This window comes from Xenopus laevis, chromosome 3L (assembly GCF_017654675.1).
Source record: "Xenopus laevis strain J_2021 chromosome 3L, Xenopus_laevis_v10.1, whole genome shotgun sequence".
Lineage (NCBI taxonomy): Eukaryota > Metazoa > Chordata > Amphibia > Anura > Pipidae > Xenopus > Xenopus laevis.
In genome coordinates this window covers 70286239-70358327 of record NC_054375.1, presented here as the reverse complement: position 1 = coordinate 70358327, position 72089 = coordinate 70286239, and the positions used below count along the sequence as shown (strand labels likewise).

Sequence of the window (72089 nt, the reverse complement as noted above, 5' to 3'; positions counted from 1 at the left end):
CCTAATTGAGGTTTAGATGTAAACCTCAATTAATATTTTCAGATAGACCAATTAATTAATTCCCGATCAATTCACTAATGTCATTACATAAGTAAACACCACATTTGATTAATTTAATTATTCTAAAAAGAGGTATTATTGTTCCTTCTTAAACGTAATGAATAAAGTGCTTAGTGCATTGTAATGAAATATTTGATTATTAATTGAATCAAATCTAGAATAAATTAATAGCTAATATAAATTAAATGAATAGCAGTGATTGTTAGAGAGGAATTTTTTAGCTTTTTTTTATATGAGAAAGAACAAAAGTGCAAAGTGCTTATATTAAATAGAAAAAAATGTATCTACCCCCCACTAATTCATGTATAGTTGAAAAAATGCTATTTGCTTCTTAAATTAATTCAGATGACCTATAATTAATCAATTTAAGCAATTAATGAACTACAACAATTAACTGTATATCACCATTAAGTTAATAAGGCTTGAATTCATTGAAATGTAGGTTGGAAAAGGAAATTATAGACGGTGGAGCTGTCCCAAAAGAAACTATCTGAATTTTTACTAACTTTGGGACACCACAAAGCAAAAGCAGTCAAAGTAAACCGGACTGTGGTCACAATATTATTTTACACTGACTCAAAAAGAGCTATCTATGCAAGACCACAAATCTGGTTACCTTTAAGAATCCTAGACAAGAAGAGAGAGAATGAATTCTATGCCAGGCAGAGTTCAGCAGAAGCACCACCAAATGACTAACCGTCACAAATTATTAAAAAGGAGAAGTGACGCTTTAGTGCTTAAGTAGTTAAAAAAATCCAGGTTGAAAAAGATTGTTACACTGTAACTCCAATGCCCAGTATCCCACCAACAGCTAAAGGCTATAATGTTTTAAATGTTAACAATTACATATACATGTTTTTTTTTAAATAGTTTTTATTTATGTATTTTTACATGTCTCAGGAATGTGTCTTATGTCTATATAATACACAAAAGCCATGAATATCCTGTAAATGATATCCTTATAAACGGTGAGTAGTGATGTCATCAGTTATAAACGGTGAGTAGTGATGTCATTTCTGTCACATGACTCACTAAAATTTGTGTATTATAATAAATAAAGTACCCCCAATTGTAAAATATGAGGATATTAGAAGTTACCTCGGAGTTCCATGACCTGTATAAAAACACTCGGCCTTTGGCCTCGTGTTTTTATATGGTCATGAAACTCCTCGGTAACTAATAATATCCTTATATTTTACAAGAGGGGGTACTTTATTCACTATATAATGCACAAAAGCCATGAATAGCCTGTAAATTATATCCTTATAAACGGTGAGTTCTGATGTCATCAGTTATAAATGGTGAGTTCTGATGTCATTTCTGTCACATGACTCATTGAAATTTGTGTATTATAATAAATAAAGTACCCCCAGTACTTTCGGCCTCGTGTTTTTATATGGTCATGAAACTCCTCGGTAACTTATAATATCCTTATATTTTACAAGAGGGGGTACTTTATTCACTATATAAATCTTAGTGCTGCCATTTTTTGCTACTGGAAATGCCCCACTGCCTTACCCAGGCTCACCAGCATAGCCGGTAAAACATGTTCTGAGGCCAGACCGGTATTAAAAATTTACCGGCAAAGCAGCTGCCGCTAAATTTATAATACCCTTAAAGGGGGTTGTTCACCTTCAAACAACTTTTTCTAATTACTTTCTATTTTCTATGTTTGTCTGTTTTTCTGATATTGAAGGGTAAAGTGTAATTTTTCACCTTCTAAAGCAGCTCTGGGAGGGGGTCACCGACCCTGCAAACTGTTCTAAATTGATTTATTTAGTCAATACATTTCTTATCTTTGTCCCTGCTGAGCAGAATCTCTGGGTTTCATTACAGGCAGCTGTTAGAATTGATACAATAGTTGCTAATACTCCAGAGATGCTGCTGAGAAATGTATCAAATAAATGTTGCAAAATTGTAACAGTTTCTGGGGAATATAATAAAAGTCGGTAACGGAAAAACTATTCGCAATCCGAGAAGTTATGCCTTTGCGCAAACAAATTTTGCTTTGTGCGAATTTAATATAGCTTTCACAAACCCACAAAATGTTTAGCGACCACTTCCGACAGTGGAAGACCGTTTGCAAATGTTATAGTTTGCGCCAATGCGCAGTAAATGTAATAAAACTTCTAACTGAAAAAGTCATTATGTTTTCTCCAAAAGATTACGACATCTTCAAGCACTTCTTAAGAGTGCGTAATTCACAATGCAAGAACAGTTTAAGGAACAATATTACATTGAGAGATGTGGATTTTTATTCTTATTGGTGCAAATGGTTTTTCTCTTTGCAACTTTAATTACATTCCCCCCTTTGAGTCTGTCAGCTCAGTAATTCAGCCGCAGACTCTAAACACCAGAGACACGTATATTCAACTTTACACTTAGATTTTGGAAAAACAGGAAGGAATAAATAATGAAAAGTAAATGAAAAAACATTTATTTCTGGGGAATCATCTAAAAACAACTGAAAAAAGTGTTTGGAAGGTGAACAACCCATTTAAGATTTCTTGGTTCTGCACTCCTTGGTGGTCATCTCCTCTTTATTGGTGCCTGTCAGGAACCAAATTGAACCCAGTGGAAGAAGAGTCTCTAAGCACGTTAGCCCAGTACTAATGCAGTAGAAGTTTGTATGAGGACCAGGTGTATCAGCAAGAAGGTACCGGGAGGCAAGCTGAAGTCTGGGCAGGCTGAATACAAGAGTAGTCGGAGACAGGACAGAGTTAATTTGTGGACAGACAGGCAGAGGTCAAAAGACAGGCAGATATTAAAGAAGAGTAGTCCAGGAAACAGGCCGAGTCATAATCAGAAGTCAGTAATATTGAGCATAGGATCACGAGCAAGGAAATATAACAAAGCGTTGTTTCCTTTGGTGTCTGTTTAAGGGAAAGGGCTTAACACATGGAGCATGACATTATTGAATCCGATGCATGTACAGGCAACGAGCGATAAGGATGTGCAAAAGAATGCACACCCCCACACCTGTACACAGATAAAGACATTGCTCGACACAACAGAGCCTTAACAAGCCGAAGCTGCTCAGTTAGGCCACTCTTGTCTACTCTGCAGATTCTGTAGATCTGACTACTTCTTGCTTTGATTACTGAACTGTGCATCCTGCAATTTCTACTGGCATGTTATTACAATGCAATTACAATTTCTAATTAACATATATTGTAACCAGGCCTGGACTGGGAGTCAAAATAGGCCCTGCCACTCCAAGTACACAGAGGCCCAAACAGCCCCCTACCAGCCCACTATATGGTAACCTTTTTAATCTATTGAACCATACAGCAGCCCCTCTGGCATTTGCCAGAATCCACAGATTGCCAGTCCGGACCTGATTGTAACGTTACTTAGTCATGTTCTTTCATTATGAAAAATAAAATTTGCTAACCTATATACTTGGTATACTCTGTACAGATGGGCCTTTGTGGACATTTGGAAATTTACTGGAATGTATCAAAAACTCCACAGTATTGTGGATGTATTTACAGTGGGGACACTGTTGACTGAGCAACTGGGCCAGGGAAAGAGTGGTGAGCCGGAGCGGTCTCTTTTAGTCTTTTCTCTATAGGTTTACTGGAATGTACTACTGCTTTTTTAGTGGATCATAAGGATCACAAACTTTGCAACAGATATAGTATCTTATAGCAACAGTATTTTATGCTACCAGTTGAGTTATTAGATCTAGGGGCACATTTACTATTGGTCGAATATCGAGGGTTAATTAACCCTCGATATTTGACCGTCGAAGTAAAATCCTTCGACTTCGAATATCGAAGTTGAAGGATTTATTGCAATTAGTTCGAACGATCGTATGAAAAATCCTTCAAATCTAACGATTCAAAGGATTTTAATTCATCGATCGAACGATTTTCCTTCAATCAAAAAAAGCTAGGAAAGCCTATGGGGACCTTCCCCATAGGCTAACATTGGAGATTGGTAGGTTTTATGGGGCGAAGTAGGTGGTCGAAGTTTTTTTTAAAGAGACCATACTTCGACTATCGAATAATCGAATAGTCGAACGATTTTTCATTTGATTCGAAGTCGTAGTCGAAGGTCGAAGTAGCCAAAAAAAATTTGAAATTCGAAGTATTTTTTATTCTAATCCTTCATTTACTTCGAGCTAAGTAAATGTGCCCCCTACTGTAGAGTGTTCTCCTTGATTGTCTCGAGGGCATGTTCTGCTAAAACTAGTTATATTATATAATAAGCCACAAGGGAATGCATTGTTTTGATTTTACTCAATGAGATTTTACTTTCTCCTCTTAAATAGGAAGAAACTGGAGGTGGTGTCTGTGGTCTTTTGTGGGAGGAGGAAAGGTCTGTTATGATAAGCCCTGAATGACAGTGACAATATTATGAGCTATGATTTTATAATTGTTTCTACCATAATACTTTATGTTTACTAGAAGTAACATAACTACCACACGGCAGACCCCCATAATCTGGGGGAGGGGGGGGGCAAGGAACCTAGACTGCAAGGTCTTCTCTGTGGTATTTTCCCTTACCATGACCCTGCTGAAGATCACATTTGCAGCTTGTACCCTCTTTTGCCACATTTCCTTGTTGGACAGAAGGGGGAGGGGAAATCTGCTCTAGTGTGCATGCCGGGGCCCCCCTGAAGATTTTTTGTTAGGGGGAGCTGAAGGAATAAGGTATACCACTGTTTGCAAGGTTATACTTTGTATATTTTTTATTTTATGATCCATGTTCAATCTCAGGATGAACGTTAGGTTTTAATTCCTGCTGACTTAACAGCCGCTCTGATATAGTCTGGGAATAAGCTCTCTTAGATGTTCACACTTCTGCTTTGTAAGCTCACAGCACTGTGACTTAGTATGATATTCAGCAATGGAAATTTACTGGAATGTACTACTGCTTATCTGTGAATATATTCCCTACAAATACTCTGTTGATAGCAGTACACTGGAAATGGTTAACTGATGATTTGAACCGTTTGTTTTGTTAATAATTTTTAATATAACTTCTGTTTCAAGAAGGATGTGGAGCAAGATGGTAGATAAGAGTGAAACACTGAGACGAGAAAAAGAGAATACCATGGTTAGAAAGAATTCTGTTGGAGATGAGAAATTTAAAGACAGTAGAGGAAATGAAAAAAATAATTTAAGATAAGAAGAAATTTGATATAAGTGGGGTGAAATTGTACCGGAGTCCTGTGTATCCTGTGTAAGGGGAGTAAAAAAATATTGTAAACAAAATAATTTTCATGGAGAACATAGTATCTAGAAGCCAGTACAGATGGGCAGCATTGCCACTCCCAAACTAGAAGTTAGGACCTATATAACACAGGCAATTAAATTTAATCATGACCTATAAGACAACCTGACTCACCACTTTTATATATTTGCCATAGTAGTACAGGAATCAATATTATGTACTGACATGTCATGACTAGAAGAAATGGAATATGTTATATGAAGGTAAATTATATTTTCAATTTCTTCTGCACCATTATAGATCTACCAAAACCATGTCCCTAAACAATAAGGGTAGGAAAAAACAAATAAAACACACATACTAACAAGGCCAGCATCGCAGCCATGAAATAGGGAAGCTGATATTATGTATAGAACCTGAAAATAAGAGACCAAAAGTTAGGCACCCCTCAGCCTTCCGTGCTCTGCGTTCAGCATGTGAGCTAGGGTTGTCAGCCTTGAGCACGGAGGCGGGCTAAGGGCTGAGGAGGGAGGGCTACGGAGGGAGGACCGAGCCACAAGGGGGAGTTTGCAGCAGCAAGTGTCGAAAAATTTAAGTTTTTTTTACTATAAAACCGTATTTTTAGTGGAAAAAAACCTCAAATTTTTCGTGATTTATTAAACCCAGAGAATGGTAAAAGTCTGAATCCAAAAATCCAGCATCTCAGACCTGCCAAGGTTGTATATAAGTCAATGGGAGAAGTCCCAAGATATCCTGATCTGCGCTGGGCTCCGTACAATAATCCGTAGATTTTGAGTTTTCGGGAGGGATATCGGAAAAATTCGTACAATTCAAATTTTTGTAAGATTTTCATGATTTTTTTCCTGCACTGGAATTTTTCTGTAAAATGCATTGATAAATAAGAGGAAAAACCTGTGCAGATTTGGTCGGAGTATATTTCAGAAAATAATGAGATAAATTTTGATTTTGATAAATAACCCCGTTAATATATCCTTTAATATCTTGGAATAAAAAAAAAAATATAATGGATGTAAATTACAAAAGTGCTTAGAATAGCACTCTATTTTTAGTGTTTTTTCGTACCCCCAATAAAAAAAGTCCCTCCAAACTACCCTAGAAAATCCCTCCTCCCTGCTTTCCCCCTCACATAGTTGATTACCCCTGAAAGTGCCCCTGATACAATACTCAAATATCTGGGCAGAGTAAGAGCAGCAGAGCTAATGTGCGCCATCTTCTGGCTCTTCTGTATTCTTCAGTTCTCTTCCTTCCCTTCAGCAATATTCGGCACTTTTGATGCATGCTCAGTTGCTACGATAATCCCTCCTCCCTGCTTTCCCCCCAGCATAGTTGATTACACCTGAAAGTGGCCCTAATACAATACTCACATATTGGTGCATAGTAAGCTTAGCAGAACACATGGGCCCATCTTCTGGCTCTATGGTTTTCTTCGGGTCTCTTCCTTCCCTTCTGCAATTTCTGGGTCTTTTGGCGCATGTGCAGTTGCTATGAACCAGAAGAATGCTCCAACTGCACATGCGCCAATACGGCGTTCACTTAAGGAAGAATACCAAAGAGCTTGAAGATGGCACCCATTAGCTCTGCTGTGCTTACTCTGCACCAATCATGAATACTGTGTTAGGGGCACTTTCAGGGGTAATCAACTATGTGGGGGGAGAAGGGAGGGGGACTATCTAGAGTAGTAGGTAGGGGCTTTTCTTATTTGGGGGTTTAGTTCCCCTTTAAAACATTAAGGAAGTAAATTCTGCTCACACTATCTATAAGGTTTGCATAGTAATGCATAAAATGCACGGAAAACAAGGGAAGATTAATTTTTGCGGAATATTAGGCAGTACTATGAAGACTATATAGATAAATAAGACATTTTTGGCATTTTGCTACTTTTTTGTGCAAGGTTTTATTAGGAAACATCAAAAGAGGCTGGCACAAGCCTGGAGGTTTTATTAGCTCCTTACAGCAGATGTCTCTATAACGTGCTTCTTAGAAAAGCTTACCAAAGCCTGTACTTTGACTTTAGGCAAATTGGCAAACATCAGAATGGATATTTCTTCCAACATTGCAAAACAGCGTCATGTCCAGGCCAGTCACCTAGGTGGAGCTCAATGCCTCTACTTGATTTTCTTCCGTAATAACAGGAAAGGTAATGAAAAATGAACATGGCTACTTTTAACACATTACAATTTCTTATCTGATCACAGCTAGCCCTGTGCTTGCAACTTCTACACATGCAACCACTGAGCACTAGCAAGTTACTGCACCTATAAAACACCGTCCCACAAGCCAATCATTGCTAGTAAGTAGTGGCATACAAGATCAAAAACAAAGCACACAAGACTGGAGCAAACCAACAAACACTGGTTTAACCAACACCATACCTTCCAACATTCGAAAAATAGAAAGAGGGACAAAAAGATCTGGTGCGCTATGTGTGGCAAACATTTTCACCATACCCATTTTATGGCAACACCCCCTAAATACTAAAACCATTTTACAAAATTTGGCAGGTTATGAAAAGTTTGAACACATTTCTGGCGGTTTTAGGGTCAGGTTTTATGTGTTATTACAATTTTGCTAATGAAGGTGAATTCAGTTTTATGCTGAACACAACATGTTTTGCAAGGTAGCATAAATATATGTGGTGTAGCTGAAATAATTTTGTTTTTACACAGGGCTCTCATGATTTAATTTCTGTTAGTGAATAAAAACACCGCTTGTCCATTTAGTCAACTGAAATTAAGAGGGAGGTGAAAGATTCATTATTTTGCAATACTCAAATATTTTCCAGGAATATTCTACAACATGGACTTTTAAAAAAAAGTATCGTTGAAACATTCTGAGCAAATTTAAATGTAATTCTGCTCAATTTAGAAAACAAAGTTTGGATAGTAATGTATAAAAGAAAATGGGGGAAGATTCATTTTGTGAAATATTAGACAGTACTTGAAGCCTTGAAGACTATATAGATAATTATGAAAATAAATATTTGTGTCACTTTTCTACTTGTTTTTGTGCATGCATGATTTTATTAGCTCCTTACAACAGTTGTCTATATATTTTGCTGATTAGAAAAGCTCACCAAAGTCTGTACTTTGACATAAGGCGAATTGACAAACAACAAAACAGAGATTTCCTACTTCCCCAACATTGCAAAACAAAGATTTGGCAACAGCATAATGTACAGGCCAGTCACCTAGGTGGAGCTCCAAGACCCTACGTAATTTTCTTCCATAATAACAGGAGGAGTAATGAAAAATAAACATTACTACAAATTACAAATTCTTTATTTACTTGCATTATTGTACTTCTTTATCTCCTCACATTACTCACTCTGTACTTACTTCAGTATAGTACAGTTCTTACTTAAAGGATCAGTAACATAAATTTTTTTAATTAAAAAATTTGTTTGTGTAGAACGAAAAAAAAAAACACGAAGACATATTAAATCGCTAAGTCTTTCTTAAGAAATAACTTACCGAAACTCCGCTTGTGCTCCTCTTCAGAAAAGGCGACACATTGACGATCCATCATGTGGCGCTTGATTTCTCCTCCCTGGCTATCTCCTATAAGGAAGGCAGGGAGGAGAAATCGAGCACCGAACAATGCATCGCCGCATTGCCTTTTCTGAAGAGGAGCGCAAGCGGAGTTTCGTAAGTTATTTCTTAATAAAGACTATTTAAAAGTTTAATATGTCTTTGTGTTTATGTGTAAGGCTCCCTTGCGAGGCGACACAAATTTTTTGTGAGTTAGCTACACAGTTAAGGGTGCACTGAAACATATACTTCTATAATCAAACATTTACAAAATTTCAGGATCAAACTACTGGAAAATAACCTCCTCGCCATTACAGATTAAAATACAGAATGGCACCATGACATTCACACAATCCTAAATCAATGGAACAATGGAACAAATGACAAATAGTGTTGTATGCAGTCGAGAGACTGCTTTAACTGATTTTAACGCCATATTGTTTTGTATAAAGGGGTGCACAGTGCCTAAATTTATATTTAAATAAAGATACAATACAAACATCCTATATATTATTTTCCTAAGGGAAAAATAAATTTCTCTAATATAAAATGTAAAATTTGAGTACACATTTGTACATATATATATACTGGAAATATATATCAACAACCCTTTTAGGAAATTTTGGAACTTTTTTATTCTTTGTTCATGTTTATTGCTGTGCAGCACTGGTGACATTAGAGTACAGGCCAAGGCGTATCCTTGGCTTTATGGTTGAGATAGCCATGTGGACCAAAGCTGGTAGCTTTACATCATGTTGAATAAACTCTACAACCAAATCCTTCTGTATGTCAACTCTTTTTTTTTTTTTACTTTATGTAATACTAAAGGCTTAAAAGGATTCTGTCATGCGAAAACACGTTTTTTTTAAACACACCAGCTGACTTCTGCACTAAAATGTGTTTTTCAAAAGAGCAGATTTTTCTCATGTTTAATTTCGAAATCTGACGTTGGGCGATACATGTTGTTAGTTTCCCAGGTACCCCAGCTATGTGATTTGAGCTTTGATAAACTCTTTACTGCTGCACTGCAAGTTGGAGTGATATCATCCTCTCCCTTTCTTCACCAGAACCTGTCAAGAACAATGGAAATATAACAAGATAATGGCTCTCTGACCTGCATTGCTAGAAATGCTAGTGGTAGATTTGAGAATAGCAAGAGAAACAATATCTTATAAGTATTGTAGTTCCAGTGTGTATATACTGGCCCTTTCTGAAACCACAGGATCAGGCACAACGACCTGAGATAGTTGCCTACACACCAATATTACAACTTAAAAAAATAGGTTTGTTGGTTCAGGAATATAATTTTATACGGTGGAGTGAATTATTTGTTATGTAAACAATGTAATTTAGAGATAAAAATGACACCATAAAAATCGTGACAGAATCCCTTTAAGCATCCCAGGGCAAAATTGACATCAGGCCCTACATTTGCATAGGACCTTCCTTCCACCATACCATCAGCTTGCAACAGTGAGCCACCAGGTCTCCCAGTAGGCCCTACTGTGGTGCAGTTGCACCCCCTGCTTCCTACAACAATGACACTAATCCTTACCTCACATTGTCCTATGTTAGGTCAGGATAATACATTTTATAGGTTATCAACATAAACCCAATTTTTTACATAAGATGATTATAAGTTCTTATGTTCCCTGGTTCGCAACATTACTGTTTTATGCAGCATTAGATAAAGATAGCCTATTCAATCTAGTCGCTAGCTTTCCCTTCCTTTTTAGGAAACACTCTACTTTTACTTTATTAGGACCAATAGTCCAAGTCATTACATAGAATTCTCAGATAACAATACTAACTATCAGACCGACAATCTGTGGGTTCTGGCAAATGCCAGAGGGGCTGCTATAAGGTGCCATAGAAAGTCAGTATTTAGTGGGCTGGTGGGGGCTGTTTGGGCCTCTGTGTGGGCTGAGTGAGCCTCTATGTACTTGAAATGCTAGGGCCTATTTTAATTCTCAGTCCGGACCTGCTAACTATCAAATGTGATTTTAGGCATATCATCTGGTAGATCTTGGGCTAAGGAATGGTTTTTCAAGGCAAGTAACCAAATATATGCTTCTCCTATTTGCAAAACCATTTCTTAGAATGAGATCTAGAGTGTGGGGAAGCAGATGATTAGTAGCATTACTGTCATACAGCAGACCCTGTGACCAAGCAAGGGCCGGGGACCCAGACCTGGGGTCTGCTGTGTGGTAGCCCCCCCCTCCCCAGCCTCCTCTGCTGGTTAAACTTTGTAGCTGCCCAGTGGGTGTGAGGCACATCTAAGGAGGACCCCCTAAAAGATTTTTTGTGGGGAGGCCTTCCCTGTTCACGTTACAACACTGGCTGGTAGTCACAAGATATTTGTAAAGCAGATACTTTGGTCTGCCACAGGAAAAACACTGCATTGGATATTTTCTTTTGTTTAAGTTAAGACAATTATAACAAAGGTTTTATTGTACCTATTAACTTGCCTGGTATTATCATAGATGTTCAATAGAATCACAGATATTTATATAAGATGTATTACAAAGTACATACTGATGAATATAATTAGTACAGGTATCTTCAAGAAACAGGCTTTTTCCCCTTTATACCTTCACAAAATATCACACCGTTTAGTATTCAACTCAATCATATGAAAATGAATGCAACATTATTAGTATTTGACTAGAGATTCTTCCCTGTTTGACTAAAAAATTCTTGAAGCAAATTAATTTGTAAGTGTTCAATAACAGAAAGAGGGCATTAGTTTACTCTTGAAGCATTCACATATGTGCTAAGAGTAATTGGTTTTTTTAAGTCAGCCATGTCTGGATACTGTGATTAAGTTGCAGAAGGGTGGCCTATCTTATTTGTCCTTTCACACTAATTAGGTGTCATCCAGATGTGAATAGCATTCACATCTAACAGAAGACACAAGAGGGCTCATTTACTAATGCAAGGTACAGTGTAAAATGCAGCAATACACAATTTGACACTGCTTTGCATTGCAGCATAAAGTGCAAAGTACAGAGCACAGGGTTACTTCCACAGCTCCAATAGCATTCTGTACTCACACACAACTGACTTGTCCCTAATGAATAGCATACTTTGGTTGTTTCTGGCGCTGTGATCATTGCAGGATGTAATGGGACACTGCCGCTGAGTGTTGGTGTGTTGTTTAGCTTTTTTAGACTGTGGCCACGGAAACTATTGGAGGAGAGTGCAGGAGGTATAGAGCCACATACTTCTAATTGTTTAACTTGTGAGTTACATAGCAGCACCGCACTATCAATTTGACCTCTGTGTTTGCTTCAAGCCAGCAGGTACTTCTTGTACCATTTGTTGATCAGGTTTTAAACAAGTTATGAAGAAAATAGATAAATAAGTGCTTCACCAAGACAACCCCAACTACATTAATATATTATATAATAATATTATACGGTTATGGGATCTGTTATCCGGAAACCCGTTATCCAGAAATCTGTACTAATAAAACAGTACCTTGTACTTGATCCAAACTAAGATATAATTAATCCTTATTGGAAGCAAAATGCAAGGACATCGTCTATGCATGTTAGTATGTATGCTTAGAAACCCCTTAAAACATGAAGATGTGTTTTTAAGATGGTAGCTGGCTCTATCACTGTTTTCGTTATATTTGTAAGAAGAAGTATTTTGGGTGCTTAATGTGGAAGTTCACTTATTGTATGAAAGAGATCTAGCAAGCGTGACATTGCAACCAAACAGGAAGTTAAAAGTAGATTTTCACTGAAATGTACAGTGTTAAGCAATGTGCCCATTGTTGCACATCATGTATTGAATTTAAATGGTTTGTGTGAATCGAAAAAAGAACTACTCACAGTTTATTAGACTGCGTGCATGAAGATGTTCCATTCAGGAATAGAAAATAACAGAATGTCCCACAGCCTTGCTATTTAGTCTTTGATCTCTATGTCCTTGTCCGCAAAGGAATGGTACAGTGTCTGCTCTCTTAATTCACTTTTGAAGAGAGAGTACAAAGTACAGGAAGACAAATGACTGCAGAAACTGCGAATCAGTTCCTGTTAAAAAACCTGCTTGTGTGTACATCACGGATTGTTGTTTTTTTTTTTTTTTAAAAAAAATTAAGCCCAGTTAAGGAACTTACAGTTTCTGCATTTGTTTTATAAACCTGCCCTTTAGGGCTCATTTACCATCAGGAAAGCAATGTACAAAGTGCAAGGGACCATTTCTTTGCATTTTGTATGTGCCTTGTTTTCCTTTCTTGACAAATTGCTTTAAATGGCTGACCCCATGCCTGTGCTCACCAATGCTGTATTCATGAGGGTTGAGCAGGAGGAGGCATCCCCCTTTTCTGTTCCCTTACTTGTGCATCATTTTCAATGAGTTAGGCATCAGATGTTGTTCTCTACACCTTGCACTGTATTTTTTATACACCACAAGGTGCAGAGTGCAGCCAGACCCCAGGCAGAATAATCTCTTGACTCATGAGTATTAAGGGGCGCACAGTTGCCCCCCCCCATGTCTGCCAAAAACAATCTGCATTGGATATTTAGATTTTGTTTGGCAACAAATTTGCATGCAATATTTGGCTTGGCGGAAGAAAATACCATTCTTCCTGATGTCTGGAAAAAACCCTGAAAAAATTGTAAGATTCAGGTTTTCATTCGATCTTTTTGTGTTTGTGCTCAAACACATTAAATCAACTTTTTTTAAAAATAAATAAGGTAAAATCGGATATTGGAGTTTGGTTGTGTTTGTTTTATTTAAAAAATTAGATACATTTGGATTTTAGTAAATAACCCTCCCATGTTAATTTGCACAATTCATTTATTATTGCATTGTATTCTTCACTTTTAATTCTAATATTTTCTAGGATCTCTTCCCTGAAAACCATAAAGATCACTTCTGTCCTTAAGAGGCTTCTAAATATAATATATTCTGAGAAAATAAAAGGTGCTTTTTCTTCTTGTTCAACACACAAACATGAGCTTGGAATAACTTTATTTACTATTTTGCCTATATTTATCACCCAGGACTATAGGCTTTGGTCTCTGTTGTTAGAGCAAGAAGCGGGTTACTCATCTGTTGCAAAGTGTGCTTAGAGGTCTCTACATGGACCAAAGCAAAGCTTATAGAGTTTCCCATGGAAGGTAACCTGGCTGTGGTTTTCAAACACTGAACTTTGACAGTGCCAGAAAACATGGATAGAACAGTTCAAATTAATTGTGTGGCACTTATGACTGCAAAGAAGTAAAAACTACTGCCATGTATATGGTTTATAAAATCCATTCACTGCATTTGTAATAATTCTTCTGGGACAACAAAGTTATCGTCAAAGTCTGAGAACCATTGGTCTAGCTACTTATCTAACACTGTTTTGGGAAAAGGAGCATCTGTAAGCATACCAATCTTGTTTCTCACGCTGATAAAGATTATTTAATTGCCAGAGACCAGAGACAAAACAGAATATTTAATTAAACATTAAAGCATTAATGCCTTTTTGATACATTTGTGTATTCCAGTGGAAAAAGTGAGAATCATACAAAGTCTTTGTCTGATAGCTCACTTACAAAGAGACAAAGTGTCAAAAAAATGGACAGAGAGTGACACAGTGCAGTTTGGCCCCTCCTTAATGGTTGCAAACCTACCTTCAGTATGGGGAGCCTGACTGTTAATAGCAATTCTGCCATGGAAAGGTCAGCAATTTAGTGCTGTATGGAGCAAGCTGATATGGTGACAATACACAATCACTGGCACTGCCTAAAAAACATACCTCCACCTTTCTTGAATTATACTGTACACCCATAAATCAGTAGTTTTAGTAATTCTACACACAAATAGGTCCAGCATCTCTGAGATATTAATACCCAATCCCCTAAACTGTTCAGGACTATTTGTGACTTTACTGTATATGTTTTGGTTTTATTTTATTGATTGCATTCCTAGTAACTTTCCACTGGCTACATTTTGGGGAGGGTGATAAGCTGAAGGAAGTGGCTTCACATTCATAATTTTCTTTAAAAGAATACTGATTCATTTCATAATCTATTATGGTATTTGTGACATACCCTAACCAACAGCTCAGTTAGTTTGTTATTTTGTTTACAGTTGGTCTTCTAATATAATAAATACTATCTTTTTATGAAAGGCATTGACATTTTGTACAATTTGTTGAAAGAAAAAGATAATTTTGTTGTACACCAGTCACTAACAATTCTCCATACTCTGTTTAACAATTGAATTATACTTGTAATATCTTTTTCCTGGAAGTCTAATAAATATATACATTACAAAAATTAACACTGATGCACTTTCTTAAACTTGGATAAATATGGAAAAGTCCGAAAAAGGATGGTAAAAATGCAGGTAGAGGAATGGTTTGACTTAAGTTGTAACATAATGTAAACATTGTTAGCCTCAACTCACTTTGATCTTAACTGCATGATTAATATGGAAGTAAAAGGAAATGAATGAAAAAGGGAAATAAAAAAGGAATACGGATAATAAAACATTAACATACTTTAACATAAAGGATTAATCTGCTTTAAATGGCTGTGCAACTATATAGAGTAGATCAATTAATGTTTGAGAGAGACAGATATTTCAAATAGCTCAAAAAATACTAGATTCAAACTAAATATTTTCTCTACATCATAGAAAACTTTATTTTAAGGTAAAATGCCCATGTAAGCCAGTTGAGTGCTTTAGGTAGTCAATTCTGGCTGCATAAGTACTGCTAAATTCTAATAGTAAATCCTTTCTTTTACAAATACATCAAGAAGCATTTGTTGTTATTTCTCCCAATGTAAATGGCTGACTATGAAATTGCATTCTTGAATTTAAAGGCTAATTAGGTCATAGAGGTCACGTATTTTGCTAGGGCCAGAAATGGACGTGTGGGAAAATCAGCTGTACATGTTCTTGTTTTACTAACTATACTGAGCTGTTTAAACAGAATGAAGAAAAATAAAAAAAAGCTTGTGAAAAGGATACAATTATAGGATATAACAAGGGAGTGATTTTTATGGTTAATAAAAAAAATAATGAGCTGTCTGAGTGAACGTGAGGGTCTCTATGTCCTGGTGGTCCATCTGTACAGGCTTTCCTTTACTGGAGCATGATAAGGATCTGATATCTGAAATGCTTGGGATCTGGGGTTTTCTGCATAAGGGGTATTTCGATACTTTGAAAAATCAAAAATTTGTATGTTTCGAGTTTTTTCTAGATTTTTATCGAGTTTTTTATCCTGTCCCAACTTTTTTGAGTTATTTTATTGATAAATAAGATAAAATCGTGGATTGGACTTTGGTCGGATTTGATTTAATAAAAATATGAGATAAATGTGAGTTTTAGTTAATAACCCCCTAAATGTATAGGTAATCCAAATTACCTTACCTGGAAAACCCCAAGTTCTCAAGCATTTTGAATAACAGGTTCCATATCTGTGCAAGATACTGTTATCATTACAGACAAAAATCAAAGCTAAAAATGTTTGTTTACATGGCAAACAGGGTTCCAGAACATAGATCCCATGCCTAGGGATACTAATAGTACAACAGGTGTAAAGTCTGCTGGTAATGGAACAAAGACAGTGAATTACAAGTTTAAGACTGCTACTGTTACTAGCATGGGCACAGTGTCAAATAACAAGGGAGATATATAGAATAGATGGACTGAAATATAAAGGGGGAGTGATATCAGCAGCAAGTAAGTTCCATTGCTGAATGATTCTATTAGTTATTTAAGAGCTGAACTACATGAGCATTTCATAAAAAGGTTATTATCAGTCACTGTGCTGACCACTAGCAATAGTACAACACAAAACTGTATGGGGGCTTGAAAAAGTTTTTTTTTTGATTGTATGTAAAAATCAACAATGCTGGTTTTGTCCTTTAGAAAGTATCAAGTTAAGTACTTTTTAAATATCAATTCATTTAGTTAAATAGTTTTGCTTTGATATTGTGTGTAGGAAGCCGCAACATAGCACATCACTAGCGTTACAAATAAAAAACAGCATTTATGCATTTATACCTGTTTGGTGAAATAATTTTCATATAATGGTGCTATCTTCCATTGTTGTAGTTTCCAAAAAATGTGGTTAGAAGAAGAGAGGAGTAAAATGATATATGATCTAGAGGTAAAGTTTCTTCAAGATTAGACTATTACATAATGGGGATTTAGAGCTAACATTTAGTAGCATTTTCGAACATGCACATTACACTTGTGTAAATGAGCTTTATAATAGCTGAATTTTCCTTTAGCTAGAACCTTCCAGTACTGGGGTAACAGGAGTGCTGTGGTCATAAACAGTATAAGGCAGGCTGTGTTTAACTATCATAGACAATACACACATTATAGGCAAGAATTATAGTCTAGAATTAAAGCTATGAACACATAATGGGTTGCTTACAAAGATCCTGGAAATAAGAACAAGAGTACTAAGGGGTTCAGAAGTACCCCCACCCTCAGTGCTCATTCAGGGAACAGTTCTGTTGAGGGTCTGACTTCATTTTGCACCTCATGCTGGATTAAAAATCTGTAAAAGTGCAGGTCCTTTTGTGACAGGTGCAGACCAGCCCTGCCCTTTTATCACATTATTTAGGTCAGGCAGTAAATACAGTGCCCCTTTGTAGCCTGGGTCCACCACCCATCCCCCTCCATATATTAATATAATGCTGCTGAACACACACAGTTCTGTATTCATAAGGGAGGCCACAGGTCTCAGTCCTCTACAAAGACCTGCAGTAATATATCTAGCTGGAAGATTTTATGACATTAATTTAGAGTACACCTTACCAGGTATGTATGCTTAATTAAGGGAAGCATTTTTTAAATTAACATTTTTTGCACTTTGCAACCTGCCTTCCAGAGTTTTAAACGACCACCTATAAAGTCTCTTTTCAAATGCCTGACAAAACTGCCTGACAAAAAGGGCAAAAGGATTAAGAAAACCTCAACTGTGACCATTGTGTGTATGTATTTCTTGTAAAGGCCAGTCAGAGAGAAATTTGGTGACTGCTGTTTTACTGTTGTGGGGAGCCAATTAATGTTCAGATAATTATAAAAACTATTAGCATAAAGATGTCTGTAATAAAATGAAATAAATGCACAAACATGTTTTTTTCCAGACATTTCATTTATTTTTTTTCTTAAAAAGGAAACATTTTAAACTATATTACAAGCATTTAAGTAAAATATTACATTCTATATAAGAACTACATTCCACGTGTATTTTGCACATTATCAGTGTTCTACATAACAAGTAAATTGATATTTGCATTTTTACATCGTTTTATCTAAAGACAGCTAAAGGGTTATAAGACATTAACTAGAAGAAAAACACATTACAAGTAAGCCATGAAATCAGAAAAAAATTACTACAGTTTTTTAATGGAAACAGTAAAGACATGCCAGGCACGCCATTACTGTACAGTACGAGAAACATAGACACACCATTAAAAGAAGAGTAGTATCGTCTAGTAACAACTAAAGTATTAAGTATTAAAATGATTTTGGCAATGTACACTAATATGCTAAAAAGACAGTTGCTTTCAGCCTCACACCTGTACTCTGTCTTTAGAGTAAATGAATGGCTGTTAGAGGATAAATGCAACTTTTCACTCCAAGGGCTATGGCACAATGGATATATTCTCTGCTGACTTTTTTCAACCAGCAAGTGCCCAACAACACCTTTTTCACATTCCACTCACTTGAGTAGGAAACTTACTCTTTTCAGGCCAAAAATGCTCACTTGTGAATTTTTGGATGAAAACTGCCAGTTACAGCATTGTGACAAACTCCTCATTTAAACTAAATGGGTAGCTGGACTGATGGATTCATGAGATTCCTACTGGTTACAAATTACTAAAAGAGAATTATGCTCATGCACCAGCAGTATAAAACCCTACAGGTGGTATACCAGGAATGTCTGCACCAAACTTACAGAAATAGTACATAATGCATTCTCCAATATCTGGTCCAGGCATGGTTATTAACCATCCCCGCAGTGCACTCATAACATGAAAGCCCTGTGCTTAATTGTGCCAGACAACCAGAAAATGATGAGCCAATGGCACACATTAAGATGTTAATGGATGTTAATGGATATGCAGCTAAATCAAAACTCTATGTTAACAGTGACAGGTTATGGTTAGCTCAAGCTGTACATAGTATGCCTGTTTGACAATGGTAAAGAGCAGAAGAAGATTAACATTTTAAATACTCATTATAAAATAAAAACATTTTATTAATGACTAAGGGGCCTATTTACTTAGCTCGAGTGAAGGAATAGAAGAAAAAAAAACGTTGAATTTCGAATGTTTTTTTTGGCTTCTTCGACCATCGAATTGGCTACTTCGACATTCGACTACGACTTCAACTTCGAATCGAACGATTCGAACTAAAAATCGTTCGACTATTCGACCATTTGAAAGTAGCAGTACTGTCTCTTTAAAAAAAAAACTTTGACCCCCTACTTCGCCACCTAAAACCTACCGAGGTGCCATGTTAGCCTATGGGGAAGGTCCCCATAGGCTTTCGAACAATTTTTAGGTCAAAGAAAAATCGTTCGATCGATGGATTAAAATCCTTCGAATCGAACCATTTGAAGGATTTAATCGTTCCATGGAACGATTTTTCGTTCGATCAAACTATTTGCGGTATATCCTTCGATATTCGAAGTCGAAGGATTTACATTCGCCAGTCGAATATCGAGGGTTAATTAACCCTCGATATTTGACCCTATGTAAATCTGCTCCAAAATATATGATTTACATAGGGTCAAATAAACTAGTCATGTAGCTTTTCCCCCTTTCTTTCTGTAGAAAAGGAATCAACTCTTTAGCCATTTTTGTATGTATCATAGATCACAAGTTGCAAGCATTATAAAAAAAATGTATGATCCACTATCTGAAAGGAACAGGTATTTAACTAAACAACAGAATAAAGAAATACTTTAATGTTCAGACTATCTAACTTGAAGAATTAGATAAAATACTAGGAAGGATATTTAAAAAAAAAGCTGGCTTAAGCAACGCAAATATAACCTTGTTACTTTTAAAACGTTCAGAATTTAGGTTACAATCTATTTAAAATAGCTTATTTTGTGTGATTTTAATACACATCCTACAATCCAAAATAAAATGAACATAAAACTTTATTTTTTTTTCAAGCTAAAACTAAAATACATTTTAGACTAATTGTTTGTGCTCATTGTGAGCCTCTTTAGATTTTTTTTAATAAAGGGCTTAGAACCCAAATTAAGGCAACATTGGAAAAAGTTGGCTATTATACTGTATATGAGTCTGTGAATGTTTTATATATATATATATATATATATATATATATATATTTTTTTTTTTTTCCTGTGTATATTAAGGCAACATGTGGAGCAAATCAGGGCTCAAAATGGGGCCAAATGTTGTTTTTTCTTAATATGCATTACTATGCACTGACTAGAATATATATTTAAATTCTATAGAAATGAATGAAGAGTGGTGGAATTTCACTCTAGTGGACTGTGGTGATCCCCAACTTCACTCTTTGATAAATATGCCCCTTTGTTTTTATTTTATTACATTTTTATAACTTTTTTCTATATCGTACTAAAAGTTAATTTTAATATTAGCATACCCTGTAATGTAAAAAATAATAAAGATTTTTTTATGCACTTCACCATTCTGTTTGAGGTAAGTACAGTTAATAAGAACGGCACATATCTGTTTGTGCTCAGTTATCAAATTATCAGTAACATAGATGTCAAACAGTGAAATAATGCAAACTACAATAGCATCATGGCTGGGTATCAATGGCAATCAAAGCCAAACACATCATAAAGAACTGAGAATACAGAAACAACGTACATTTGTATGTGGGGAAAATGTATATATACAATATATCCCAAGCCAGTTTCCTGCACTGATAGAGGATCTATTAATATTTTCTATACTATACCAATCAATAACAAACATTCATCATCCAAGTACATCCAAGTACTCCTTAACACTTTAGTCAGTTATTGTGGAAGACTTGATTATATACTGGCTCAAAATTGTTCAGTGCTAAAGTTACACAAAGACAATCTAAAACTATGTCACAGTACCTGTAGGCGGAGAACTTTTATACATTCTGTGCCTTCTCCAAAGAAGATGCTAAACAAAAATGTGCTATAATTCAAAACATGCTAACAGTAAATTTGACATAAAACAGTAGCAATGACAGGCACAGTCTTACTCAAAGATTTTATTTGTTTATGGTGTCTATAGATGAAATAGGAAAAATAAATGGCAGCTATTTACCAAAATGGAGGGGATTTCTGGGACGTGCTGATATACAGTATGTATATATATATATATGCAGTAGCTGTATTATTATATTGTATATTCCCCCATGAATAGGAAAGAAAAAAGCACCAATAGGATATTTATATATTTGTCATGGTCCACATACATGGAACAAATTTGCTTAAGCCAATAATCATTAAACATTATTTAAACAGATTATTTTTCTTTTCATTAAAATATGTCAAACAAATGAATAAATGGCTAATAGCTTTTGTGCAGCCAGTATATACCAATATAGCATAACTGACCTGATTCCATTGAGATGTGCTCTATGGCAAAATAGGAAGTAAAAGTTTTTCCTATATTGACTTAAGACAGAAAGGTTTAGTAAATAAAGGCTTATTTATATAGAGGTAGGAACTCAAAGGCTTAAGGACCAAAGGTTTAGTTTTCTGGAGGTAGGGAACAAAGGCATAGGAGCTGAAGGCATACAGCAATTATATGGAGGCAAGACACAATGCTTGCAAAGTTGGTTAGCATTTTGGTAGTAATTAGCACATTTATGGCATTACATTGATTTAAGCAGGAAGGAATATTGACTGCATTTAAACCGTTACATGGAATTTATTTTTGGACCCTCAGCTATTAATTATACATGCCTGTAAGCCAAATCCATCTATATATTATAGAACTGCCTTCCTTAAACCAACTTTACTCCATATACTACCCCCTAAAATATGTAAATACTAATGTGCACCAATGCAATGTAATATCTAATGCCACCATAGCTATATACATACACACACACACACACACATCTATATCCTACCTTTGCTATAACACCAACTTCAATCCTGTAGACCATGTGGAGGCATTGCATACAATAAACTAAGATATAAAAATCCACTTAAAGGGCAATGTTGCATGGATGAGTTTACATATAAACCTAACTGATGTGTTTCAACTACCACTTTTCCATGAACACTAGATAAAGACTATACTAGAGTCCACCAGCATATTTTCTACTAGATACAGAATTCTAGAACTTCATTTTGTAAGAGGGAAATAACTTCTTTGCTGACAATGGAGCTACAATGTAGATGAGCAACTGACATTTGATCTGTCTCTCAACAGCAAACGTTTAAGAGGGTACACAATATATCAGTTTTGACTTTCCAGTTAGTATTGATTTAACAAGCCTATTCTTTTATATATGATGCCATGAGTAAATGCAGCTCAACTGCAGCTCCTCACAGGTGTGGAGAAAGAAATTATGGGAAAAAGACAAAAGCAGTGACCTGCATAACCTTACCATAAATCAGTAAAATTCCTTTTACAGTGGAAAACTACCTTTGAAAAACATTGCCATTTGTAGATATCTGTGGGTGCTATCATAAAATATACATTATCAGCAACACTCTGAGACTAGTTCATATATCTGAAAACATAAATAGCAACCCAAGAGGCGCAATTGCAATATTCAGCATTCTAGATAGGACAGTTCCTTTTCAGTTGCCTTCACTTGTATGAAAAAAAACATAAAGGGAATTCCAGCCACACCAGCAAGGACTTATTCAATAAAGTGCAAATGATTAATGCTGCTTGGATGATGGTGGATTTTGGATCCAGTCAAATACAATTAGTGTCATGCTTCCGATCATAAATACGAAACCAACTATCAGGAAAACCAGGGCCTGCAAGATAAAAGAGGAATGCATTTAGTAAAAAACAAATCTTTGTTTTTGTAATTTTCCACATGCCTAGTGGTTATTTTCATTGGGTGTGTGAACTGTTTATTTGACTGTATGTTTTTCCTTAGTATACTGACTTTAATAAATAAAGAGCCACATGCTTTCTTTCTTTGGATGTGTTCACATAGATTTCAGGGAATTGGCAGAGAAAAATGATTGCACTTGTGTACTAACAATAAAAATGATGTTGTAATAATGTTTTCACATATGTGTCCTGGGCCCCCAGGCAAAAATTATTTCAGAGCACCCTTCTCCAAGAACAGGACAAGGTGGGGGATCAGATATCTTCAACCCGCCCCCCGCCCCACACACTGGAGGGTCTGCTCTGTGAATTGTTACACCAAAGGCAATGGAATTGCATTGACCAAATATTAGTAAAAATTAAATAATACTCTGAATTATAGAGTTTAATCTCTTGCATCTATATGTACCTTGACATATTGTACCTCAGAGAGATCTGTGCTGTGATAAAAGGAGCTTGGTATAATGATGACTGATTTGGGGTCCAAAGAAGGCAGGTAGTCTAGAACATCCTCATTTTTACTTCTGGATTGTTGGGAGGAATGCACAAAATTGGAGCCCATGACTAAATGCCTATAGGGCACAAAACGCTTAGGGCCCATGTAGGTGTGTAAAAAATTCTACAAATATTATTTTTACTTTATTTGTTTTGGCTCTGTGGATTCCTTGTGTGCTGGACATTTGTTTTTCTAACTTTGTTTCAGATTGCCGCTCCCTGTTGCTGAGGGTCTGGTGCACCTGTGGCACTTGTTACACTTGTTGAGTTATCAACAATGGCACTGTAGCATCTTTTTTCCTCTCTTTCTTGAGGAATGTACAGACAACCATGTTGCCTCATTCTACTAAGAATTCCACACCAGTCCTAATTCTGTCTTTAAAGTAAGGATTTTATTGGTCTTAAACATAACATTATATGGCATGCCCTTCACAATGCTTTGAAAAAAGCGATCAACTTCATATTAATAGCTTTCCTTTGGAATGAGATGATGGACAAATACAGTGTCCACATACTTTGGGTACTATAGTTACATTGGCACTATTTATTTTATTGATAAAGCACACCAGTTTATGTAGTTCTAACAGTATGACTGTAAATTTCCCAGGTACTTTATTTTTGGTTTACAGACCCTTTAGTTATATAAAGAATGGCAATTAATTTCTTTGACCTTTAAAACTGAATTTGAGAAGTTTGTGCAAAATCTAATGTATTCATTGCAGTGGTTCATAGCTTGCAGCATCCTGAAAGGTGGAAAATTACTGCCCTCTGCTGTTGACTAGAATGTATAAAATAGATATTTTCACAAAATACAAAAATATTAAATGGAAGTTCAAATATATGAGGGCATCCTATATCTCCCCCTAGAAACATGATGCTGGTAAGTGCATGCTGCTTTATTAAGGAACCTTTTATGAAGAAATAAAGCAGCTCTGGATTGCAGATTTTCAGGTGCAAGCCATTTTTCTGATATTAAAGGAGAAGGAAAGGCTTCATGCATTTGGGGGTGCCAAATGTGAGGCACCCCCGAGTGATTGTATTTACTTACCTGAAACCCCGGGCCGGTGCTCCTATCAGCAGAAATCTGCACCAGTCCGGGGTGATACCAGTGAGCACCACGATCCTCTTCCGTCTTACGATACTTTGCGTGGCTACGCATGTGCAGTACAACGAGAAGCCGAACTTTTAAAAAATCAGCTGTTTCTTTAAACTGCGCATGTTCACTGGTATAACCCTGGGCCGGTGCAGTTTTCTGCTGGTAGGAGCACTGGCCCGGGGTTTCAGGTAAGTTAATACAATCCCTTAGGGTGCTTACATTTGGCACCCCCCACATGCACAAAGCCTTTCCTTCTCCTTTAAATGCCCTTGTGAATAAGCCCTAATAGTTTGCTACATAACGAATTCCAGAGCACTGTATAACAATTAGTTAGGCAATTTGATTTCAAACAGGGTGACCAATTTTCTTCCCATTTTAAATAATAAGAATGAGTTAAGCGCCCTCTCCTGTAGACATTGGAGGATTGTCTCTGTAGATGTAGGATAGCTATGCAATGAAATAATTTCTTCTTAGATACAATGCCCACTCAGTTTGTAAACAATAGCCCAAAGAATGCTTACAAGTTTTAAATACTTTTGAGTGTCATGAAAAATAAATCTTGACTATTGGTGGACAGCACTGCAGGGGCAATCTTGGGAAAAATAGTTTTTGATGTTCTTTTTTTTGTAAATGTGTGTTACAACTTAGAAAAAAACTATAATATATGGAATAGTTTTGGTAAAGTAACTGGTGCAGGAAGATATCAATTTATATATTGTATAATATACTGTATGTGTATCACTTTTGGTACTGCAATGTGCCCCCAATCACCCTTTAAAGCTGCACCAACATGAGCAGAACCCCCCCCAGAAAGTTTTCTAGGAAGTATATACCCTTTAATTTACACAGATACCACAATACTACTTTTTATACCATTGGAGAACTTAAATGGGTTGTAAACCCCCAGTAATAAAAACAATGTCATTTTAAGCAACTTTCCAATATACATCAATTACACATTTTCAATGGTATTAAAGTTTTTGGTAAATGTAGCTGCTATTGGAAACAGCATTTTTCTATATCTTTCTATTCTCTGCCCTGGTTATTCTGACTTTTGAAATCATGTAACAGAAGCCAGATGATTTTTTAAGTACAGCTGAACAGGGCCCCCTGCCCACTACTTAACCACACTGGCAGTGCTTTAAAACAAAACAAAACCCAAGTTTCCTCATACCTTGTTCACCATATTTGACCACATTCAGTTTTAAGCACTCTGAAAATTATATTCAAATTGCCTACTGCTCATGATTTGCCCAGAAATAAAAGCCCTTTTCTAACTCAATATTTGATTAGTATAATGCATAGTTAATAGTATGTGACAATTTAAAACTTACCCCAATTTTCTGAGGTGAGCGGAGTGATTCCTTTTTCACTATTCTCAGGTAAAAAGCAGCTGGAAGAATAAAGATTAGCATTGTTGCAGCTGAAGCACCTATTAAGGAAACAGGGGAAAAAAATGATTGTCACTTACTGTATAGTTCTGTTACATGCAGTATTTTGTTACAATATTCTAAGGCCTTTTTATATCCCTGCATCAGTACACAACATAGCATCCATACAACAGATTGTAGAAGAGCAGAAGAAGAAATATTTAATGGTTTTACCACAATCATGGGTTTAGATAGTGGCATAACTATCATACAGCAGACTGTGTGGGGGATCCCAAGTACAAAGTCTCAGATTGCTGGGTCCCCTGCTTAGATTGTAAACTCCACTGGGGCAGGGATTAATGTGAATAATGTGTAATCATTGTATGTATAAGCATTGCAGAATATGTTTCACTATATAAAAATATAATAATACTATCACATTCATGCATTTTATGATCAGTTTTATCAGGAGCCAACTAAATTCTAATAACCTACCAATGAATCCAAAGATATCTTTAATGGTTGGCACAAATATTACGAGTGTGTTGTTGAAAGCCAGTATTACTAATGCAATCAAGAAATGCCTTAATAAACTGAAGGGCTTCCCAGGAAATAACATTGTGATGACTGATGAGCGGATCTGTAAAGCAAACCAAGCATAATACCATAAGAGATGAATCCAATATAAATTGTAACAAATGCAAAAGTAATAGTAATAGCAAAAGTAATAGTAATAGCAAAAGTAATAGTAATAGCAAAAGCATAGGACAAAATATAAGAACGGTAAATATCCCATTTCATATAGTGGAACAACAATCTCAGCATTCACAATCTAAAGGGCAACTACAACCCTATAACAACCTGCTGTATAGATTCCTAAATATAGCTGAAGTGTTTAGATAAAATTATGTTACCCTTCTTCCCACAAAGAAAATGCTCCAATGCCCACAATGTAATGGTTTTTAGTGCGGTGGGTGAATTGCCCTTTAGATAATTACATCATATAGATTTAAAACAGAAAAATATTGGGTTCAATTAAATGTACCCTTGCAGTTGGGAAATATTTAAGAAATGGCTTCTAATGATCCTTTCGCAGATGTTGACCATGGATATTCTATCAAATAATATCACTGAAATGTATGTGGGTAAATATTAAATAAACTTATCTATGTCCATGGGAATGCATAACACTCTATAGGGATGATTTATAAATCTTTACAGGAATTCCTCAATATTATTATAATAAAGTACTTGTAAAAAATGGTAAATACATACAGATAAGACCTTCTTTACATTAAAGATTTTAATATCTGTTTAATAGCCATTGTATTCATACATAACTAGGGAATACAGAATTTATAGAAATTGTGGGGAGTGCTATGCAAATATGCTGTCTATGGCTTTGGCATGATATTCTCATGGTTGGCATGATATTTTCAGTCAGTTTGCACTAAATCACAATACAGATACAGGCGAAAGTTGGCCACACTTGGAGTAGTTGTTCAACTGGTGGTTTTTGACTAAACTTGTTGCCATCAGTTACGTGTGAGGTCCCTGCAAGCCTATTCAAACATACTTTCCTGTATGAAATTGTGTATAGGAAAGTCTGGTTGACTGATATTCCCCATAACACAGACATGAACTTATCACCCTGGAATTACATCTGAATAAACTGGTTTAGCATATGGGGCCATATTTTAATACACCGAGCTGAGAATGAAGACTGATTTTTATTTGTTTAGTTGAACTTTGCAATATACGCTACATTTAACATATTATATTTAATCACTCTAAAAAACTGCAACCTGCCTTTTTTTTCAGCTCTTTCTGGTTGCTAGAGTCCCACTTTGGGTGATGGCTTATGGGACCCTAAAATACATTTTCACCCAGATGAATGGAAATAGCTACATGTAAAATACTGTTGTAATTGCGATAAAATGTTATCACCCTAAAAGTGGCCATACACAGGCCCATAAAAGCTGCCATCATGGCCCCCTGCAGAGCAATACAGCAGCGTATTCACCTGGCCAAAAATCTGACCTAGCCCAAGGAATAATTCTTTATACATATATATATATATGTATATATATATATATATATATATATATATATATATATGGGTAGTATTACCCTAGCAACCATACAGCAGTCTGGGTGTTAGATTGAAGAAATTTAGAAGAAGGCCTCTATAAAAACAAAAGCTATAGAAATAAATTTAATAAAAAAAATGTATCCTTGCAGCGGATTTTTTTTAGTATCTCGTCAGTGACCCTGCCAACCAATTACCACAATGAAAGAAAATGTAATTTTACAATATACAGTACATATTTAGTACATATATATGTCTTTATATATTCAGTACAGCTTTCCAGTGGTTTTAAACTTATTTGTAAATGCTTTTGAAGCCATTGTTTGTTTTCAGATATAGCTGGCTTATGTGGTCAGAACCAGAAATACAGATAATACAAATGGTCAGATACTGCTTTCAATAGCAATGTTTATTTATAACTAACTTTAAAATAGGATAGAATTACATTTTCGTATATACTTATTGTGCAAAGTAAACTGTTTTTGGGTTAGATGGCCCCTGTAAACTGCAGTGTGGATAGAAGCAGAATATGAGGTAAATGGTTAAAAAAAAAACATGAAATAAATGTAGGCTAAATGAAAAATACCTAAAACATTATAAACATTCTCCCGTTGCCTGGTTTCAGGTAGTGAACATGCTGTCCATGGCAAAACGGAGATGTTTCCCTGAGGAAGCACTGCTCTGCCAATCGTGAAAAAGTAGGTAAAAGGTCGCAATTGCACGCCGTTATTAGCAGATAAGGGCCGTCATAAGTGCACAGTGCCTGCAGCACAAGCTTCATTTCTAATCATAATGACTGTAATTATTGACCTGTACCAGTCACTTGCTGTCTTGTGCTGTTGCTATATAGCTACTGGTGTGTTTGCTGCTGAATGAAAGTGAATTTGATAAAGAAAATTAAAACCAGACACAAGGATAAGTGCAAATTTGCATTGCCCTTTGAATTCGCTTTCATCAGGTAATTTGAAGGTCTCTTAATTGCACGGGCTAATAATTATATTCTCAGGAGGTTGAAGTGCTAGTGTCATTTCAGTTTATACAGGTGGGATTGTGCTGGCTTAGTTGGTTTTGAACACTGACATTTTTTAATTCACATTCTTGATATAAAATGTAACAGAAAGGAATGTATAAAAAGGTACTGTAGAAATTGTTAGACATATTCGAAATAATGAAGATGAACTATGTCTAACATGATGTGTCAATAAAACAAGACAGTGGTGATACTTGGGATTTGTCACCAAAGAATGCTGCTTATAAAATAGGTTTTTGCAGTGCCGGTGTGTTTTTGCTAAATGACTTTTAAGTGTTATATTTGGCTAAATTGCAAGCTTATAAATCATCCTTCAAAATCACTTTTACACTCCCCCTGTCAGGTCCTGGGCACAGACACTGAGTTCCTAATATCAGAAAGAGTGCAGCCACCTGTTTCCTGTTTTTTAAGACAACCTCTCCTGTTTCTAACAGTATATCCAGCTGGTTTGATATGTTCAAATACAGGTATAAGACCTGTTATCCACAATGCTCAGGGCCTTGAGCTTTCCAGAAAAGTGGTCTTTCCATAATTTGGATCTCCATGCTAAAAAATTATTTAAACACAAATAAAGCCACTAGAATGGGTTTACCTCCAATAAGGAGTAAATGCATCTTAGTTTGCATCAAGTTCAAGGTACTGTTTTATTATTATAGAGAAAAAGGTAATATGTTTCAAAATTGATTACCTTCCAGTAATTCAGAGCTTTCCAGATAACATGCCATATAATGAACTACAATGAATTTTTTAGAATATTTTTTTTAAATGTGAGGCTCCATTATTTTTCACAATGCCTCTGCATTTTAATCTTCTTTGTGAAACTGTAGTTGTTAAAGATCACAGGTCAGTTAAGTGTTAAAAGAAGCATCTCTTCTGAGAGTTCATGAAAATTTGGAAAATTAGCTGGAGGCCATTCTCTTTTAGGTCATTGGCTGACTGGGTACGTTTTTTACCTAGTGAGACAGGTTAAACATGTTCTAACATGGAATGACTGTAATTTACTGGAATACCTGAGTTGCAAAAAACCTGAGTGTATGCAAAAAAACGAAGATTCATGTTTCTGAACATAGTATCAGCAAATCAAATTTTGAATATGTTGCTATAGTGGTGTCCTTTGCTGATATGAGCAATAATCAGGAGATCTCTTAAAGTTACAGGCACTCTGTAAGAGCACACGCAGCGCCGATTCTAATGAAGACGCCGCCTGAGGCGGCTCCTTAAATGCCGCCCCTCCCCTCGCAGAAACACTAGTGCGGAGAGCGCAACTGCGCTCTCTCGCACTAGTAAAGCCGAATTTCCGGTTTCAAAACCGGAAATTCGGCTCTTTAAAGTGACAGGAGCGGCTTTTTGCCGCCCCTGGAAACTCATCTGGCGCTGCCGCCTGAGGCGAGCGCCTCAGCTCGCCTCATTGGCGGAGCGCACCTGAGCACACGTAACCCACACAGAATGAATATTTGCTCTCTCCTGCCTGAGGCAAGGAACTCACCTCATGCAAGGACTGGCCCTCCTCCTGCTACAACAAGTTTTCTGGCTATTGTATAAAATTTGCTGGTTGCCATGTGAAAGCAAATAATGTATGGGGTATGCCTATGGGGTTGCTAGATAAATGACAATGTGTTAAAAAGACTTAGGTTTGTACACATCTAGTAACCCATAGAAGCTGATCAGTAAAAGCAAACTGCTGATTGGTTGCCATGGGTTACTAGACAAGTAGCAAACTTAAGACCATTACATCACCCCCTATGTTTGCCCAGGTGCATTAACCCACAGCAACCAATCAGTAGGTGGCTTCGATTAACATAGTAACATCATAACTGGCAATTTAAAAAAGTTAAAAGGTTGAACTTGATGGACATGTGTCTTTTTTCAACCTATTTTACTATGTTACTATGCTACCATGTTACTAAGTTACTTACTGGTCACCTGTTTCAAAACAAAAAAATAATTAGTAGCAAACTTAGTGCCTTTTATTACATATGTTTGTTAGTTGTTTAGATATGAGACATCATTGAGGATTTAGACATATTTGTAATGACTGGTCAAAAAGGTCATGGGGTGGTAAGTGGAAGTTGCATTTTACTGGTACCTCAGATTGCAAGGGGCTGAGAAACAGGGCCGGCCTTAGGCCAATTGGACCAATTGGGCCCAATTGGGCCCCGCACCTCTGGGGGCCCCGCACCACAGGGCAGCACAGATAATATTTCCCTCAGCACATGATGCTGCCTGGCCTGCCCCCAACTTTGAGAGTCCAGCCCATCCCCAAATCCATAGGTCTAGCCTGCCCCCAACTCTCATAGGCCCAGCTTTCCTCCAACCTTGATAGGCCCTGCCTGCCCCCAATCCAACCAAGCCTGCTCCCAAGCTGAATCGGCCCAGCCCCAAACTAATTGGCCCAGTCCACTCTCCTATTTCCTCCCTCTCTCTCTTACCCTGTGTGCCCCTATTATGTTACCTTGTCTGCCCCTTGCCTTTCTATTTTGTGCCTGTATGCCCTTATTTTCCTAAATACTTGGTGTGTCAGTAGCCAGCAACACTTTGTCTAGGGGCCCCGCCAACATGGTCCCAATTGGGCCCCACATGTGATAGGACCAGCCCTGCTGAGAAACTCCCCTGTCAACTGCTTTGAGCATTAGAAGCACTAAACAAACCTCCACTTGATTTGGTAAGTCCCAAAGAAAGAGCATTTTAATGTTATTGTATTGGAAATCTTTGGGGATTTGCCAAATCAGTACAAATCAATGTTTACATTAATATGAATCAGAAAATGCAGAAAATTATTTATACATCACAACTGCTAGCGATATTCCACTCCTGGAGTACCAATTGTATTGTCATTCATACAATTTATTTGAGCAGTATAGCCTTCATTGAAGGGTATCATTCTAGGTTTCGCGTCCGAGACCCTCACTCTCTGTTTATAAGACTGGAAGTCTGGTCTCTGATTATGATTTGTAAGGCACTTTGCACACATTAGTGATTAATGAGGGAAATAGCATCAAACCCTCACAATTTCCCTAGCTTCACAAATGTCTTAAAAAATGTGTGTAAGGGCAATTTATCAAGCACAAATTTAAATTTACCATAGGGGTTGTTTTAATCTCCTCCTATTTATATTTGTTTACCATGGGGACTTCTACTAATGGCACACATTTTGAACAACTGTAGTCAAACCTCTCATCTACCTGTTACTACTTCTAGTATGCACACAGAGTTCTGATAGGTGGACTTTGGCAGCAAATCTGTGGGTCAAGCACCCATAAAAAGGCATAGGTTTTGTAAGCATTTATGCATTATTATTCTGCAATGGTAAGAATTGTGGGTTTGCTTCAATAACTCTAATGGCAATGACACACTTAAGGGTAGGCATTAAAATTACCAAAACTCTTACAACCCTTTTGGAGATTGATTGGCAGCCTCTGTGGCTATACAGTATTTCATTTATAGGAACTGTATAAGGGTAGTGGCACAGGGGTTGTTTTATTGCCCGTGTTAAAGTGCAAAAATACCTCCAAGGCATTTTCATGTGATAACAAGAGCTAAATAATTTACCAGAGAGTTACATTCAGCAATGACACAACATTTTGATCAGTTTAAGGAAGGGGTCCCCAAACCTTTTTACCCATGAGCAACATTCGGATGTGAAAACAACATCCAAGGGGTTGGTGAGCAACGTATTGCTCACGAGCCACTGGTTAGGGATCTCTAGTTTAAGAGCAATGTTTTTTTGCAGCAAATAAATGGCAGAAAATTCTTTGCTATAATGAGTACTGATAAAATGAAACTTGTGTCAATGCCCGCACAACCCTTAATTTATCAATTTATATAAATGAGCTACTATATAGCCTTGACCTTGAACAGGTAAGTACAGGGCTCTTTTGCTCCTTGTATCGACTGGCAGTCATGCTTGTTGCTAAGGAATTATGATGCCTATGGATTTATAACTTGCCACCCCTCACATGGTAGGAACACAGTTGTGCACTATAGACTATCTTTTGCAAATGTCCTTAACTTGCACCATTATAGACACCAGCAAAACAATAATAGAACTTGCCCATGATTGGAAAATTGCACACACTACTGTACATAGCACCTACTACTACTACTACTGCTACTACTACTGTTACTTGGAATTCTAGGGGAAAAAATTCTGCACTGTGTGTAAAATAAATAGCAATATCACAGATTTTTGATACTATAATTCATCTAGAATATATGTTGTAAGTCCTTAAAGCTATTTTCAGATTGTAAAAATATTTTTACTTTAGATTTTTTTGGGGGGCTGATCATTTGTATCGGTGCTCTGAATTTCTGTTGACAAGACTTTAACTCTGGTGACCTCAGGACTATATGTATATATGTGAAAGGTAATACAGCCATCAGCTGCTTAAATCAGGGCTTTAGTGGCTCTATATAAGAACGCTCTTTAGCCCTTTATTTCACAACTAATTCATCATATGAGAAGTGTTGAGCCTAGTAAGCTAAGGGCAGAGCCTGCAGGGTTGCAGGGTGATTGCACAATGTACTTAATGGATGTGCATGCAGTTAATTTATCACAAAGTACATCAGGTGTCTGTTGCCATAGGGCTTGTCAGAAAAAAATGTTGGACTGGAGCAGTAGAAACCTTGAATTGGAGTTTTGAAAAAAAAAAAACCTTTTCTTTATTGATTAGTTATTGGTCTAGAATATAGTAGACTGGAAAGTTGAGCTGCACAGATGGAAAATAAGTTAGCTATATCATGAATACTTACAAAACTTTTTCCTAAATGCCACACTGTTACACCGAGGTACAAATGTACAAAATAGGTAAGAAGCTGTTTGTGTGTATTTCTCACTAAATTGTTTCATCATCTAAGCAGCACCCTATTTATCTTTTGTTTTGGGCTATATGTTTGATGCGTGTCCTTTAATTTTGCAGCACTATAGCATATGTTGGCACTTGTGGATACTTGTTAAGTAAAAGTTTACTGATTTAAAATACTTACTGGGGAAAGAACAATATACTTACCGGGAAAAGAACAATAGGAACTGTCAAGGTTACTGCTACAAGAACTGCTAAGCGAACACACAGCAGAAGGGTGTCGAATCTATACACTTTTATGTAAGTATGAAGCAATTCATCATTGACTTCTCCTGCAAGTGGAGAGATTATAACCATTAACTTGATAGCAAATGGCACAGTTAACATAAAACAAATAAAGGTGATAGGAGGAGCAAAAAATGTATTCTTAACTCTTAGAGGGAGGAAGATTCATGGCTTTAAAAATTAGTAATTTCTTCCAATTTGATTTGCCTGCTTGCCTGCCTGCCTTTCCTCTGTGAGTGTATTCTCAGTTAAAGGTTTGGCCTTTTTTTCTGGCATGGCTCAACAATGATCAGCAAGACAGAGATTATAGAGTGTTTGGATAGCAATGTCTTCTTCTGGAGAGGGCTTAGCCCCACAAACAGACCATGCATGAAACAAGGCCCAGTCTCCTAATCAATACAGTTCACAACAGGGGAGTAGTTTGCCAAAAGTACGAATGTAATTTAATATTTTTTAAAGTCATTTTAAATACAAAAACAAACTAAAGTAAAAACTGATTTTGCCATTTATTATTATGTAAATGTTAACATAGATGCTTAAAATTCTTGGTATAATAGAAATCTTGTAATTGTGACTGTAACGGTAATGAGCCATGTTCAAGGAGTTACAGTCTTTTTCCAGTGATCATCTTACATGTCAGGTGGAAATAACAACAGGATAAAATTGATCAGTGGATGCTTGTAATAAGCTAGGCAAACCATATGCTCAACAACATGTCTGGAATCCTAGCCTTAAAGGACGAGCATACAGTTATTTAATTGCCAAGAAATAAAAGAAGAAATACTATCACCCATACAAGTAATAACTTGTAAAAACACAATTTACAGGTATGTATTGCTACTTTTTATTACTCATCTTTCTATTCTGATCTTCTCATATTCATATTTCAGTCTCATATTCAAATCAGTGTATGGTTGCTAGGGTAATCTGGACCATAGCAACCAGAGTGCTGAAATAGCAGTCTGGAGAGTTTGTGAATAAAATCTTAATAACTAAAAAAAAACTATCACAAATAAAAAAAATTAAAAATTGACTCAGCATATCACTCCCTACACAACAACCCCTTTAAATGAGCGAAGAAGAGATTGGACAATAGCAGTGGAGAAGAGCTGACAATTTCTCCAGCAGGATGCAGCTAAACCTGGATGAGGGGGATGATAAATAATATAGTGGGATGCCTGAGGCCCAAGATTGGGTAGGCAATTATTTAGCATGCAAATACATTTAAAAATATTACTTTATTTAAATGAATTCCTAATGCAAACATTGTATTTTAGCAGCTACTAGAGTATTGGACAATGTTCAGGAAAGACAAAAAATTTGCTTAAATATTTTGCATATATTTTCAATTGTTTAATTTACTTAAGTATTAGGGTGCAGAGTAAAACTTGGCTTACCAATAAATGTTAGATAACCAAAGAGGGCTGCAAAGAGATACATTATCAACATGCCAGCGATGGATACATTGGCAATATTCTGCATAACCTTTCGTGAACGCCTGAAAACAAAATAAGCAATCATCCAATGCAATTAGTATTTTTTTTTTTTTTTTTTTTTTTGCAAATTCATTCTGAACATAACATTACTTATATATGACATTTATCATGACATGGCTAGGGTTGCCACCTGGCCGGTTTTTAGTAGGGCTAGTTGGTAGGAAAGATGTGGAGAGAGAACCTGTGAATGAGGACTAAATATTGTGAGACTTACTCCTGTTAAAGTGCCACTAGGATTAAGATATAGGTGTAGGGTAAGTAGCAATTATATGATCTAGTGAGGATTAGTGGGGTGGTAGCTTCTTACTACATAGACTGGACATAGTCCCAGAGTAGCACACATTCACATTGATACTGTCAGAGTCTGTTCACTGGGGCTAGAACCTGGTGTATGTGAGTACTGCACATACAAAGACTGATTTTATTGATTTGTGCTTGCATGAAGGAGAAATGTGTAGTGTTTTACATGCATTCCCTTTCTGAGAATATGTTCAGCAACACAATTCAAGTTATTGTTTTAGGAACCACTGATGCCAAATTTACTATAAAGAATTGTGAAGTTTGTGCATAAAAATATGGCTACCTTTTCCTCCAATACTACTATGAGGGCCCAGCTGAGAGAAAGAGTTTCATGAAACAAGCATGAACATGAATATGCAAGAATTTAATATCTTTCCTTGTACACTGTACAAACTTTCATTTGAAGCAACGAAGAGGGTTCTTCACAGTCAGGACAGTGAAGTTGTGGAATGCACTGACGGGTGATGTTGTGATGGCTGATTCAGTTAATGCCTTTAAGAATGGCTTGGATGATTTTTTGGACAGACATAATATCAAAGGCTATTGTGATACTAAGCTCTATAGTTAGTATAGGTATGGGTAGATAGAATTTATTTAAAAGTAGGGAGGAAGTAGGGAGGAAGTAGGGAGGGTGTGTGTATGGATGCTGGGTTTTCATTTGAAGGGGTTGAACTTGATGGACTTTGTCTTTTTTCAACCCAATTTAACTATGTAACTATGTAACTGTCAGTGGCGTAACAATAGAGGTAGAAGGCCCAACAGCTGAGGGCAGGCCTGGACCACAGGATCTGCTTCCTCTATGGGAGGGGGACAAAGCCATTTGGGTGGGTAAAAGGAGGTCTGGGTAGGGACTGATGCTAGCGCTGGGCCCTCCAAAGATTTTATATCGGGGGACCTACCTATCTTGTTACGCCACTGTACACCGTATACATATTTAGAAATGTCAGTTCAAAATGTATTTTCCATAAAAATCAGTAAATTCATGTAATATAGATTTCTACATTGAATTTCAATTTGGAAGGCACTATAATGAGCAAATCAGTAAAAATACAAAATATATCTAATATTTGATGTGTAGATATCAGTAGCATTTCTAGACAGGTAAATTAACTAACCATACCTTTTGAGTTCACTGTAAATTGGTAAGACTTCAGGATGACACACAAAAGCAAAGGCCAAAATAGGGATGGCATAGGCAGTCTGAAAGACACAAGAGTTTAGTTAGAACAGTCTTATGGTACCCACACACTGACAGATCTACTTCTGCTTGTAGTTGGGTGAATGATCAGCATAAGGGAAATTCCACTGTTCTCTATTAATTCATTTAGGATTTGAAGGGTATATTTATGAAATGGTGAATTCTCACTTTCACCTACTTTTAAATAAAAACCCCATACAAGTGAATATAGAGTGATGGAGTTTGTCTCTGTAACATGTGGCAAGTTCTGTTTCTCTTTTTGACAAATATGACCCATTGTCTCTTTGCAACATAACTATGCAAAGTAACAGAACACCTATTCAAAGTGATTATAAACACAACCAGATCACAAAAATGCATTTGAAACCCTTAATATTTAAAGGATGAAGCCCATAAAATAGAATGATAAAAAAGGTGCCCCAGTACTGCATATACAGTATGTGAAATGTCTGTCGTAGCACTTCTTAGGTCTATGTGTCATTTTAAAGAAACAGAGTGGTGAGCTATAAAGCGGCAAGGCAGGCATTTCACATATAACTGCAGAAAAGGCCCAGGGCTCAACAACATTTTAGTTTACTGCAGATGGAATTGTAGGTTTCAGTACCAGATGGGGGCACAAAACATGCAATGCTTTGTTTGCTAGAACAACTTCAGATAATATTTACTTGTTAATTCATGAATATATTTACTGAATGTTTGGAGACTGCTTATTTAAGGTGGATTTTGTTTCTTACAGATTGTTCTTCTCCCTATGCTAAATGGGCCTTGCTCATATTTGCCCAGCCATTAAAGTGGTGAATTTACTGTGTATTTGGGAAAACCAACATTGTTTGGAAACATAACTACCCAACCAAATAGTTTTTGGGTACTGCTTCAGTCTGCAGCAAAATACTAGGATTTACAATTAAGACTTGTTTTACACATTAGTATCTCTTTAGTTAAAATGGACTGTAGGCGTGCAGACTGTAAACTTAGTATAGCAATAATATATCTGTATTTTTCAATCTCATACTTTATATTTTCATGTTAAGGCTCTGAAATATTACCCACCTGTGAATTAAACACAAAATACTTCGGTTGGCACTTGTTCTCATTGTGGACTTCATATTCTATGTCACTACTGTGCTTAGGCACTTCATGGCCTTCATTTCCTGTTTGCTGTCCTTTTGTATCTTCCAGCATAAAATTGACTCCAGACGCAACAGTGTTATTCTCTATCATAATTGGATACATGTAATAAGTATGGTTGCTTGTCATGTTTCCAGGATTATGACCCAAAAGTGGCAAAGGGCAAGGTATTTGAGTTTTTTTATAAATTACCTAGAAAAAAATAGTCAGTTTAGTAAGTTATATTTAATATTGTCAAGTACTAGTGTTGCGTAGTATAAGTTAAATATTCAATATTGCAATATACTTTGTCTTAATGCCTCCGAAACTTGCCTCTAAGAATGGAATTTAAAATCGTGCACCTACTTTGAGGCTGCTAGTAGCAACATCAAAGGAGGTATTAAACAACATGTTACTCACGAGCCACTGATTGGAGATCACTGCCTTCAGTCATTAGGGAAGGTTTTTAATGGTCACATCAACTTCACTGTTCAAATACAGTAGGCAGGAACTCCTTCTTTTTGTGTCTCTTAGGCCCCTGTCACACACAATTTTCTAGAATGCACATTTGCTTGCCAAAATCCACACTATGAAAGGCTAATCGAAAGCCATAGAACTGGCCACATTCAAAAGTTCTAAACTCATGGCAAGTAATCTTTGTAACTGGGTATATTTTTGCATTTATGTATTGTAATGTTTGAGCCTGTTTGTACCATTAATGTATTGTAAAAATCGACTGCATTGTGTGTACAAGTAGCCTTCCAAGGACACATATTCCCTGATGTACAAATAATTGCCCTTGTAAAACTGGCGTCAGAAAGACCCTGACCACTTGGCCTTTTTAACTAACATACTGTACTGTATGAGTTAATGATATTTTAAGATAAATGATTAACCTTGTCAGTTAGGTTGCTTGTGCTCTTCTGTAGAACTGTGTGTCTTTCCAAGATATTTTATCAATGGATTGGGGAGAGAGATATGTATCAAAATTCAAACTTGTGAAATTTCAAGTTTGTTTTAATCAAAAAAACAAAAACTCAACAAAACTCAACAAACTTGAGCGTGTGCTTTTTTTTTAAAAAAAACCTCAAATCTAAAAATGTGTACTCAAACTCAGCAAAATCACATACTTCTCATCATTTTCAGTGAAAAACCCTTGAATGGCAGTAAAAACTCTAATTCAAGTATTGATAAATTAGTTCAGTATAACAGATTTTAGAAATATTAAAGGTCTTTGCCATTGCCCCAGAAGAAGTGCGACAGCACAAAGGTGTGCCAAATTGCCCCCTTTAGGTCCCATGACAGCCATTAAGAACAGGGATTTTCTGTTCCTTATGTCCCTTGTAACAGCATGCTTAAAAACATTTCTTACCACAGATACGAAAAACACCATGCAAGTTAGGGAAAATCCACTTGTATAACCAAGGTAACCTGGAGACAAGATAATTGTGTTGTATTACAAAAGGCATAATGAAAATTAAAGGTTTTGTGCTAAATGCCTTATTTTTCAATGGATAATATCATAACGATATACCATTCTTTTACAATAACATTTCATTTTCTTTATTAAGTTCTGCCATAATCATTTCATCATAATGTGTCATAATATAGATACTAACTTCAAATTTCATTATTTCATTTATATTATGATTATCATTAAAGGACCAGCAACAGGTTTCTATGCATTTAAATATTATATAGAGCAGAATGAACAGTTTGCTACAAACTGATGATCTAAGCAAAGCAGTAAAGCTTACATAAAGAGAACATATCAAAGGAAACAAAATATCAAAAGTGTCCTTTTGTTTGTGCCACCATTTTTATGGCTGCAGTACTATTAAGATGGAGGCCAATCCAAACTAGCATGCGATATTAGTACAGGTGTAGGACCTGTTATCCAGAATGCTCGGACCTGGGGTTTTCCAGATAACGGACCACTAATTTGGTTCCCTAATTTGGATCTTCATACCTTAAATCTACTAGAAAGTCATGTAAACATTAAATAAACCCAATAAGCTGGTTTTGTTTTTTAATAAGGTGGAAGGTGGAAATAAGCTGGTTTTGCTTCCAATCTTAGTTTGCATCAAGTACAGGGTACTGGTTTATTATTACAGAGAAAAAGTAAATCATTTTTAAAGATTTGGATTATTTGGATAAAATTGAGTCTATGGGAGATGTCCTTTCCGTAATTTGGAGCTTTCTGGATAAAAGGTTTTCAGATAATAGGTCCCATACCTGTATAATGGCATCTGTTTTATGTTGTGGATGTACTCAAGCTAAGCTTACTTACATTTTTCCTGTAATTGTGCTTGGTATACTTTAATGGGTTAAACCAGGGATCCTTAACCTATAGATGGGAACCCCAAAATGGGCCCACTTGTTGTTTGGATAGAGCCCAATTATTATTTTCAATACTATAAAGTTTATTCTTAAAATAGAAAATAGTAATTATAATAAGGCTGGCAAGCATTGACTTAATATAGTTATCCATAGAATGTGGTTAAGAAAACACTGGCTTAAACCAAAGTGGCTACACCCTACTGTAATCAGGAGCACAAAAGACTATCTTAGCACTAAGGTTACCTGTTATATGCTGCACCTTAATTTAAAGAAAATTACCTAAATTCTTTAGAAGTGATAGCGGAAGGATAATCCCAACAGACACTAATATGACAAGGTAGTTCCCATTTAGGTACCACTCCCTAAAAAAGAGACAAATATCACCATTAGTCAACGTCTATACAACTTTAGTATGTTATAATATATATTGCAAATGTTACATTTGTGTATACTTTTGAAGTCAATTCTAAAAATGAATACACACCCAGAAGCTTCCTCAAGTTTCATAAAGGTTCGAATGACTTCAGGGAGTTCATACTTTACAATAAATAAATAGCTGGACATTGCTGGAAAACAAATAAATAATGAGTGACGAGAAATCCTTTCCCACCATGCAAGAAATTGACTAATTTTACAACATCCAACTACTACTTTTTTTTATGACCTATACCATATGCGAACAAATATGGTAAAAATATGCATAGAAAGCTGCACTCAAGCAAGAGGAACCTCTAGTGAAATGTCAGCCTGTGAATGTAAGGTACAGAGCTAAGACATTTGTTTTTTACAAAGTGAGGGGATATGTTGGCACTAATAAAGTATGACAGATATGTTCCGAGTGGGACATTCCTGTTTTACACTGATCAGGGAAGTGGATTCAATTTTGTACTCCAGTGAATCAAACTTAAAGCTACTCAACAATTGCCACACTAGAACTCCCAAATGTCTGAGTGTAGAACAGCCTTCATTTAGCAGCATTTGATTCATTAAGGTGGCCATAGGTGCACAGATAATATTGTACAAAACAAATTTTAGTATGATATTCATTGCGTGTATGGTGGGAAAAGAGCCGACCGATATCGGCAGAAGACTTGGATATCGCTTGGCTCGTCGAACGGGCTGGACGGAAAATGTAGATCGGGTGCCTTTGAAGGCACCCAAACACCGCCCATTGTTAGTACTGAATCGTTAGATAAAGGAAGAATTCTATTGTTTCTATATGTATATCTGACGATTCAGCTCTACTCATGTGTATTGAAACAAACGATCTTTCTTGGAAAGATCTTTTCCAAGAAAGATCGTAATTGGCCACCTTTAGAAACAGGAGAGCTGCCTGAACACACAATTAAGCTGGGATAGTGCATAAAGATTTGGTCACTGGAACTCAATTTCCTATTGGTAATTCTATTGTCATAAAATGCAGGATCTGAGTTTCTCTGGTTGAGAGTGTTCCCTATGGAGAAATCCATTGATAAAATTCCAAAGGTAAGGAGCAGCAATATAGTAAAGTTTAAGATGGACAGAGCCTTGAGGCACCCCCACACTGTGCTGAACTGGCAAAATGATTTGTAACAAAAGCAGCAGAAAAGTAGTACAATTAGGGTGGTAGGAAACCTCATAATATTAGCATTTAGTTAAGTCTATAAAATCAAAGCACTATGCATAGGTTATCTTGTTTCAGTCTGTTTAAAGAATTCTGTAGCTCTTTTATTGCAGCGGAAATAGATTTGAAATTGGTGATGAGTTCTGTGAGCACATAAAGGCACAAGGCATCATTGAGACAGAAATTCAATTGAACTGGGATTAACTGTGTTACTTTGGGAAATGCTTTAAGATGCATTTAATTGATGGAACCCATACTAAAATGGCTTTTGTAAGATGTCAAAGTATCAAAGGCATTCATAGCTTTCCCATGAGTTCATGTTATTGAAGGCACATTTTACCACAAAAGGAATTAATATTTCCTTTTGTGATGAATAGAGGAGCATGATAGTTCAGAATAGAAGCTGAATGATCTATTTAAAGACTCATTATCTCACCACATCTGGTTAAAGCTTTATAAAGATAATATTATTTCCAGTTTAAGACAGGAAACCAGATGTTTATGTATGAAATACTGTGAATATGTACGCTCATAAAAGCAATGTTATCTTACCTCCAATGTTCTGCATTGTGATTGATGAAAAGGCTGCAATTTTTCCTGGCCACCCAAAGGCCTTTTCACCTAATTTTTCATAAATTAGTGAACCTATTTAATAGGATAAGACAATAGTCAGGTGATGATGATGAACATTATATTGTCTGTTGAATAGCAGTCTTGTTATTATAAAGATATTCTACACCACAGTGAAAGTTTAATGATGTCATACAACTTCTGATAGAACTATCAATGTATTAGTGGGGAAATGTTTGCAAAGGCATATGAGTAAAACATTTTGCTGTTCCTCATGTGAGGGTATGGACCTCGCAATCTTAAGGTGGCCATACACGGATAGATCCGCTCGTTTGGCGATGTCGCCAAACGAGCGGATCTCCCTCCGATATGCCCACCTTGAGGTGGGCAATATCGGGCTGATCCGATCGTGGGCCCTAGGGCCCAACGATCGGATCCTAGCGTTCGCCAAACGGGCGGTCGGATCGCGGGACCGCATCAACGAACAGATGCGGCCGCGATCCGATGGGATTTTTAACCCCATCCGATCGAGATCTGGCCGACTTTCGGCCAGATCTCGATCGGGGAAGCCCGTCGGGGGCCCCCATACACGGGCCAATAAGCTGCCGACTTGGTCTGTCGGCAGCTTTTATCGGCCCGTGTATGGCCACCTTTAGGGTTGTATTTATTAAAGAGTAAACAGACTATCTGCCAATGGGGATAAACCACATGTCTCTCTCCATTTGTACAGGCTTTTTAGCATTCACTTCAGATAAAATAAGGAGAATGGCAGTAAACTGTCAGCATATCTTCTTTCAAACGATTAAATGACCTAAAGTAGTTTGTTACAGTGTGAAACAAGTGTTCAAATTGTCAATCCTCCACTGTAATTTGCATTCCAGGTTAAGGATTTGGCGGGGGGTTAGATACAAAAGCATATGTGCTGACAACTGGGTATATATTGATCTACTGGCAATTCCTCTGGATTCTCCAGTTTAATATTTAATAATTCTGTGCCTTTGGTTTTATTTACCAAAGTAATGAGGTAAACAAGACCAATTAAAAAGCTAAAACCCAGCATTGGTTTGTACATACCCATATTTTACTAGTGTTCCTAGAAAATTTAGGGAACCGTGACAGTTACAGTAACATGAAAGAATAACTGGTCTGATTGACTTTATAGAGAAACACTTTGTAGGACATGTAATTTTACACATTGCACTTGAAAGTTGAGTTGCTGACACACACAAACACCCAGGTACTTCTATATACTTTCTCTGCCAGTCCTTAGTAGTGCTAAATTATTCCCTCATAACTCCAGGGCTATGAGCTGTAAGAAGATATTAATTGATTGCTATTGCTTCTAGGTTTATCAGAAGATGACATTTTCTGAGGTATTCTGTGATTCTAAGAAACAGTCTTTTACCTGCATGATATACATGCTGGAAGTTCTTATTGGGAGCATGCAATACCCAAACTGATATGTTTTAGTTTAACTTGTATCAGATGTTTTAGAATATGGCTAAGTGCAAGCATGTTAGAATATGATCATGTACAAAAGATTAAAAATACAACTTGCTTTCCTTCATACCTCCTTCCTTTGCTGTCTTCAATAAAAGATGAACAGAATACAGAGATAAAACTGCAACTCCCAAAAGAAGAAGTCTGAAATGGAAAATTGCATTTTTATGGACAGCATTTGCTGGAACAATAACAGTAACATGGAAATGCTGGGAAACACAGCAGCGGAGGTTCCTCCTTTAATTCAAACATGCTGTGGCTTAGGTTAAAACTACATTTTCAAATCTGGTCATTTGCTGACTGCTAAATAGTTACTGATAAAACCAATAGCCAATTCTATGGTTCTAAAATAAAAAAGAGAAAGTTTTTTTTTGTAAAATATAAACAATTTTGAATATAATAGGGGTGTCTAAATGATATATTAAAATTATATGTTCTATGATCTATTACATTGTATGCTCAAGGATGTGCAAACATTACCAAAAATTGGCAGTATCACACATAAAAATACGTAATACAGGTATGGGACCTGTTATTCAGAATGCTCGGGACCTGGGGTTTTCCGGATAATTTTCCATAATTGGGATCTTGATACCTTAAGTCTATTAGAAAATCATGTAAACATTAAATAAACCCAATAGGCTGGTTTTGCTTCCAGTAAGGATTAATTATTACTTATTTTGGACCAAGTTCAAGGCACTATTTTATTATTACAGAGAAAAAGGAAATCATTTTTGGAAAATTGGATTATTTGGATAAAATGGAGCCTATGAGAGACAGCCTAATGGGTTTCTGGATAACTGATCCCATTCCTGTAAATGTTTAAAAAGCAAAATGTTATTTACATACTATAAAAAATGACAGAGATGACATTGTACTTCAAAATTATACCCTTGTTTTACTATACAGTGAACTATAAATATTTTCACTCAGTACTACCACTTAAAATCAAAGTGCCCTTTTAAAAAATTCACAAGGATGATCTACTTTCAAGACCTCTCTTTCTATATAGGTAACTTTAAACTCTACATCCTGTGATTGCTTTGAACACACTTGATTCTTGCTTTAATGCAAAAATGTCCTGTATACATAATCAGTTTTATTTTGGAAATTCCTGTAAAGTTTATTTATTGACATAAATGTGGTATGTTCCATAACAAGGTCTGCCAATCAATTCTGTGGAAACCAATATATATATATATATATATATATATATATATATATATATATATATATATATATATATATATATATATATATATATATATATATAAAATCATTTATTCTGTATAGTTATTACTGTTATTAAGGGGTTATGTTATAACAGACACTAAGGGGCACATCTACTTAGCTCGAGTGAAGGAATAGAATAAAAAATACTTCGAATTTCAGAGTATTTTTTTGGTTACTTCGACCATCGAATTGGCTACTTCGACCTTCGACTACGACTTCGAATCAAACGATTCGAAACTAAAAATCTTTGACTATTCGACCATTCGACCATTCGATAGTCGAAGTACTGTCTCTTTAAAAAAAACTTCGACCACCTACTTCGCCACCTAAAACCTACTGAGCATCAATGTTAGCCTATGGGGAAGGTCCCCATAGGCTTTCTAGCCAATTTAGGATCGAAGGAAAATCGTTTGATCGATGGATTAAAATCCTTCGATTCGTTCGATTCGAAGGATTTAATCCTTCGATCGTTCGAACAAATTTAATTTTGACGGTCGAATATTGAGGGTTAATTAACCCTCGATATTCGACCCTAAGTAAATGTGCCCCAAGTTTGCCCAGGAGTAGTAACCTATAGCAACTAATCAGCAGGTAGCATTTACTGGTCCCCTGTTTAAAAGCAAATATCTTATTGTTTGCTATTGGTTACTGCTCCTTGTCAAACTTAGTGCCTTTTTTTATTACATATGGAGATTAGTTCTTAAAGGCCCACAAGCTTTGATTGTTGTTAAATTATGGTTTAGGGTCAAATGAAAGCGTGCAAGTGAATTTATTCAAAAAAAAAACAGATTTACATAAGTACAAATTATATATAATTTTCTTGCTTTCTGTTGAGCAGCCAGCAATGCCATTCACTGGGTGAAGCTTTATTGACCAGTGATGTGATAGGCTGCTTGGACTAATGACAAGCTCTCATCTGGTGTTTAGAGAGGGGGAAATGTAATGAGGAAACAGGAATCAGAGAGTATACAATGCAAAAGGAAAGAAGTAGGATGAGGACGAGTATAATCAAAGCTCGGTAGAATAGAGACATGAAGAAGGAACCACACAAGAAAAGTAAGAACATAGGTGAATGGATGAGGAGAGTGGAAAGGGGTACACTATGTTGCTAAGCTGCTATAAAAAGCAGGTGGAATATATGAAATGCATCACCTAGTTACACACTTTATGAACCATACCCTACACTACAAAGCAATTAGTGATTAGCTTTGTTCAGCCATCTGCAGAAAGATCAAGGAAAACAAAGATTTAATTGGTTGCCATAAGCTACTGTGAGTGAAAATTTACTATAGTAAATTATCACCAATATCTACACTGCATCATTTTAGCTGGGTATGGAAATCACTGCTTTAACTTGTATTAATATACTCCACAGCTGCAAGGTTGACACTTTCAAATGTAACAGTTAAAAGTATTGTGCAGCATTGCAAATTAGCCGTTCTTAAGATAAAATAAATTTCAATGTGGTTTGCTGGGTACATTCAAATTAATAATTTATTAGAAACACAATGTAAGGATTTTATGTGTTCCCTTGCATCTCTAACTTTTATTGGTTTTTGGTTGATTATATACAATGTGTTATCTTCGTTTCATTAGCTTTGGTAAAGACAGATGAAAATAAGCTTAGACATTGTAATAGGTAATAGCATCTTAGGTGCCATTTCAGATATTTAGTTTAATTGCTTAGTACTCACATAAAAAGTATTATTCCAGTGTTTGCCATGGCATAGGAGAGGCCCAGAATCCCACTGCCCATTATGGCATTGCTTAAGTTAAATACTGACATTCCAAATGAAGTGGTTCCAGGGTGCTTGACAAGAAATAAAAGAAGAAATCTAGATTAAGATATGATAAATAAAAGACTATTTTTAATTTCTCTCTGGATGCCATAAGCTCATACACTGTATCACCCCATGAATATCTTTCATGCTGTAAGAGTTACAATATCCATAAATGAGTTAATAATTAGACAAAGGTCAAATATATTGACATTGTCCTTGATGTACAGAGGTCTGCCGTGACTTACACGGTGAGGCCACAGGGTTAATGGGTACATTTCAAAAGTGATGCATTATATGAGATAGGCTATCACAATGAAGAAACAATTTATATGATGTTTCTATAGAAGACCAGATTGTTCTGTAATTCTAAACTCATTTTTTATGATGCCATAATTAAACATATGAATATTATTTATCAAACCGTATGGGAATTCATTCATAAAGTACTTACATGCTCTTCAGTATATTCTTCTAAGCTTTTCTTTCTAAGTCCATTGGTAAGAAACTTTTGACTTTCTTCATCTTCTTCACCAGGATACTGACTATACATTAACAAAACAACAATTACCTTTAATACCTTTAAATACAGGATAGAATGCCAGTTTCACACAATATATATTTTCTGGTTTAATTGTTTTTACAACAACAGTAAAGCAGACGTCAAAATGGCAAGTGCAAAAAAGAGAGGGTAATCTGCAAATAAACTGAACAAAGGACATGTTTGAATCTGTTTGAATGTAAAAAATATGCCCCATTGTGTGAACATTGCTTTGTTTTTGTGTGCACTCAAGCTGTTTAATTAATCCGCCTTTCATCCACTATCAAAAAAATTATTCTGCCTCCTGATGTGACAATGCCGGCAGTTGCTTTTAATATACAGCTATTATTTTAGCTGTTATTGGAGTCTGGAGAAGGCCAGCACAGGGTGTGCTACCAGATGAGACAGTTTAGTTTGGCTTATTCTGAATTGCTACCTGTCAATCACATAATCATTACACTGATAGAGTTGACTGCAACCTCTAAGCATTTTAAATCACTGATATATTTATGTCATCAATGAAGTGACACCACTGATACAGTGTTTGTTCAAGTATTTTAAAAATCCTATTCTCTATATATATATATATTTTTTTTTTACCTTACTAAGATCCACTTTCTGCAAAATGCATGGCATTATCACTGTGATCCCCCAAAAGTAGTTGCTAGGGTAAATTTTTATCATACATTTTTTTCATGCTTTAGGTATTAGAAGCACATTAACTTCATTGAAAACAATTAATGGGTAAAATGATCAGTATCCTCTGACATCACCCCTAAACCCTTTGTGCATTTATGAATTTTAAGGAGATAAGTATAACAGTAGCAAGGGCCACCTGGGACAAAATGGATGTACCTCTTTGACTTTAAACCCACACATACATCTTTTAGCTCATTTCATTATACTGCATTTAATTTTTTCATTTTAATGATCCAACCTGCTTATAGTGACTTTCTCAGAATCCATTTCTTTGTAACAACTCTCATCAGTGCTCATTCCACTGCAGCTGTCACCATCACGATCCATGCTAATTCTCTGTAGTTCCATGCAATCCTTTGGAATCAGTCAGTGGTTTACCAATTGACAGGCCACCTTCTTCGGTGCAAACAGGATTGCTGTTACTAAGTGCCCTTACGCAACTTGTCAGCTTTTAGAACACCTTGTTCTGCAAACAAAATGTAAAGGCATTATTTCTCTTTGGTGCAAATGACTTGTCAAGCAAGCTTTGAGTGATAAGACACTGGAGGAACTGCAATTGTTAAAACTCCTGAATGCATTAAACAAGCTAATATACTGTACCTATCTATAGAAATAAAAAAAATAAAAAACACAGCAAGTTCAGTTGATTTGACTTATTTCTATAGATATACCATGACCTGGATGAATGAGAATCTTCACAAAGCTTATACACATGAATTGCAATAAATGGTAAAGTGCATATGCTACAATTGAACATGGAAAAACACTTGATCAAGTTAGGCAAATTACACACACAAAAATCATCAGTCCCAAGGTAATCCAGGCATCTGCAGTATATCACCAATAATATCTCTGAAATATCTCTGAAAGCCAGTGTCATTTAAAAAAAATGTTAGATAGTAATTGTTTAAATAATGAGTATTTTGCCCATTATCATTTTCTAGTGATCACTTTGTCAAAGTTGAGAAAGTTTTGCAGGCAGATGTTGGAGCAGTCATTGCTAAAAAAAGATTTTCTTCTACTAAAAATAGCTAATTTGATTTTGCTGTACAATGTCATATAACAGCCAAATAGAAGTTAAAGGATTGCAGATGGAAAAGAGTGTGACAGTTATGTGTGCAATCTACATTACACACATAATATAGCTATATTTTCACATAAATTGCAGTTTATATAAAATACATCCTCTAATCTTGTCAATTAACAGCACATAATATAGCTATATTTTCACATAAATTGCAGTTTATATAAAATACATCCTCTAATCTTGTCAATTAACAGCTTGTTAGTTATTTTTCATTTACAATCTGCAGCATTTTTTTTGTGCAAAACTGCACGAATAGGATATATATTCATATATTATGAAAGAATATTTATATAAAAATGTTACATTATTATATTTCTCATATCAGTTGAGTTTCTGTCTCTTTGGGGTAAAACAAAAAAAACAAAAACATCTAAAACGAATAAATGCCCACATAACCATATACATTATATATAGTTCTAAAAAAACTGTCCTGAGTTTTTTTAAATAAATCACTTGTAAAGATATGTAGAATGTAGACATTTCCAAAAAGCTGCAGAATATAACTAAAACCAAGAAACAAAAAGTCTAGCTGTTACATTACCTTCAGTTCCACTTTGCCCACTGGCTATGCAGTTATTTGAATACTGCACCTTTTTTGTCAAGCTGCAATGTCAGAAGTTTCCTAGTGCAAGTCATTTAGGAGAGTAGTATTTAAAGACAAGAGGGGAGTGTACTCCCTGAACCAATCACCACTATTTAGATGGCCAAGCCTCCCTAGATTGCGTCAGATTTGGAAGATAAAATGATTACGCTAGCTGTTGTGTTCCCATTGAGTTTAGATTTGCACATCTTCTTAAAAAAATCTTAATTGTTCTGTATCCTGCGGCAAAGAAAGGAGAGGGAGCAGATGCTTTTTGTTTTTCTTTTACTGCTAGCGTTTCTCTTTTATCTTTTCTTGCAGATTGTTATAGGAGAAAATTATTTTTCTTTTCTTTTTTAACACTATTAATTAACTTTATATATGTTATATTTTTTTCAACATTTGTTTTACAATTCGAGCCTTCCCTAATGAGGATCTTCTGTATTTATAGCAGTTAATAAAACTTTCTTGTTTTATTTTTCTATAAATTTTAGGTAGTTTCAGCTTACAAAAAATAATTTTTATAATCCATTTTTTTTAAATTTAAACATTTAAATAAAATGAGTAAAGTGTGTGTGTGTGTGTTTTAATGTCAACCTGAGGCATGAACATTTCACAACATGTATAGTTGCTTAAATGGTTAGCATTTTTTTAAAAAAAAAAAAAAATTTTGGTCCAAGCTTATTAAAGTAATAAATCTATAATTTGAATGCGTTGACAAGAGCATTATCATTTGTAGCATTTCCAGGAAAGTATCCGTATTAAATGAAAAATGTATATATGCCACTTGAATAACTGCCATACATATCAATACATTTTTAGAATTAACCTTGATTAACTTAAATAAATGTGCAATGATCTTGGTTGATGCATAAAGCAGCAAAGCATTTGAATGATAGAATTTGACAATCAGCAGGCAAGGATTGTGTTAAGGAAAGAATATCCTTGCAATCGTTCCAGAATAGCTGTAAAACTGGTAATTGGTATTACCTTTGCATAATAAATATCACAATATTTCACCAGTGCTGAACACTAATGGTAAAACAAACTGTTTAAAACAGAGAAAAATATAATTATCATATTATCTGATACAACTTCAGAGTACCCCTTTAAAAACAGCTGCAAGGGTTCCTATATGCCTAGTAACCCACATCAGCCTCATGCCTAGGCAATGCTAGGTATTCATCCATTCCTGATATTTATATGTATGTATACTTTTATTTACATAGCTTCTGGTGCACTCAGCACTGTACATTTCAGTGTGCTGACACACAGGGTGATCCATCGCCCCACAGAACACCTACTCTCCTGCAGATAAAGAACCAGTAAAACACAAACATGCATCTTTCTGCATTTTTGAACAATTACCCAAGTTCGAAATCCATACATTTAAAGAGCAGAAAGGGATAAAAACATACAAAACTATAATTTCATTCAAGATTAAGTGCTGAGTGCTAAGAAACAAAAAAAGCTTCCTGCCCAAAAAAAGCTTACAATTTAACTGTAGGGGGAATTGCAAAATTAGCATATATTTTTCAGAAAACAATTTAAGTTTCACAGTTTGACATGTATTTGTACTGTTTTCAATTAAATTTAGGGTTCAACAGTCAGGTTAAAAAAACTGCATGTTTAAAATATACCTTTCAGATTAGCCTTGTCTTTATTTTTGGATTTATCTTTCTCTTTAAGAGATTTTTCTTATGTCCATAGCAGTAGAATTGCCAGTGCATTTTTAAAAAATACAAAACCAAGCTGAAACATAAAAGTTCTCCAATATACAGGAATAACTGACTACTGTATTTTATAAAGCTATTGGATGTCACCCAGGTCACACTTTGGTATGAGGTGGCTTAGTTTTTTTAAGGGATTTATGTATCTGTTGGTTGCAAGTTTACTTGTTTGCACCTTTACACTATATACAACATGAATGCCATTGAGTGTGGGTCTGTGTAAGAACTCTATCCATTTGTCCCTTATTGATTGTGTAACAATTTTATCCCTTGGTTACAGCTCATCATACATTTGGGTCTGGGTTAGTGTGGAGGTGCTGAATAGAACAGGAGTCTAGACTTTTGGTAATGTGTTATTAATAGCGATCTCTGCACAAAATCTGATTCTTGCATAATAAAAGAACAAGTTATTCTGTGCAACTTTACACTTTGTTAGTGTAATTGCTCCTTTGGGATCATTATTACATAAAGCCTCTTTACAGTGCACATTAATTGAGTTTAGCTTTATAGCTGTAGCCTTGTCTAAAAGTACCCCCAGTTCGCTGTTCATTTTATATTCCAACACAAACAGAGGACTTTGATTGCAGGTTTTATTTCCAGGTTAAACAAAACCATATCTCTGCATATGACTGTTATACGAATGTATGCTTACTTTGGATTGTGTCCCCAATTTTCAGCAGTGCTAAATATACATAGAGCATTAACTTATTCATGAAGGGCTGCTGCATACACTGCATACCATGTACAAAACATACACACAAAGACTGAGTGCAGACACTCAACGGTGACATCTATCTATGTACAGATAAAGTACACATGCAACTATAGCTATCTGACTACTTCAAACTTGTTTGCTGCTAACAAAAGTACTACATTGTTGTTTACTTAGTAGATCACCACTACATATGCACAAATTTGAGAAAAACATAAACTTTGCAGTTTCTACTGTACTAGCAACACTAGGGTCAAATTGCTGCCCAACATTATTGATTCTAAAATAATCATTTTGGCCATATATTAAATTGTTTTAATCAGAGTCTTTCTGCTTATAGATTAATAAATGGCGGCTTTTTTCAAAGACCTCATATATTACACCATCTACATGCTCAATTGGTAATGGGTTTGATTCACCTTTTCAAACTACATATTTAACATCTAATTATATCACACCACATACAAAAGCAAAATTCATCCCAGCATTATTAATATACCTTCATCAAAAATAAGATGCAGAGAACATTGGTGATATGTGATAGTTAAATAACAAATTATTTCATTACCACTTTTTCATTAGTATGGAGTCATCACTTTGCAAAAGTATCAAGTATTTGCCCCAGGCTGAATAGGGCAAAAATTATATTAAGGTCATCAGCAAAAATGGAACTGAATGACACTACCCTTTCTCAAAAATCCAAATAGCTTAAGGGCTGCTCAGTGAGATCGCTGCAGTTTAGTCACCCCCATGTTTTGCAAATAACCTTAGTGGAATCTTCTTCCTAATGCTTCATATGCACAGCAGGAAATCCAACCCTACACACAGCAGGAGCCCTAACTTTCTGCTTATGGACCACATTACTTAACCATGACTTAACCACCATAATGTTGCTTCTAAATATGGTGTTTATTTACAAACTGCTATAAAAGTTTGGCAAAATAGTTACTGCAAAATGTAGCCACATTATGCCATCTCTGTTTAACAAAAAGCTTTCACTAATAATGACACTTATGGTCTGTATTTTCAGTCACTAGCACATCTGCAGAAAACAAAACACTATACTTCATGCCATTTGGCAAGATTTACTGAAATGCAATACACTGTAGAGGCAAAATCATATTATATCATATCATATATCATATTGCCACATCATATTTTTATTTTTATTATTGTTGTTGTCATGATTATTATTATTATACCATGATTTGCAGGGTACAAAAACTTTACCACACTCTGTAGTGGGTAATTTGCAATGTAATTTTTCAAAGGAAACAATTGCATATCATCAGCTTGTACAAAAAAAAACCAGCCGTTTCACACTTGCACATGTACAACAAAAAACCTCTTAGGGCACAAAAAATATGCAGTGATAATTTATAGACAAGTTTAATGCACTTTAGCAAATGTATACCAATGTTCTCCCAACTTCTTGATGAAAGCCCAGTTTCTAACTTAACACAAAGGGGCAGATTTATTAAAGATGTATTTTCCACAAAACATTCAAGTTTTCAAGGGTATTTTCCAGTCAAAACTCAAATTTTTGGGTTAAAAAAAACTCATAAAGTTAGATTTTTTTACAAAAAAAACTAGAATTTTCTAGATTTATTATACCTTGAAGCAGGAAATAGCTTCAATCTAAAAATACACCATCTAAACTCTGTTGAGGTCAATAGCAGAGGTCCCTTAAACCATTTGAAGATGTTAATAGCCTTCATGATGTTCTAGTTTTTTTTTTTGGTGGGTTTCGCTCTAAAACTGAGAGAGTTTTTTTCCTGCAGAAAACTTCATCAATTAGGTTATTTGAGTTTTTCACCCTGACTACACTGATTTGAGCTTTTTGCATTCAAGTTTTTTCTTGTTAGTTCATTCAAGGTCTAAAATTCAACCTTTGATAAATAACCCCCTTAATTTATGCAGATATGAAGGGGTTAACAGAGGAGTTCTTACAGTCTACATCTGCTCTTCAGAAATTCAGAATTCCTATAAGGGTAACTGTTGCTATGAATAAAATTCACTAACCAGTAGGTGATGTTGATTAATCCTATTTAAAGGAGAAGGAAAAGTTAAAACGAAGTAAGCCTTATCAGAAATGTCCACCTAAATATACCAGTAAACCCTCAAAGTAGTGCTGCTCTGAGTCCCCTGTCAAAAGAAACACTGCATTTCTTTCCTTCTATTGTGTACACATGGGCTTCTGTATCAGACTTCCTGCCTTCAGCTTAAACCTCCTTGCCCTTGGCGTGAGAATGCTCAGTTTGCTCCTCTTCCCCACCCCTCCCTTCTCTGCTGTAATCTGAGCCCAGAGCTATAAGTGAGCAGGGAGAGACTCAGGCAGGAAGTGATGTCACACCAACTAATACTGCAGCTGCTATCCTAAATAAACAGAGAGTTTCTAGAGCTTTTTACTCAGGTATGGTAAAACATTCTACAGAATAAATCTAGCATTCTAGCTTTCACTATTGCAGCTAATCTATTGGCGATAAAATGCCTACGTAGCTTTCCTTCTCCTTTAGCAACAAGTTTTCGTCCAATTAGTGTATTAATCTTTCCTGTTTTAAGTATATAAAGATTTATTTGTGAGTTCCTCAACCTAACATTTTTTCACTGGCTGCAACCAACCCAATCATGCTATGAGTTGCTGCCTGATTTGACCTGCTGTAACTGGCTAAGTTTTGTATGAGTGAGTCATTTGCAATGTCCTACTGGCAAACAGATGTTTGTAATAGGTAAATGTTAGGCTGAGAAAGCAGCCATATACTGTATACCTCAAAAACTGTAGAAAAAATCTATTTGTGAAAAAATAAATATTAATGATACAGTTTGTACTTTCACATCTGGATATTTGCTAGTCTAACCTGTATTGCTTATGTCTTACAGATACTGCCATTCACTATATTTTTATTTAATTTACTATGAGTTATACCTTTACTTTTATGTGTGCTGATGTTTAGTTTTCTATCCAATGTTTCTCTACAACCTATAAAAACAAAGATCAAGATAAAATAAACATAAGTAGAAGTGAACAATAAAATACAGCTGAACATCATGTCCATGACCCCTGCAACAATATAGACCAAACACTATTCCAAAGAACACTACAATACAACACAACTGCTTTACTTTTCTGAACTTTTGATTTTTGAGTGTGTCATAGTACATGTTAAATTGTCTGTATTTTAGCTTGTTTTTTGAAGAAGCTAAAGGGATATGTAAGTAATGTAATTCATAGCCTTCATATGATGGGTAAATATCATATCATAAATGATATGTAAAATATTAATATATGAACCATCTCTGGATGTCACACTTTTTTGCAGTATGGAGAAGAGTGGAAAGAGACACATCCTTTAGAAAAACAAGTTAATTTCAGACCATTTGACAGATTTATTGCAAGCAACCTGCTTTGTGTTTGCTCTGTAAATAGTTAACCTTTTGAAAAATGACAGAGACAATGACAATGCTATATGACTATAGATATGCCTATTACAAGGGCATGTAGAAGCCTGAAACTTTTGCCCATCGGTTTCAAATAAATCTATTAGCAATCATTAATCAGTGGACTCCAGACTAAAGACAGCCTATTGGCAGTAGAGTTTCACAGTTTTCTTCAAAAATGTGCCTTCACTATTACTCCTTTTGCAAGAAATTCTCTTCACATTGCCGTGACCACACATGAACATGTGGAATCACTGATCAACAAACAAGATGCTCAGGGAATGAAAGCAGAGTCAACTAGCTGTAGGCAGAAGAGCCATGTGCCCAGAGTGCAGGGGGATGTTAGGCACGTACCTCCGCTACCTTCCTACACCTTTTGTGAGAAATACCTGTCCCCTGACCCAGTGATCCCCAACCAATAGCTTGCGAGCAACATGTTGCTCACCAACCCCTTGGATGTTGCTCCCAGTGGCCTCAAAGCAGGTGATTATTTTTCAATTCCAGGCTTGGAGGCAAGTTTTAGTTGTATAAAAACCAGGTGCACTGCCAAACAGAGCCTCCTGTAGCCTGTCAGTCAACATAGGGGCCACCAAATAGCCAATCACAGTCCTTATTTGGCACCCGGTGAACTTTTTGCATGCCTGTGTTGCTCCCCAACTCTTTTTATTTTTTAATGTGGCTCACGGGTAAAAAAGGTTGGGGACCCCTGACCTCTACTAATATCTAAAAACTGCATTTCTCCCTATCTTGCCCTCCCTGTGGCAGTGAAAAAGTGTTATTTATAAGATTTATTAAAGTACCAGTAATTTTGTTTGAATTTGAAAACAGTACTTTCTAGTGATGAATGTGACTTTCCATAAAACATTTTTACAAGGCAAGTGTTACCTTAAATTATGTAAAACTGGAAACAAAACAAAAAAATCATAAAATATCATGGTTAAATTAGTAGATATATACGTTTACAAACAAAAATGATTTGAATAAAGGGTCATTACATATAAGTTTACAGTTTTAAATATTAGAGCTCTATCCCCCATATGTAATAAAAGTCACTGGGGGTTATTTATAAACACTGGGTGAATTTGCACCTGGGCAGTAACCCATGGCAACCAATCAGATGATTGCTTCCAGTGTTCAACCTACAGCTGGCTGAAAAAAGCTAATCATTGCTATGGGTTACTGCCCAGGTGCAAATTTGCCCAGTGTTTATAAATGAGCCCCATTAATTTTGCCCATGAGCGGTAAATCATAGCAACCAATTCGATGTTTGCTTTTAAACAGGTGACCAGTAAATTCTACCTGCTGATTGGTTGCTATGGGTTACCCCTCCTGGGAAAACTTAGCAACTTTTAATACATAACCCCCTATATTGCTTGCATGTGGAAAAGATTGTGAACAACATAACAGATATCTAATCTAATTAATGCTCTGTATCTCCTAGATACACATATATGAAGGTTAGTATACCTAATCCTCTAATTAGGACACCCTTGTAGCATGCACAGGATGCATTCTATCACCTAGGAGGTAATGATACATAAATAGTGTGAATGTAACACACTGCTGAAATTTACACAAAGCTGTTTCTGCACACAGATACAGAATGTAAAGAACTAAAAAATTGTCAGAAAATAATGAATAAAAAAAATCAGTTAAAGGCAATCAACAAACAAAAAAATTATAAGCTTTTCTGCTTCTCTGTAGTTGCTAACTATCTGGATCACCCTTAATTCTGTACTGTTGCGACATGAAAAATATTTGTTCCTCTAAGCACAAAAGGAATTATATTCTAAGGGGATGGATGTTCTAAAGGAACATGTGGTTTTTCCTTTTTCCTATGTTTACGTGACTGTGAATCCCATGGTCCAGTGACCAAACTTCTGGAACTGATATCACCATCAATTTTAAGTGTACAATTCATTCAGATGTAAATTTACAATTCACACCTTTACCTGGCACATTTTTGATAAATGTCACATTTGTAAGCCCCTATTGTATTTGCATGTCATAGGGTTGCTCTGCACAGTATTTTACATTACTTGGTATAATCCATTGAAGTCTAAGGGACAATATAAGGCAACAAAGAAAAATAATTCTGACAAAGTGGTGCCAGACTCTCTGTAAAGTGGTTTGCGTAACTTATTGCATTACATTTTGCTTATTTGAACTTCTCCTAAGATAAAGGTTTGTGTTTTGCATGCATGTAGCACATTTGAAATTGTATAATGTGAGTAGGCTGAATGTGTACTGCAATAGGTTGTTCCAAATGTGTGATTGTAATATGTGGTTTAACAGTAAGACTTTTTTAAAGCTAGATATGCCATAGTTAATATATTGTCTGTTCAACATGGCATCACTGATTAAGTGTAAAGAAAGAAGTGTCTTTGTACACCATTCTGTAAGCTTTGATGCTATAAATAGTATAAACATATGTGATTATATAAGGCTGTTCTATCCTTACTTTCATGAATTTGCATAAAACTTTGCAACTTGCTAAATTTCCTATTATATATATGGAAAATCAAGCTTTCATATCCAGACAGATCCAGTTTTCGAGATTGTACCATAGTGAACATGATTTCATTTTCTACCAAGCATAGGCTGGTAACATAGACTTAACTTAGTCATGCCTAAAGGTCATTCTTTTGGCTTTTTGATCATTTGGCCCAAAGGCTAAATAGTCACATCACGTGCATTCTGATAATTTGGCATGTTGGTCATGCAATGTCATTACATATGAAGTGTTGTTGATGTGTGGTCCTTCTCACTGCCAACTGCTGACATAAATCATTTGTAAAACAATTGGTGATCCAGGCAGACCAGTTGCGATACAATGGGACTACATACAGTAATAGCCGATTAAAACCCTGTATGGAATGATATGAAATTGCTCCATTTTCAATATTCCTGGCAAAAACATTAAATATCTTTTTGTTTTAACATTATTTAAAAGATATGCCATGCATAGTTTTACTGCTGCCATGCTTTAAGCTTAACAGATTCATAACTTTATTCTTATGTTATATACAGATATTTTGAATGTGCAGTAGTGTGCAGGTTTTCTAAAATGCAGTTATGGCAGTATTTCACAGTCATGTTTTTACAAGTGAGAAATAAATCAATGTCTGAGTGTCAAACACAACCTGTTATGTAATTTAGGGAGCAAAGACAACTTTTCCTTCAAGTTAGGATTTGCAGCTCTTTGCTATATAAATGCATAGTAATAAAAACCTTTATATCATATATTAGTGATACTGTATTCCACAAAGAGATAATCTTTTTTGCTGTACAATAATGGCAAAGCAAATCGAATCCTTTAGAGGGTGGAAAGTGGCAACTTTAGCAAACAGATTCATGTCAAAACTCCTATTGTTCTGCATGAGATAATTTCATGTTAAAGCTCTCCATTATTATTGTCGATACCCAGGCCTGACTCAATTGAAACATGACTGCCAGATTTACAGTTAAAGGCCTAATTATCAAAATTTGAATGTTAAAGTTTTTTTTCTACTTTGAATAAACTCAAATTGTTAGCCAACCCAAATGTTTTTCTTATTTATTAAAAAAATATATATAAAAAATGTGTTTGAAAAAAATAGTTTTTGAAAGCATAATTTGAATTCAGAAGTTTTAGAGCAAAGTATTTTATGCAGTGCAATAATCGATTTCAAACATTGATAAATCACCCCCTTAGTGTTCCAGGTGTTTGCAAATATTACTGCAATGTTATATTGTCTTGATAGAAAGCATACTGTATATAAGCTATGTATTATTTTACTGCTTGAGGTCAAATATGCTTGCCTAGGCAGAAGCTTGCCTGTCTGTAGTGCAGCACCTAGGCCTCTGTAAAAAACCCAGGCCGGTGCTCCTATCAGCAGAAAACGGCACCATCCCGGGGCAAACGCATGCGCAGTTTAACGAAATAGCCATCTTTTTTGTTAAAGTCGGCTTTTCATTCTACTGTGCATACACAGCCATAAGAAGAAGAAGGAAGACGGAAGAAGATCGCTCCGTGGAGCTCACTCTTATTACACTGGGCCGGTGCAGTTTTTTGCTAATAGGAGCACCAACCCAGGGGTTTCTGGTAAGTCAATACTATCACTTGGGGGTGCCTAACATTTGGCACCCCAAGTGTACGATGTCTTTCCTTCTCCTTTAATGATGTTTTAAATAAATCTTGAAATTCTCTTAAAAAATGGCTTAAATTCTCTTCAATGGTTAGTGTTGAGTCATCATATTGGGGTGCATATTATTCTAAAACTGATTGTGGCCTTTACAATTTTTTATTATTTATTTTTATATTAAGGTCTTCTTTGCATCTTTAGACAGCGCCGGATTTCCAAAATAACCGTCCCTAGGCCGGCTGCCTCCTGCTCCGCCTCCCCCAACACGTGTGATCTCACCATTCCGGTAGGCTCCTCTGCTCTTAGCTCCGGGTGTCCCAGTGAGTATAATAGATGCGGCTGGGCGGCATGCCGCCCTAAAATTTTGCCGCCCAAGGCTTGGGCCTTTGTGGCCTTGCCACAAATTTGGGCCTGCTTCCAGTCTGTCATTTCAAACATTGCCTGGTTGATGGAATATTTTAAATTCCATACTGTAAATCTGCAGAACAAAACATTAAACTAACACATGTTTTTATAATTAAAGACTTTTGCAAAATTATGCAATATGATACTGTGTGTATTCCAGCTTTGTTGTTTTTGAACAAAAAATTTAAATGTACTCTTTTTAATGCACTCAAAAATAATAATTATTTTTGACTACTTGAATAATAACTACGTAATTTCTCTGACAAGCTACATGTTCAGCACATAATTCATTAATAAATGGACATGTTTATGCTTTGGCCTAGAGATAGAAGGTGTTGACTCCTGACTCCTCCCAATTTCTTTTCTCTAGAACAGGGATCCCCAACCTTATGGACCCGTGAGCAACATTCAGAAGTAAAAGGAGTTGGGGAGCAACACTAGTATGAAAAATGTTCTTGGGGTGCCAAATAAGTGCTGTGATTGGCCATTTGGTAGCCCTATGTGGATTGCCAACCTACATTGAGGCTCTGTTTGACAGTGCACTTGGTTTTTATACAACCAAAACTTGCCTCCAAGCTTGGAATTCGAAAATAAGCACCTGCTTTGAGGCCACTGGGAGCAACATTCAAGGGGTTGGAGAGCAACATGTTGCTCACGAGCTACTGGTTGGGGACCACTGCTCTAGAACATTCCAGACTTTCTTCTGCAATCAGTCTTCAAAGACAGGCAGAATAGGAGGAGGCTGGGATGAAAGAGTTACGCACTTGCTGAGTCAGAAGAAAAGCACTACAGCAAACATTATGAGGGCTCCCTATTTTTGTTTTACATATTGTGTTTCAAATGAAAAAAAAAACCATGTGTTACAAATACAATATTTATACAATATGAAAAAGATATGTAAAGTAAAAGAATTTTAAATCAGCACTTTTATTCTAAAGGCAAACTGGTAGCCTGACCAGCCCCTTTCTCAGTAATTACATTATAATGCATTTATTTTTATTTTTTATTTAAAACCAAGGGCTAGTTTGTCAGATTTTGTTGACATATTTAGGGATTTTACTCTCTGTAGTTATCAAGATTTTCAGGAATTTGAATTTATGCATCGTAGATATGCTTTACTTATTTCATGTTTACATGTGTATGGATGTGTATTCATATAGTAAATAATGTACCCCCAAATTTAATTTACAAGTGCTTTTATATAGGTCACGTAACTTTGAGGTGAATTTTAATTTCTTTATAAATTTTAGCAGGGGGTACATTATTCATTATAATCTGCAGTTATATGTAGCTCAGTCAAAAGCTTTCTCTCTTTCACTGGTACAAATGCGGCATAGGGTATGCTTTTCCAGTGCTTTTTACATAATAATAATTACTTATGTTAGGCTTTTAGACAAGTGACAGGCAGCGTGCAAGGGGAGAAACTTCTAGAAGAAATCACCATAAATTATAAACGGCACGTTTATAATGACTTAGAAGCACACTGTTTATAAGGGTATAATTTTCACTTTGGTTCCAAATGACCAAATTGTAAATTATATAAATTTATATTCCAATGACCCACTGTAAAATTGCACAAAACATTTTTCTGGTGTTATTTTGCATGCCACAGTGCTAAAAGGTATGAGCGCATATTACTCATAGACTTTTTACAATGCTAATTGCAATGACGTGCAGCTACTGACAGTTTCTAGGAGGTCATTAGTAATACCTATTAGTATAACCGGAACTATCTGACACACCTCTTTGTCTTTCCAGCAGTTGCGGCTGCCAAGGCAAAAGCCCACTTTGATTGCCTGAATACCCATCCCCCCATGATGCAACTTGCACAACAATTCCTGGATTTATAGATGGTAAGGTATATAAAAGAGGTAAATGCCCAGCGAACCCCCTACCACTGTACCCTAGGCACATGCCTCTTCTGCCTACCCATAGTTCCAGCCAGTGTTGCAGCTACAGAATAAGCAGACCCAGGGGTACAATGGGTCTGATGGGGTTTCTGAATTCTCAGTAGTTATCTGCAGTTATGTGTGGGTGGTGGGTCATGTGTGACCAGGAAAAGGAACAAAATTGAGGGCCCCTCACAACTTCCCCCCCCCCAGCCCTCACACAAAACTACATAGGGCAGAGAGGGCACAGACATTTTCTGCATGGGGGGCCCCCAGGCCCTTGACGTTGAACCCCCGATTCCAGTCCTGTATCCCAGAGATAATACAACAGTGTCATTACTAATGCCCTAATGAATTGAGCAGGTATACGTTTAGTCTCTTTACCAATAAACTGAGAAACAAATCAGAAAATTTTCCCTGTAAACATTAAATATATTGGAAATGTTTTCCTTAATTAAAAAAAATCTTAAAAATGTAAATTTTCATTGTTGTACAGCCAAAGAAGAGATTTGTGTCTTAAATGGCTAAAAAAATTACAAGCTGCACCCTAACTCTTACTGATATACAGTGTATTCTCCAAATAATCAACTTTCTTGTTATCATGTTCTAAGGAGCGCATTCAGCAAGCAGTAACACATTTTCACCAAAGGCCTTAGGCAAGTGAAGACACGAAGAGAAAAAAACTGATTTTTTTGTGCTCTGTTATTCATACAAACTCCCACTTTTTCACCCATATATGCTACCTGGCCAGTATTTTGCCAACCTGGCCTGTAAAAATTCTGCTTGATGCCAATGTTCTTAAAAGCAAAATATAACAATATAGGGAGGTCAGTATTTTTTTACAGAATAGGTAAACACAACATACTGTAAACCTACTTAGCTACTTGCATATGTAACTTTTAAAAGGTATCACGTCTCACTAGTGAGAGTACTTGTCTCTATAGTTTCTATTTTTCTATAGCAGAGAAACAAACATTTCATATCTATACAGTTTGGATGTGACTATACATGAACAGACCCCTGGCAGTGTAAAAAACCCTACTGGAACCCTAATTGATAAGTAATTTCTAAGTACCTTTATATTGGTAAAATAGCTCAACTTTTTGGGAACCCTAAAATGACATGGCTCTGGGGGCCCAGTAACATCTGACTATGGCGCTGGCTGGCAGAGAACACAAGGTATGCTTGTATAAGAGCTTTTGGGGTAAAGCTTGAGATTTCAAACTGTCCAAGGCTTCTCTTACCTTTGCTGGATGACCTATTGGGTTTTTAGATACTCAAAGCTGCTCCACACACACAACCATACACTTTTAGATGAGGTTACTTAAAAGGAGATGTGTGGCCAACGACATACACTAAAAAAGAAAGTAAAACAAATAATACATTTTTAAAAACATCAGTGCCAGACAAACCTGCATGGTTAGCAGTAACATGCTTTAATGAGTTAGTTCATTCAACTTTGCCTTGAAATTTTCCTTAATGTAGTAGAGCATTATATACAGTAGTTACATTTAAAATCCTGAACCTTTTCTAGGTTGTTGTGTCATACAGAGAGGGAAACCCAGCAACACAGGTAGAAGCAGTGAAAGCTGTTCCAGTGCCTCAAGTGCCTGACAGTACAAGCGTCACTAAACCGTAAATTACAGCATGTGTGGGTCTGCCATGGTACTACCCAGATCATATTCTCATGTTTCATGTTCCCATCCCTCTCAAGTTCAAATATGTCTGATCTAAATCTAGTAAAACATAAAGAACATTCAGATTTACATAAATTACATTAGATTATAATCTCTGGGGGGAAAAGTTATATTTTTGAAGGGATATTATTCCCTTCTTGTATGCTATTCCCCAGTCTAGTTGTAATGCAGTAATGTGGGCAATTTAAAAATGAATAATAAAACTGCCAGTAAAATACATGCTGTGCATCTATGGCTTCTGTACAGTGATTTTTAGAAATCCAAACGGATGTTAGGTAATTGAGCAAACACATATTAAAACACAAAGGACTGATGCATTCTAAGTATTTACACAAAGTTATATTATGCCAAACAGAAAGATTTGTTTCAGGCAGGAAAAAAATCTGTGTCTCTGTAGAACTAGGCTACTCATTTTGCATGCTGCCTTTTTTAGATTAGTATATTACTAAATTATAGATGTTATTGTATTAAACTACTGGAAAATCCTCTGTTGCTTACCATGAGTTTTAAAGGCACACAGTGTGCATATAATTTTATACAACCACAGACAACTGAATTACCTTCTTCCGTGGAAGTAAATCCTTGGGGTCAGTCGGCAAAGCAAGGCAGATTTGACTGTAGTGTGATTTTTTTTTCTGTGTCCTATGCTTTACTAGAAGGGTATCACGTTTCAGGAAAGGCAAGTCCCTCTTAAAGGGACATGCAAAAAAATAAGTAAGGGGTATTTATAGACTCATCAATTTTATTTAACAGCAAAAATAAATACACACACATATATATCTTATTAATACAGGTATGGGACCTGTTATCCAGAATGCTCAGGACCTGGGGGTTTCTGGATAACGGATCTTTCCGTAATTTGGATCTTTATACCTTACGTCTACTAGAAAATCAGGTAAACATTAAATAAATCCAATAGGCTGGTTTTGCTTCCAATAAAGATGGATCAAGTACAAGGTACTGGTTTATTATTACAGAGAAAATAAAAATTTTGATTATGGGAAATGGCCTTTCTGTAATTCGGAGCTTTCTGGATAATTGGTTTCCATATAACGGATCCCATACCTGTACACACACATATATATCTTATTAAAACACACACACACATTATTAAAACACAAACAGAATATTAAAAATTAAAAGTATTATTGTGTGGAAATTACAGGTATGGGACCTGTTATCCAGAATGCTCGGGACCTGGGATTTTCCGGATAATGAATCTTTCCGTAATTTGGGTCATGCCTTAAGTCTACTAGAAATTCATTTAAACATTAAATAAACCCAATAGGCTGGTTTTGCTTCCAATAAATGGCTGTGTTCATTTTTGCGGTTGTTTTTTTGTTATAAATTAAATAAGCGTTAAACCCTGGCCTGTTCAGTATTTGATTATTTATGCTTTCAATCTAAATTAGAATTCCCGTGTCAAAAGTTAGTGCATTAACATTTTCCCAAAGAAAGCCAGACTATTAAATGTTTGTTGGAAAATAAAGAATTTCAAATATAAAAATCTGTACATAACATATCCATATGCACATTAAATACAGTATGCATTGTCCCACCCACTAATTGTCAATAAAACAGTTAAAATACAGTGTATGCATAAGAATAACAGTGGTGCAGTATTTAGTATTGCAGCGCTGTGTTTATAGTTCAGTTTCAGTCACTGGAAAGAGCTTTTATGTCCTCCATGTCCACACTCCAGAAATATATACACAGATTAATTGGTTCCTTAGAAAAAAGACGAGCAGTGTATGATACAAACTTAGATTGTTAGCTCCTATGGGGCTAGGACAGATGAGAATGAGACATTATGTCTATAAAACACTGCAACTTTTTTAATGCTATATAAAATATAGTAATACGTTCACAATAACTCTTCAGCTTACTCACCAATTGTGTTTCATCCACCGTTGTAATTTTGAACATATCTGTTTTTGAAGTAAACACCTCACAGGACTACCATCCCCTTTACTTTTCCTTCAGTTAGAGTCCTCCCAGCCTATGGGGTCATGCTTTATTTTGGTACTTCCTTTCCGGTGCAGCAGGCTCCTTCACCTGGGCCCAGGACTATACATGTGCCATTGATTCTATGCACCCAGCATCTTCCTTGCGGCTAAGTGGTCTTTCTTTGCCAAGACTAAACCTGAAGCTCCCTGCAATCCATCTGGGATTTCAGTTTCTCTATGTAAAGACAAATTTGTTCACTGAAATAAGACAAAAAAATCTAGATTTTGATCCTATATTGTAAGAAATTGATAATTCTTTTTAAAACAATGTCCCAATTTGCACATTTTCTTATTGGTCATAGACTGTAAGCTCTATAGGGCAGGGACCTCCTTCCTACTATCTCTCTTACACAAGGACAAAGGCCAAGTGTTTTTATAAAGGTCACAAAACTCAGAGGTGACATCTAATATCCTCGTACTTTATTATAATACACATAATTTTCAGTGAGTCATGTGACAGAAATTAACTAAGCACCGTTTATAAGAATATAATTTTCAGGATATTGAAATTATTGTATTTATTGTATATATTACTTGTCCTCCCTGTGTGTACCTTTCTGTATTGTACTATTATACAGTGCTGCGTCTCCTTACAGCACTTTATAAATAAAGTTATACATACATATAAACACAAAAATTTAATTTATTGTTATGTATAATGTCTGTGCGTGCCAAGTTATCAAGCACCCCCTAGTAATTCTAGTGGCTTAATTCTACACCTGGCCAGTGCTCCTCATCAAAAAAAATATACCTGAGTGTCATGCAGTATATTGTTTGGTGGTCCTAGGCACCCCCTGCACCTATGGAAGCTAGTATTATGCTCAGTACAGATATCAGTGAATAAGTTTTGACAGTGCCTGGCCAAAACTAAAATGTGTCCAAAGGCAGGACCCTTGCTTCTTATCAAGTTGCACTTTGAATTTCCCCTTCTTCTATTTACAGTAGGCCATAACTATGGTTAGGCAGGAAGAAGAGGTACATGCCTAGTGCCCCATTGTTGTACCCTAGGCACATGCCATTTCTGCCTACCCCTAGTTCTGGCCCTGAGTTCTCTGAAGTGGCACAGCGCCTAGTGAGGCGCAACAGGACCTCAGGTAGAGAGACAGCAGCCTTACCTTTCTTCCCCCCGTGCTTCAGCTCGCCTCATGTCATCACTTGCGCAAATCCTCTGGCCGGGCGCGGGACAGCAGCATCCCACTCACTTACCCTTCACCTAAGCAGGTAAAGCCTCTCACCCACTCAAAGAGCTTCATCGACTGTAGTGTCCTCAGCACTGTGGATGCACATTATGTTACACTGATAACGAATTACTAGTTTCACTGTTTGCAAAGAGATTGTCACAGCGAAAAGTTTTTGATCCTTCAGTGTTTTTGGTTTGGTCTGAAAAGGATTATATAATAAAGGGTTAAGTCGGTTATAAAAATATGCGTTTACAAGTGTGCAAAGATCATTGAAAAAACATGATAATAAGTTAGCCTCTGAGTCTTTTATTGGGCAATTGAAAGGGGGATTATATTATTCTTCCCTGCAGTCTGTACTGCTATGTGCTTGCTCAGCGCAATACAATTTATGCCTGGGACACTACCCCAAGGCTGGTGCATTGTTTTGAAGAAGAGGAGTTGGGGTAAGGAGTAACCTACTGGATCTGGAATCACTACAGGGCACTTAACAACTTGGCACCCCCTCCATTAAAGGGGTTGTTCACTTTTGGGTTAACTTTTAGTATGATGTAGAGAGTGATATTCCGAGACAATTTGCAATTTGGTTTTTATGTTTTATTATCTGTGGTTTTTGAGTTATTTAGATTTTTATTCAGCTGCTCCCCAGTTTGCAGTTTTAGCAATCAGGTCGCTAGCAACCATGCATTGATTTTAATAAGAAGCTGGAATATGAATAGGAGAGGGCATAAATAGAAAGTTTAGTAATACAAAATAGTAATAGCAATAAATTAGTGGCTGGACAGAGCATTAGGTTTTTAGATTGGGTCAGTAACCCCCATTTGAAAGCTGTAAAGAGTCAGAAAAAGAAGGCAAATAATTCAATTTCATTTAAAGGTGAACCATGCCTTTAATTTTACCTTTCATTCTCCTTTAATAGGCTATTTTGGTCTGATGGTCTAAAATAATTGTCAGCTCCTTATCCATCTGGGAAAGAATTAATTTGCTAAAGATGATATTTCTCCCCAAATTTCGGTATATCTTCCACAACAGACCAGTTTGTATTCCAAGGGTATTTTTTTACCTCTCTAAGTACGTGGCCTAGATCTTCCACACTGGCATTTTACTTTCTAGCCGCACAGGTTGACCAAGTCCAATAGCGGTTCTGTCCCAATCCCGCCAACTTCAACTTTCCCCTACAGGCAACCTTGGCCAGTTCAGTGAAGTTACCAAAATATATCCCATTCCATTCAGATATTCTAACTGATCACCCGATCATTGACACCTTACAAAGCATGACAACTGATATTGAATTTATACAAACTGAAGCCTTCAATCTTATCACTGGGTTTGACACTTCAGGGTAACTTGCATCTACACATACGTTGGGTACATTGGAAGATGTCACTAATGCAGGGACACTGTCACCTAGAGACCAGATCAGGCACACAAAAAACAGAGAGTTGCTTCCTTGGTTCTCATATTTGCAACTCCAACATACCTTTCGGCAGCAATTCCAAAGAACCAGATATTCCGAATTGGCATTGTGAATGAAATTGTCTTTGAATCTCCAATATGTATTATTTTCCAAACCTTATTGTTCTATGCTAAGAAATGTATCCTCCTTCAATGGTTGGCATGTTCTCACACGACACTTACCAGCTGGCTCAACTCTCCCTCTCTCTTCTCACCTACACTGCAAGGGGGTGTCCCCAAAAATATGACAAGGTATGGGGAGAATGGGCTGAGGCTATCAACTAATACTCTATGGGTACCCCTCAGAGTCTATGACCCCTCCCTCCACTGGGAACTCACCCTTTTTCTCTTGCAGGTGATTAAACATCATCTTGAGTAGTCGTCACTGACTGTTCAATATACTGTAGGTGTATTGAGTGTATCTAGACACAGAAATGAAACACGTTTGTAGAACCAATGTTGTATTGAATTGCACTGCATACTAATAGCCCATATGAAATATACAGTATGTGACTGCTGAACCAGGGAAACACATTCTGACTCTTGACAGCTTTCATAAACGTGTCAGTTTCTTATTTTCAGAAAAGTTTTGAGAAATGCAAAATCAGATCAAACTGCTGGGAATCCTTCTGCATTAGCTAGTTAAATCTTTGATAAATTAGCCCCCTCTGAGAAGTATTCATGCAAATAAATTCTTCTATCATAGATTTAACAAACTTACCTATAATTGATCACATATAAATACGTTGAGAAGTGACAGCCTTTGGAAACTGGTTAAAAAAACACATTTGTAACGTCTGCCAACATATGCTTTCACATAAATTTGAATTCGATGATTTATTTTGAATGGAGATTGCACAAACTGCAAAGGTCTCCTTTCCAAAAATTCGAGTCTGGAACTGCTAGACCTGAGATTTCAAAATACATTGGAAAGTTGACTGATCACCTATTAGTAAGATCAGCTCCCACAATGTAATAGAGATAAAGAGAACAGTTAACATTAAAGCAACAGTAACACCAAAAATGAAAGTGTTTTAAAGTAATGAAAATATAATTTAGTGTTGCCCTGTTCTGGTTAAAATTATCTGTTTGCATCAGAAACACTACTATAGTTTATATAAACAAGCTGCTGTGTAGCAATTGGTGGATGTTACTGTTCCCTTAATATCCTTAGTCGTATTAAACTTAGAACTGATCATAATAAGGGAGAGCTAGCCACTCTGCCCAATTAAACAATAATCCTAAAATCAAAGCCAGTTGGCTTGCAAGGTTTTTCATCCTTTAGCGGGGGGGTAATCTAGTTTATAGTGTGTAGACAAGAACAAGGAAATGCTGATAGAAATAGAAAGACATTTGGACATGTCAACATCATGGATTTATGGTCCCTTATCAGGGCTGCCATCAGGGGGGTACAGGAGGGATTATTCTCAGGCCCAGTCAAGTTTGGACCCAAGAGACGGACAACAGGTATCATTAGGTAACTTACATAACTTACGTTTTAAAGTAGTGTAAAAATTCAGGTAACTTACCTAAACTCCATGGTTAGTAAATTAAAAAACTTAAAGTAAATTCCCATGACCCTCCCCATGAACTGGCTTATTAGCAGATTGAGTAATTATTTTAACAATTTATATTAACAACTAATTATATAAGTACATATAGGGGTCTGATTACTGAATTGTATAAGCCATCTCCTACATGAATTTTTCAGCAGTGGAATGACTAGTTATTGGACCCCATAGTAAGATAATTGGGCCCCCTAACCTTTGGCAACAAGGCATTTTCCATTTAGCCCATCTGGATGTCTGTATCATAGTAGCGGTTGTTGAAAAAGAAAACACCCATCAAGGTCAACCTTTTGTCCTAGCAATACCTACCTAAGTGCTAGTTGATCATTTGTGTAGCACACGCAAGGGGTATTGAGAACAAATTTTGGTACTACACACTTGTGTTCATTACAAATAATAAAAAAAATCTATAGAATTAAAGATTTCTGATGATGGCTCTGTCGTTTATACAAATATAAATATGAATGTTGTTCTGAAGAAACCAGCAAGCATTTAAAAATTTAGGCTGGAGAAAGGCAAAAAAAAAAAGCAGTATAATAAAAAATCCACCATAAATATGAACGAGCACTCACTGAAATGTTTCTTTTAATAGTCTGAATCATTCAGAACGTAAACTTCCCCTTTAAGGCTCTTGGCACATGATAGGAATTTGGTGTTTTATTTTGGTGACTTTTTTTAAAAGAAATATCACAGAGAATACTGAGTCCTGAGAACTGACTAGAAGATTCATGGCATCTCCTGTGGCTGTGTGTGTGTGTGTGCGCATGAATGATTTTCTGTACAAAACACAGATGTCAGCAGCACAAGACATTATTTCAAAATGCAAACACTGGTTTGCAAAGAGCATATTACAGTTGCCAAGCACATCTACAGGTGCAAAAAATGGGGCTTAAGTCAGCGAGTGTTCTTACGCAAGGGAGCCATATACTGCACTTAACACCCAACTTGATTATTTATTTTCTGCATGATAAAAGCAAATCTTGAACCCAAAAGTCTGGCCCTTTTGCTTTAAGGCATTTTCATGTGATTCTAGATAATCATTTGACTATGTTTAAAAAAAAAATAATAATAATAAAAAAATAAATAAAAAAAAAAAATATATATATATATAGGCACACAGCTCAAACTCAAGCTGGCAGGCACACAAAGAGCTCAGAGGAAGAGACAGAATATATATATATATATATATATATATATATATATATATATATATATATATATATATATATATAGGCACACAGCTCACACAGAGCTGGTAGGCTCACAAAGAGTTCAGTGGTAGAGACAGAATATATATAGGCACACAACTCACACAAAGCTTCAGAGTTAGAGGCCGATGCATTTTCCTGAGGATGTAGGGAAGGCAGTACAGCACAACTCCAGGCAGAAATACCTCACACGTGGTCTGGATCCCACCCAGCAGAGTGGTCAGAGAGGAGAACCTAAATCCTTACACCCTATCCACTGTGGTCCCTTCACTGTAGGGAAATCTTCCAGCCTGGGAAGCTACTCCCTTCTACACCTCCTTGATTGAGCACAAAGCTACTCTTTCTCTCTTACTTCTCTGCCTTACTCTCCTAGAGAGTCTATTACAATTATATTCCTGCCACTCACTAGCCTCATTCAAGGGGTCCCTGCTCTTCAACTTATCTCTCTAGAGGTACTGGTCCCTCTAGAGCACATGGCTTTTCTGGGCCTTGCTGTACGCAGGCCCCCCTAGGTAGGCCCAGCTGGATCAGCATCCAGCAGCCAAATAGGAAGATCCACCCCTTCTCACTCACTATCCCAAAGTGTGACAGGATGTGGTCACAGCGACTCCTGGCCAATAATATAACTATGCAAATTACAACTAGTTACATCTGCCCA

At 36.2% G+C, this 72089-nt stretch overlaps 1 protein-coding gene across 2 annotated transcripts; it reads right to left on the bottom strand.

Moving 5' to 3' along the window:
• Positions 1-20360: 20360 nt before the first annotated feature.
• Positions 20361-64632, bottom strand: slc38a4.L (solute carrier family 38 member 4 L homeolog). 2 transcript variants are annotated; one of them, XM_018252513.2, is made up of 17 exons: positions 64577-64632; positions 63564-63674; positions 48593-48820; positions 47569-47659; positions 47031-47146; positions 44174-44247; positions 42586-42678; positions 40915-40996; positions 40710-40792; positions 39463-39521; positions 38034-38303; positions 36906-36985; positions 35387-35487; positions 33912-34036; positions 26282-26426; positions 25751-25848; positions 20361-22746 (listed from the first exon to the last, which is right to left on the bottom strand). In XM_018252513.2, the coding sequence occupies exons 3-17, from the start codon at positions 48700-48702 to the stop codon at positions 22645-22647; spliced, it is 1629 nt and encodes a 542-aa protein (XP_018108002.1). In that variant the 5' UTR covers positions 48703-48820; positions 63564-63674; positions 64577-64632; the 3' UTR covers positions 20361-22644. The 2 variants fall into 2 exon arrangements, with proteins under 2 accessions (XP_018108002.1, XP_018108003.1); XM_018252514.2 differs by lacking the exons at positions 63564-63674; positions 64577-64632 and adding an exon at positions 49983-50085.
• Between the last annotated feature and the right edge of the window lie 7457 nt (positions 64633-72089).

What these genes read in the sequence shown, in the direction of transcription:
- slc38a4.L (XM_018252513.2), bottom strand. Translation starts at nt 48,702, where the DNA reads ATGGAACTACAGAGAATTAGCATGGATCGTGATGGTGACAGCTGCAGT. An exon ending in ATCACTTCTAAAGAATTTAG is followed by an intron (nt 39,522 to 40,709) that starts GTAATTTTCTTT and finishes TCTTGTCTCCAG; the next exon opens with GTTACCTTGGTTATACAAGT. An exon ending in GCTCACCTCAGAAAATTGGG is followed by an intron (nt 22,747 to 25,750) that starts GTAAGTTTTAAA and finishes TTTATCTTGCAG; the next exon opens with GCCCTGGTTTTCCTGATAGT.